General features: G+C 43.4%; 1 protein-coding gene and 1 long non-coding RNA gene across 3 annotated transcripts; one reads left to right on the forward strand and one right to left on the reverse strand.

Annotated features, from left to right (window-relative positions):
* Positions 1–361: 361 nt before the first annotated feature.
* Positions 362–3,595, reverse strand: LOC127292249 (uncharacterized). 2 transcript variants are annotated; one of them, XM_051321607.2, is made up of 3 exons: positions 3,238–3,595; positions 2,988–3,087; positions 362–541 (listed from the first exon to the last, which is right to left on the reverse strand). In XM_051321607.2, the coding sequence occupies exons 1-2, from the start codon at positions 3,510–3,512 to the stop codon at positions 3,009–3,011; spliced, it is 354 nt and encodes a 117-aa protein (XP_051177567.1). In that variant the 5' UTR covers positions 3,513–3,595; the 3' UTR covers positions 362–541; positions 2,988–3,008. The 2 variants fall into 2 exon arrangements, with proteins under 2 accessions (XP_051177567.1, XP_051177565.1); XM_051321605.2 differs by lacking the exon at positions 362–541 and adding an exon at positions 701–1,160 and having other exon boundaries at positions 3,238–3,593.
* A 19,449-nt stretch (positions 3,596–23,044) lies between these two features.
* Positions 23,045–23,785, forward strand: LOC127348319 (uncharacterized). The gene is made up of 3 exons (XR_011744319.1): positions 23,045–23,356; positions 23,445–23,541; positions 23,707–23,785. It is a non-coding gene; the product is annotated as an uncharacterized lncRNA (long non-coding RNA).
* Positions 23,786–72,089: the final 48,304 nt, after the last annotated feature.

The following is a 72,089-nucleotide window of genomic DNA, read 5'->3' on the forward strand; positions in this document are numbered from 1 at the left end:
CGCGCCCCAAATCCCTTTGGGGGACGCGACTGGAGATGCTCTTAGGCTTCTTTTCACCACTAAGCTGCCTAGAAGCTCCAAAAGAACTGGGCCTTAGCATTGTCTCTAGTTTAATGCATCATCAGGAACTAGATGGACCTGGCTCGTCTTGCCACACCGTTCTTGCTACCATTGTTTATACTCTCAAATTTCAAGACATTCTAAATTTCATACCGTAGTTTAATTACTTCCCGATTTCAAGACCTGTGAATTTGACTGATACAACAACCTTATTCAGAGGTCATGCCCTGCTCTAAGGCATGACAAAAGATAACTAACACTTCATGACTTTGCTAAACTTATATGGAAAAGAAATTGTGACTTATCAATAAAGAGATTCCATTAAAATAAAAACTCAAGGTAATAGTAGAAACAACCAAGGATCTTGAGACAATTTCATTCATGGAACGGCCATGTCGAAAAGCACCACTCACCTAAAGCTCTTTGTAAACTTCAAACAGTTCTTTCCAAAAGATTGTCCGGTCATTTTTTTCTAGCAAGTCTACAGACAAAAAAAATACTAATCAATAACATTGTTTTAGAGCTTCTGAGCTAATATTGATTCCTTGCAGTACATACATGAACTAAACTACATGTTGTTATTTGAAAAAAGTCTAGATGCATGAATCAAGTTTAGTGTGCTTGCTGAGAGCTTTCACACTGCAAAACAAGGATGACCATACCCATCAAACATATATCACATAGGACCAAGTTTCGTCATATGCCTTAGGGATAATAGACAGAATCCCTAGGAATCAAGTACTTGTAGAAACAGAGACATCATTAGGCGGCGACTGTAATAGTTTAATTAGCTGTTACTTGTTTTCTCATGCCTGGACATGATACTCTGTTTCGTTATCCTTGGGTAATGAAATCCGGCCAATATATGGTCGTTTGGAAAAAAAAAAGACATCAGGTTAATAGAGAGCATCCCCAGGAATCAAGTACTTGTACGCACAAATGACAAAACAGATAATAGATACGTAGTATAAACGGCACACTATCAACAATAATAGGCCTCCTCTATGTCTTCATTTACCCTCAATCCGTCACACGAAACTATCCCGTACTTAGTGAAAACCTAATCCCATCAGTAGTTACTCCGAACCTCTGTGCAAAAGCTGTAAAGAAACAAGGGGCTGTTAAAAAACAATTGGACAGCTATATGGCATCGAAACCACGATGATCTAGACACACGATGTAACTATAATATTAAGCCAAACATATCTCCAGCAGTCAGCACTACTGGAATTTTTTCTATTCTTTACAACAACAACATCAAAGCCTTTTTCCCAAGCAAGTTGGGGTAGGCTAGGTATGAAACCCAACAGAAAAGAGAACCAAAACAAGGAGAAATAAAGAAAAAGAAAAAAGAAAAAAGAAAAAAGAAGAAAGAAGGAAAAAAAGGGAAAAAGGAAAGAGAAAAGAAGCGAGTGACTAAGGTTCCGGCACATGGATCGCTGATCTCCATGCACCGACAATAGACATTGTACTACCATAATCTGAACACAAGTACAAGATGTGAGTAGCTTAATGCATTATTGCAAAATGAAGCAAACATTATTACAAAGTAATACATGACCAGAACTTTGAAAGTGGTTCAGCTAAATACATGGGACGACATTGACGTTTAAAATCATACATATGCAGAATGAAGTGATCAACTCGGAGAGAAACCCATGCAGAATGCCTGAACTAACGTGTACAACCAAAGATAGCAGTAAAGAATCTTTCCTTTTACATAATATAAATCAGGCACCATATAAAATTGGAAATGGTTAAGGTTCAGCTTAAGTTCTAAGTATGCATACATGACTTAACAACAATTTGTTATCACCAGAGATAACCAGAGATAAATTTGAGGGGTACTAACTTGTCATGTTACTACATAGTTCTTTAACTTTCATGAAAAGTTATTCTGACTCTGTTAATTATTCTTCTTCCTATTCCAGTGTTCTGTGGGGCATTTTGTATGCTCGGTTTGCCCTCCCAAGCTCTGCCGAAACTACCTTCAAGCGCTGTTTAGGGATGGAACATCTCATGGAATCCGTCATTGTTCCTTGCTCTAACTCCAAGTACGGATGCACCCAGAAGATTAACTACTACCAGAAAGAAGAACACGAGAAGGTGTGCCCGAATGTCCAATACTACACTTAACAACAATTTGTTATGGGCAGGGACAAAAACAGATATGCTCAAAGAAGAAAACCAAAAAAAAATGTGTTATCAGGATATGCTTCGAAATTGACATTCGACAGTGAGATTACTACTAAGTTGGTAATTATTAGCCCTTCTTCAACATGAAAATATAGGAAAGATGAGATAACAGATATAAACAATAGTTTCCAGCCATAAACAAGTGACCGATAAAAATGCGGTAGTAGTAAAATTGTTCAGCAAAACTTTTTTTAAAACAAAATGGCGCACTTTGTTCATTATCTAGAAGCGACAGATCATTCAGTACCATCCCAAACCATTGCACTATTCAACTGGAAACAATCAGCAAGGATCACAGAATACAGGCCCCATACTTAAGGTCATGTTACTCTTAACTTGTGAAGTCAGTCATGTTTTAGATAGACCATGATTTGACTACATAGATGGGGTATGCATATCCTAGCAACAGTGTCTTGTGCAAAACTGAGGCTACTCATTCAGCCATGCCTTGTAACCTGTAGCTGAGAAGTCCTAGACGTCCTCACTGTCCACAAAACAATTTGTGATCACACACAAAGACACACCCATATGATCATCCCGAACGATCGAGCACAGATCGATACAGTTGCAGAACACGATGATCAGCCCAGAGAGCCGGATAGGCATCTACCACACCTTTTTAGAGAATGAATTTAACCAGACATGCAAATCACTGTGGTTACACAAGCAATGCGCTCGACAAATACATGGAATCAATCAGACTGGGGTGGATCGGAAATGGAGATGCTCACCTGTCTGTAAGTAACCCCGTCCTAATGTCTGGTCAAGCGTCGGATCTCCCGTGTAGAGCGGAGACGCGTTCCTCTCCACTCCGCCTTTTGCGCGTTGGCCCTGCGAGGAGGGCATCAATGAGTGCGGGAGAAGATTCCGAATCAAACCCTGTCGAAACCCAGGAAATCGAACCTCCAGCAGAAACCCTAAAGCCCGGATCAAGCAGTCAAAGCACTCGCGCGTACCCGAACCGAATCGAGCCCTACCTACCTTTGACGGTCGTGTCGAGTCGCCTTGGACGTAGTAGCGGGGGACAGGAGGTACTTGGTGAAGCCGACGCCCCTGGAGTAGCAGAGGTAGGCGGCGCCCCCCACGAGCCCAAGCGCCCCGCATGCGACGGCGAGCGCGCGGAAGGCGCCGTGCGTCGCGTAGTGGCCCGCAGTGGCGCCGGCGGCGGCCACCTCCACCTTGAGCGCGGCGACCGTCACGTTGCGGGCGACGGCGGAGACCCGGCCGGACGCCCGAATGATCATCTGCGCCGCCATCGTCGCAGACGCAGACGCAGACGCTCGCGTGGAGGGAGAAAGGTGGGCGGAAGCGAAGGCGGAGGACGGTGCGCCGGCTGGTGATAAATGCGGCTCGCTCGATCTTCGGCTACGGACGCTGACTGCTGGGCCCCAGCAGTATCTTGGCCGCACCGGGCAGTGTCGTCCTATTCGCTGGGCTGGTTGTTCTACCCGCACACTCCCCTCTGTGACTGCTTATAGGTCCCACACTGATTGGACCCACTGGTCATAGCCTCGTTCTCACTCAGGCAGCTGTTTCTCTCTGTTGTTGTTTTGAGGCTGCCAGCTGTAGATAGAAGCGGAACTGGGGATTTCGTTCGTTAATTACACAACGGGAATTGGAGTTTTTTTTAAAGGAAATCGGCGATAATCATAACAAATCATTACAAAAAGTTTTCCGAATGCACTCTGGCATAAATAAAGTTTCTAAAAGCAGAAGAAATAAACTGCTCAGTCAAGCGAGCAAGAATGTGAGCCGATTCACGAACATGATGGATCGAAAGCGAAGAAAATCTAGTCTGAAGAAGCTTGATGCTCCGATCCAATTTTGGTGACTGCCACCGTTGGACCAGCGAAAGGTAGTTCGACACTACCACGATCTTGTCAAAACCTTCATCACCGGCAAGGGAAACCGCGCGACATAGAGCCAACTCCTTAGCTAGTTCTGGAATCGTGACCTCCCCGTGAAGCTCGCTGCTCGTAGTCAATCAAACACCTTTGTGGACCCGGATCAAATCCCCGATACTCAGGCCGCCAACCGTAGAATTTGGCCATCGTATATGTTCACTTTGGGTCAACCTTTCCTGCAAAAAGAATAAAAGAAACAAAAACATAACAACAAGTGGGATCTCGCAGCGCCGTCCTCACAGGACACCGGCCGCTCGCACCAGCAACAACTCTGCTAATGGTCCTTCGTCGTGGCGTCGTCGGAGAGTCCCATGGTGGCGTCGCCGAAGAAGCGGCCGTGTGGTCGCTGGTGCAGCAGCCCTCCTCCCGACGCGCATCCGTCCTCAGCGCTCTGCCTCCCCCAGTCTATGCACGCAGGCGTTGCTCCTCCGTCGGCCACGGCCGTCACCATAGAACCCGATGCGGCATTGCTGATGCATCACCAGCATGATGGTGCTTGCAGCAACGCCGATGGTATAAGGTAGCAGCACCGATGTGGCATGGTAGCAACTCCGGTGGCCGCCGACAACAACACTACCATCTCCATTTTATTTCATATGCATTCCATTGTGGCGGAGCTGGCATGTAACCATTGCGTTCACATGAGCCCAATAAAATTTGATTAGTCTCTTTATAATCACTACATATTTACTGCTTATTCATACTTTGAACCTAGTATTACAAAGCAACGAACCCAATCAAAAGATGGTCTAGCTTTGCTTCTGTGTATATATATATATATATATATATATATCATTTTGTTCGATATTGCGGGAGCAAAAGTTTCAATTTCTCACGATGCCCTACACAATAAAACTATGCTTTCCGAAAGATCCCTCTCATCATTTTTCATGACCAAGGAAAAAAGCTATATATGCTTATTTTCAATCACCATGACTCCAATTAATACATAGAGTGTCTTGAGATAATGTTTGTTGTTCTCTACTATAAATATTTGTCTATAACTCAGTCGCTTACGCTACCTAGAGTTAGACATTACTACAAGAAATTATGGATTCCTATCTGTAAGGGTACATTGCCCCTATGTGTGGTTTTGGTAATTAATGACAACCCCTATGGACTAATGTTTTCATTGAGTTTATATGAAGGAATATTCCATAGGTACTACTTGCTCTCCATGTGTTGGATTCAAGTATGGTTGCCATGAAGATAAAGGTATATCTTGTGTATTGGCATCAAGATCATCGATTTAAAGATACATATGTGATATGATCAAGAAGATGAAATGAAGATGGAGTTCTTATGTGGAACTCAATATTAGCCATGCTCTATCTTATGTGAGTATGAGAAGATACAAGGTTGAGTTGGGCAAGTTCAAGATGAGCATCTCAAGTGGATCACATGCTTGAAGCTTGCCGTCCATTTGGTGATAATGGACAATGATCAAGTTGTGGCATTCCGGCTTGAGTGAAGCTTGAAGAGTTATCATCAAGATCAAGCGGGATGCGCAAGGCAAAGGTATGACCTTGCTAGGTTTTCCTTTTACCGGTCTCAAGGTGGATGTTGGGAGACCGGATTATAGGATAGATAGCCGCACTATCAAGAGGGGCTTTCGGTTGGGTAACTTGATCACATCGTCTTAGGGAGCTCAATCCTTGCATGCGTTGCATATTCTTATTGCTTCTTGGTATTTCTCGGTGTGAGGTTCTTGAGCTTGTTGCTAGCTTTACAACAAGCTCAAGTTCATCGAAAACGGAGTTCACATGCATCTTCTATTGCGTTTTCGATGTTGGGTGATTTTACCGGTTATTCATGATATAAGGTTCTACCTTTTATATTCATGATAAAATCCCCTCCTACAGATTCTTGGGTTTTCACTTTCTATTAGATAGCATTCATCGTTATCTTTCCAACAAAATTGGTTTCATGCGAATCGGAGTTCGGGAGCAATAGTTATTAAAGAAAAAGGAAAGAGGAGAAAAGTATAAAAAGAAAAAGAGAAAAAGGGGAGGGTGCCGGCCGGCCGACCGGCCCAGCAACCGGCCCACCCGGTCCGCGACCGGGTCCGGCGCTGGTGCCATCCGGGCCGCCTCCAGGGGTCTTTGGCCCACGTCCGGCGGCTGGCCCGGTCCGTGACCGGCCTGCCCGGCGCTGCCCCCGGCCGGACCGGCCTCCCCACCGGCTGGGCTTCACTTCGCCGCGCGCGGCCCACCGGGCGCTGCTCTGCTGGGCTGCCTTCCCCCGCGCGGCCCACACCATGGCCGGCGCCCCCTGCTCCCCCGCGCGGCCCACACCTATCTGCCGCACAAGCACGCGCGGCCCACGCGCGTTGGGAGCAGCCAGCTTGCCCGGCTGGGCTTTTCCCCTCCACGCGGCCCACCCGCCCCATCTGGCCTGGGAGCCGGTCCGACCGGGCTGCTGACCGGCCTGGCCGGCTGCTGCTCCGGTCGGCCGGCCTGGTGACCGGCTGGGCCGTTTTTCTTGCCCGTTTTTCTGCGATTTTAAGTGTGTTTTTTCCCCAACGGGTATATTTGCTCCCTAGCTATAAATAGCCCTTTCTTCCACCTTGAGCAAGTTAGTTCTTCCTATTCTCTCTCCTCCATTGCTACTATTTGAAGAACTTGCTCTCCCCCTTGATTCCTCCAATCATTCTTGCTCATATTTGAGGATTTGAGAGAGGAGATCTAGATCTACACTTCCACCGATCGATTTCTTCTCTAAGTGAGGGAAACTCTTGGGATCTAGATCTTGGATTCTTTGGTTGACTTTCTCCCTTGTTCTTCCTCTCCAATCTCATCCTAGCATTCGTTGCTTTGGTGGGATTTGAGTGTGAAGGACTTGAACACCTCCGGTGTTCTTGCTTTGCATCATTGCATAGTGTTGAGCTCTCCACCACGATTTGTTCGAGTGAGAGACCGTGAGCTTGTTACTCTTGGAGGGTGACCTCCTAGTTGGCTTGGTTGGTGTCCCGGTGATCTCTTCGTGGAAGATTGTGAAGGGGCCCGGGCTTCTCCTTCGTGGAGCTTGTGAAGTGGTTGTGGAGCTTGCCATCTCCGGAGCGGAGGAAAAGCTAACCATAAGGAAAGGGCCATAATCCTTCGTGGGTGTGGTTCGGAGAATAGGGTGAGCCTTCGTGGCGCGGGGAATCCTTCGTGGGACCTCCACTCCTCCAAACGTGACGTACCTTGTTGCAAAGCAAGGGAACACGGGAATACATCCTCGTCTCCGCGTGCCTCGGTTATTTCTATACCCGAGCTCTCTTTCCTTGTGATAGCCATCGTGCTTGAAGTACATATATCTTGCTATCACTTGTGCTACATATATCTTGTGCCTATCTTGCTTAGCTCTAGTTGCTATTGTTACACTTAGTTGAGCTTAGCATATTTAGGGTTTGTGCTTGTAAACTAAACGATAGTTTAATTCCGCATTCTTACAAGACAAATCCGCAAGAGTTTGTAATTGCCTATTCACCCCCCCCCCCTCTAGGCGACATCTCGATCTTTCAATTGGTATCAGAGCAAGGTCTCTCCTTGTTTAAGGCTTCACCGCCTTGAGAGTAAAGATGTCGGCTAGTATAGTGCACAATGACACAATTGTCTTTAATGGCACAAATTATCTTTTGTGGAGAAATTGCTTGCTTTGTAAGCTTCGGACCTTGTGTCCACATATAGAGCAATTTCTAGATGTCGGTTTTTCTCCTCCGATGGATTCTCAAAATCTATCTTTAGAGGATGAGAAAAACTTACATCTTGAAGCTCAAGTATCTAATGAGCTTTTATTCTCTTTGAGACCCGATTTTCGTAGGTTCTTGATATATATAAAGCGAAAATCGTCTCATGAGATGTGGATCAAGCTTAAGGAAATGTTTGGTGGATCCACTTCTCCATTGGTCGGTGGTGACTCCGAGGAGCTCTCTTCTCCTTCACATCATGAAGAGCTCCAAGTTGCTTCCACCTCCGGTCGTGATGAGTTATCATCTTCCTCCACTTCACCAACGTGTAGCAAGACACGAGGTAATGATATGGTGAGTGGTGAGGAAAATTGCAATGTTGATATTGTGCTCAATAGTGATGATTCTTCATCTCTATCCCATTGTAATGCTTCCTCTTTGGACTTAAACACATCTAGCATTGAAAATAACCTACATGCTTGTGTTGATGGTCCTTGCATATCATGTGTAAATTGCTTACATAGATCTCATGAAGATATGCTTACCTTGTCTTGCTTCCATAATCAAAATGCTTACATTTCCTCTAGTTGTTTGTTGACTAACAATGTAGAGGAAACCAAACACTCTATGGATCAAGACATGTTTTCAAATGAGGATTCAAGAATATCTTCATCTTCGTCCTCCGGTATGCACATGTGCCTTATGGCAAATGGACCAAAGGTATCTCCTACTTTGACTCCTAACACATCCTCTAATGATGAGAGTGATGATGATGATAATGATGAAGAACATAATATCTTGGTGCATGATATGGCAATGGTATATGCTTCTCTTCGTGGTAATAAAGAAGCTCGTGCTTATCTCGAACACTCTATGGATACCTTGAATAAATATAGAGAAACCATAGTGGAGTTGGAGTCCCATATTGAAAATGGGGAAATGAGATTCACTCTCCTCAAGCATGAGCTAAAAGATGAGAAGCATGCTAATTTCATGCTTACACAAAAAATTGAATCCTATATGCATGAAAATGAGAAAACTATTGTTGATGCTTGTGCTACTAACTCTAATTCTTGTGAAGCATCGACCTTAAAGGAGAATGTTGAGCTAAGGGCTCAACTTGAGTTGTAACTAGCAATTATAGGGAATTGGAAGAAAGTCATAAAAAGCTCTCAAGCTCTCATGATGATCTTCTAATTTCCTATGATGGGCTAAAGTTAGCTCATGAGGCAAGTATCACTAAGGTAACATCTTGTGAGCCTCATATGGATGTTAGCACAATCTCTACTACAAATGTTATATTGCCATGTGCTAGTCCTTGTAATCCATCTAGTCAAACTAGTGATACACCTTGTGTTGGATTACTCACTTTGCCTTGTTGCTCTAACAATGAAGCTTCTACTTCCTCTAGTACTTGTATTTCTACTAACCATGTAGAGGAAATAAAAGAGCTCGAGGCTCAAGTCCTTTCTTTGAAGAAAGACTTGGAAAAGCGTCATGAAGGGAAATCCGCACTTGACAAGATGCTAAGTGTGCAACAATCCCCCAATGACAAAAGTGGACTTGGATTCAACTCCAATAACAAGAACAAGTCCAAGAGCAAGAGCAACAAGAAGAAGGGCCAAGACAAAGTCAAGGATCCGGCCAAGTTGGTTTGCTTCAAGTGCAAGGTTGAAGGGCATCATGTTAGATCATGCCCATTGAAGAAGAAGAAGCACTTGAGTGAGAAACAACAAGGGAAACGGCCACAAGGTCAAGGTCAAGCTCATGCTCGACCTCAAGTTGAAGATAGGCCATCTCCCAAGAAGAATCAAGATATTGTTCCCCAAGAGAAGAAATCAATAAAGAAGAGAAAGGGGAACACTTGCTACTTATGCCGTGAGAAGGGGCACTTTGCTTCTTCTTGCTTAGGTGGTACCTTATCTAACCCTATAATTGTTAATGATGATTATTCTCTAGGGAAGGATAAGGATGGCAATGTGTTTGCCAAGTTTGTTGGAACTCAAAGTAGTTTCAAGAAAAGAACCATTTGGGTTGCCAAGCCTATTGTGACTAACCTCTTAGGACCCAACTTGGTTGGGGACCAACAAGCTCAAATTTGATCAATAGGTGTATATGGAGGGCATTGGAGTCTTGGCTACTTCATGAAGAATTAAGGGATCTTCATATATTATATTTTGACCAAGCCAAGTCGTATGGATCATCATCTATATCTTATATCCAATGTTCCTCCTTGCGGTAACTTATACTTCAACTCTTCATGTTTATTGTAAGTTACTTGCCCCTTTGCATGTTTGGTTTTGTACCAAATATGTGTATGTATGTGTTGTGTCTTACTTGCTTATCTTGTGTATTCAAGTATGTTTGTTTGACTCATCATATACTTATGTATTGTTTTGAGCCTAATGCATCTTGATGATATCTTATTTGGCTCTCTTTGAGTGATTAATGGAACATCCCATTTTGGGGGAGTGTTATGCTTTGTGCATTTCTCCTTCTATAAAATGTGTGTATATGGGTATCACCACTTAGTATTGATATTGCAAGATTATCTAGTCACTATGTGGTGTGTCATACTCATGAGAAATTCAAATTCTAATGTCCATTAATCATCTCTAGTTGAATTTTTGTTGCCTCTTGTTTTAGAAGAAATGACTTATCACATTATGGGGGAGTAATATGTTTTGTACATATCACAAGCCTAGAAAATGTGAACATATGAGGTTATGCCACTTAGAGTTGATGCTCTTAATTATCTTGTTCCTAGGTGGCATGTTTGCTCAAACAAGCTCCATCCTTATTAAAAATCTTTTATTACTCATCTTATGGGTTCTTGCTTGAGTAAGAAATTCTTGGTACGATTTTCCTCAAATACATATCTCTATATCTTATTTGGGAAACCGTTTGCTTCAAGTTATTCTAATCATTGCCGTGCGTGATTGTTTGACTAATTAAAGCTATCAAGAATCTTCATCCGTGCATAGTGCTTAATTCTATATACTTATTCTATGCCTTTTATTATGAAGTTAATCCTTACTATCCCTGTTATATACCACCGGAAGTTAATTCCAATATTCTCATTGTCTTTGACAATTGATAACCTTGTATGTGGTTGAATTTATGGATCATCTTCATCTTGGATTGCTTCCTATTTCCTTACTTTATTTCCAAGAAATCTTTGTTGCTCCCATGTGTCTTCCTTGTCCCTTTGAAAAACCTTTTGATAAATTCTCTTGATTCATATCAAGTGTTTGTTTTGAAAGACAAACCTTTTCCTTACGGTACATTGTGCCATTGTGAAAAGTGTAGAGGGTTTGGTTTATTTGTTTGAACCTTGCTCTTTTGGGGAGTTTGCTATCTCATTCCTTCTTACATATTCTATTTGCTTGAATGAGATATATCTTTGAGCATGTTTGCTTTATTTCATCCTTTATGCTCGATGGTTTCTTCTTAGTTCATTTGTTGAACTTTGTTGAACAAATCTTTTGTGATTTGCGTCTTTGATATAATTTGGACAACAAATTTGTTTGGTGACACCTTTATGCCTTATTCAATTCACTTGGTGTTTTGTCCAAAGTATATCTTTCTTGGATCTTTAAAAGTTTATGTGCATGCTCGTATGTAATTTGTTTATACTTGTAGCTTGCTTTCTTTCTTCGATCCATTATATAGGATATACTCCATCAAATCCTAAATGGCTAAGATGTGCATGAAATTCAAATTTCATCTAAATATGCACATATTTATATGGAGTGTGTCCTATATATTGTGGTTAGTCTAACCATGTTGGACCCAATAAGTTTGGGGACCAAGATGTACTTGAATGATGTTTTAGGTACATTGGAAATGCAATGGAAGCTTGTCTCATCTATAAGGAAGGTGTTGTCACCATATGAGAATTGAAGTCAAGCTAGGATGATCGATGAACTCTTATCTACTACATCAAGCCATTGCTATCTCGGTAACAAGTATCTTATTCATGCATTCTCATATAGCATTCAACCTCTTGTAGGTTGTATCTTGGCATGAAATTATTTATTTCAAAAATATTGCGGTTCTTGAAAACTCATTTTTAAAGTAAAACTTTTTATTGTACATTTGAGTAATTTGAGAAGATGCATATGTTGGGAATATATATACATCATGTTTATGATTCACCTACCCAAATATGCCCTCTAGCAATTTATTGCATATCAATTCCTCAAAGAGATCTTATGGGCAATATTGATGAAATTGCGAAATAAATCCATATTTATGATACTTGTTGCCTTTCTCAAAACACTCCAACTAGCTCTATTTCCCTTATTGTTAGTTGTGATGTTTTTGAGGTTTAACTTGGTTGAAGTTCATTCATATACCATAAGTGAAAATTGGAGCCATAGGCTATATATGCTTCTTAAGCAAACATCCGTTGGTATATTTTATGACTTCATCTTGGATATCTTGTCTTATCAATTTTGTTAACCTCTTGTGTGTGCATGTTTCTTTATGGATCACTTTGTCCACTTTAGAAACTCATATACATAAGAGCGTTAATCCATCATCTTGATATCCTTGTTCTTTGCCAACCATCTTTTACCCCTTTTGTTTTTAGTAGGTTGGTAAAGAAAATTTATGAGTGCTTGGTTTATTTATTTTCTTCATGCACTCATATCTCGTAATTGTTGGACTAAAGTTGTTCTTGATAAGCATACTCTCTTTATCTTAGTTGTGTTCTAAATGATATATAGGGAGTGAGGATTCCATGTTTGTGCATATTGTATTCAAATGCAAACATTATAAATTGTGCACGAACCTTGGGGAGCTTTCTTATTTTTAGAAGCACTATATCTCTCTTATCATGATATCTTTGTTTGTCCAATTGGATCTTTGATTGCTTGCTTTATTTGTTGAAGCTCACTTCACCTTGTTATCTTTATGCAATCTTTGATCCTCAATATAGTTTGACTTCCTTCAAGTATTCATCATTGGATATGTGCACTTGATTCCACTCAAATTATGAGAAGTGCACACTTTGGGGAGGAACTCACATTATATTGGCCTTCTAAATTTTTCACCCATTTTGACAATCGATGCCAATGGGGGAGAAGTTTAGAGGGTTTAAGGGAATGGTCTTATACTTAAGTTTGGTTTTAGCTTAAGTGTTTTGCCTCTCATGCATTCCATATTTATATGTTTTGCATGGTTGTATATATATAGTGGAAACTATCCCAAAGGTTAATCTTGACAATGTATGCAATGAATTCATGTTCATCACACGTGCATACATTGTGGGGGAGTTTTCTCTATATATATTGGTTCTACTCACATCTATTGCATTTGTTGTAGTTGTGAGAGTAGAGCCGGTTTTGATATGGGATAGTAGCTTTGTGTTACTTGACCATATCAAATACAACCTCTTGTATACAACTTATTCTCGGATAAGTTGCGTACTTGTCACTAATATTCATTATATAAACCCTCTTATTGTGGTTGTCATCAATTACCAAAATGGGGGAGATTGTAAGGGTACATTTGCCCCTATGTGTGGTTTTGGTAATTAATGACAACCCCTATGGACTAATGTTTTCATTGAGTTTATATGAAGGAATATTCCATAGGTACTACTTGCTCTCCATGTGTTGGATTCAAGTATGGTTGCCATGAAGATAAAGGTATATCTTGTGTATTGGCATCAAGATCATCGATTTAAAGATACATATGTGATATGATCAAGAAGATGAAATGAAGATGGAGTTCTTATGTGGAACTCAATATTAGCCATGCTCTATCTTATGTGAGTATGAGAAGATACAAGGTTGAGTTGGGCAAGTTCAAGATGAGCATCTCAAGTGGATCACATGCTTGAAGCTTGCCGTCCATTTGGTGATAATGGACAATGATCAAGTTGTGGCATTCCGGCTTGAGTTAAGCTTGAAGAGTTATCATCAAGATCAAGCGGGATGTGCAAGGCAAAGGTATGGCCTTGCTAGGTTTTCCTTTTACCGGTCTCAAGGTGGATGTTGGGAGACCGGATTATAGGATAGATAGCCGCACTATCAAGAGGGGCTTTCGGTTGGGTAACTTGATCACATCGTCTTAGGGAGCTCAATCCTTGCATGCATTGCATATTCTTATTGCTTCTTGGTATTTCTCGGTGTGAGGTTCTTGAGCTTGTTGCTAGCTTTACAACAAGCTCAAGTTCATCGAAAACGGAGTTCACATGCATCTTCTATTGCGTTTTCGATGTTGGGTGATTTTACCGGTTATTCATGATATAAGGTTCTACCTTTTATATTCATGATAAAATCCCCTCCTACAGATTCTTGGGTTTTCACTTTCTATTAGATAGCATTCATCGTTATCTTTCCAACAAAATTGGTTTCATGCGAATCGGAGTTCGGGAGCAATAGTTATTAAAGAAAAAGGAAAGAGGAGAAAAGTATAAAAAGAAAAAGAGAAAAAGGGGAGGGTGCCGGCCGGCCGACCGGCCCAGCAACCGGCCCACCCGGTCCGCGACCGGGTCCGGCGCTGGTGCCATCCAGGCCGCCTCCAGGGGTCTTTGGCCCACGTCCGGCGGCTGGCCCGGTCCGTGACCGGCCTGCCCGGCGCTGCCCCCGGCCGGACCGGCCTCCCGCCGGCTGGGCTTCACTTCGCCGCGCGCGCCCACGGCGCTGCTCCGCCTGGGCTGCCTTCCCCCGCGCGGCCCACACCATGGCCGGCGCCCCCTGCTCCCCCGCGCGGCCCACACCTATCTGCCGCACAAGCACGCGCGGCCCACGCGCGTTGGGAGCAGCCAGCTTGCCCGGCTGGGCTTTTCCCCTCCACGCGGCCCACCCGCCCCATCGGCACAGGAGCCGGTCCGACTGGCCGACTCTTGGCCGGCCTGGCCGGCTGCTGCTCCGGTCGGCCGCCCTGGTGACCGGCTGGGCCGTTTTTCTTGCCCGTTTTTCTGTGATTTTAAGTGTGTTTTTTCCCCAACGGGTATATTTGCTCCCTAGCTATAAATAGCCCTTTCTTCCACCTTGAGCAAGTTAGTTCTTCCTATTCTCTCTCCTCCATTGCTACTATTTGAAGAACTTGCTCTCCCCCTTGATTCCTCCAATCATTCTTGCTCATATTTGAGGATTTGAGAGAGGAGATCTAGATCTACACTTCCACCGATCGATTTCTTCTCTAAGTGAGGGAAACTCTTGGGATCTAGATCTTGGAGTCTTTGGCTGACTTTCCCCCTTGTTCTTCCTCTCCAATCTCATCCTAGCATTCGTTGCTTTGGTGGGATTTGAGTGTGAAGGACTTGAACACCTCCGGTGTTCTTGCTTTGCATCATTGCATAGTGTTGAGCTCTCCACCACGATTTGTTCGAGTGAGAGACCGTGAGCTTGTTACTCTTGGAGGGTGACCTCCTAGTTGGCTTGGTTGGTGTCCCGGTGATCTCTTCGTGGAAGATTGTGAAGGGGCCCGGGCTTCTCCTTCGTGGAGCTTGTGAAGTGGTTGTGGAGCTTGCCATCTCCGGAGCGGAGGAAAAGCTAACCATAAGGAAAGGGCCATAATCCTTCGTGGGTGTGGTTCGGAGAATAGGGTGAGCCTTCGTGGCGCGGGGAATCCTTCGTGGGACCTCCACTCCTCCAAACGTGACGTACCTTGTTGCAAAGCAAGGGAACACGGGAATACATCCTCGTCTCCGCGTGCCTCGGTTATTTCTATACCCGAGCTCTCTTTCCTTGTGATAGCCATCGTGCTTGAAGTACATATATCTTGCTATCACTTGTGCTACATATATCTTGTGCCTATCTTGCTTAGCTCTAGTTGCTATTGTTACACTTAGTTGAGCTTAGCATATTTAGGGTTTGTGCTTGTAAACTAAACGATAGTTTAATTCCGCATTCTTACAAGACAAATCCGCAAGAGTTTGTAATTGCCTATTCACCCCCCCCCCCCCCTCTAGGCGACATCTCGATCTTTCACTATCGTATATGAATGAATGCACAATTTTGTTTGTTCTTTCCTCTTGAATTTCAGCAGACCAGCAACTCTAGGTACTCATAAAAAAATACAGTATTTTATACTACTTTATTGTGACTTGCTCAGTTTGCAGCTAACCAAAATTTCTACATTTCCACAATTTATTTTGAAGCTTTTTACCTTTTTGGAGAAATGTATGTATGTAGTTTCCCTACTATCAAAAGTCAGATCACAAGAGGAGTCAATTGTTCAGATGTTAAAATAGAATTCTCAAATTAACGTGTTATTCTCTATTTATGTTTGTTCGAGTGCTGGGATTGGAGAAATGTGGAGAAATGAAAAAAAAATTGTTCGAGTGCGGGGATTGGATAAATGTGGAGAAATGAATTTTTTTTTGAGAGTACGCGACCGCGTACCTTAATTTTATAGAAGAGAGCACACCATTTACAAGAAGTTTTTGCCCTTGCACACAAAGGCAGAAACCTACACCACTCCACCCAAAACACCTAGGGCTACTCTCTCACCCCTGTCACTCCCTCTCCTTCTCCTACACTTACACTCCTCCACACTACAAACTCCTCGCTCACTTGTTGTGCCAAAAGAGCAGCCGTCTGCTGTAGCCTGACATTGTTAAACACGTGAGCATTTCTATGTTTCCATAGTTTCCAGCTTGTGAGGATGACGAAGGAGTCGAAACTTTTCCTCGCCTTGCTCCTAAACCGTGCCCTGGTGGTTCCCCACCAATCCTCCAAGGTGGATCCCTGCTGGGGCTCCTGCACCTGTATCTCCAGCCCTCGTAAACACCTAAACCACACTTCCCTGGCGAAAGGGCACTGCATGAGCAGGTGTTCGACAGTATCCTCCTCCTCTAAGCAGACGAAGAACGGCGAGGTTTGATCCTGGAGGCCATGGCGTGTTCGTCTATCGGCCGTCCACAACCGATGCTGGCAAAAATCTTACACTTTGCCGGGGGCCAAGGCGACCAAATCCACTCCGCAGCCGCAAAACGCTCCCTGCCCTGACACAGATAGTGGTATGTATCCTTGGCTGAATACTGTCCCGAGCTAGAACCCTTCCAGACAAAAAGATCCGGCACCGCGGCGTCTCTCGGAACCTTAATGATCTCGCCTTGCAACAACACACATTGTAAAATACATGCCAGGAAAGCTCACCCCGGAGATCCTCTGTGCATTGCCCAAGAGCGCCTCTTCTACCGTACGAGTATTCCGCTTCCTCTGCGGCACCAGCTCCCACACCTCCGGCACAATCTCTTGGGCTGTAAGACCATTGATCCACCGATCCGTCCAGAAGAGCACAGATTTCCCATCTCGGACTGTGATGCGTGTAAAACTCTGGAAGATCTGTAGGGATTCGTTGCATAGAAAACAAAAAATTTCCTACCGCGAACACGCAATCCAAGCCAAGATGCAATCTAGAAGACGGTAGCAATGAGGGGATGATCGAGACTCACCCTTGAAGAGTTCCAAAGCCTACAAGATGAGGCTCTTGTTGCTGCGGTAGACGTTCACTTGCCGCTTGCAAAAGCGCGTAGAAGATCTTGATCACGGTGCCACAATCGGGCAGCACCTCCGTACTCGGTCACACATTCGGTGTTGATGAAGTCGACGTCCACCTCCCCGTTCCAGCGGGCAGCGGAAGTAGTAGTCTCCTCTTGAATCCGGCAGCACGACGGCGTGGTGGCGGTGGTGGTGGAGAACTCCGGCGGAGCTTCGCTAAGCGTGCGGGAGCGTTGGAGGAGAGAGGGGGCGGCTAGGGTTTGGGAGGGGGTGGCCGGCCACTAAGGGGTGCAGCCAGGCTGTGGTCTTCGGGGTGGCCGGCCCCCTCCCCTTGGCCCTCATTATATAGGTGGAACACCCAAGAGTTGGTCTACAAGTCTTCGAATAAGACCCCAAACCAAAACCTTCCATAAATGCACCGGATCATTTTCAAACTTATAAAATGACTTCCTATATATGAATCTTATTCTCCGGACCATTCCGGAACTCCTCGTGATGTCCGGGATCTCATCCGGGACTTTGAACAAATCTTCGAACTCCATTCCATATTCAAGTTCTACCATTTCAACATCAAACCTTAAGTGTGTCACCCTACGGTTCGTGAACTATGCGGACATGGTTGAGTACTCTCTCCGACCAATAACCAATAGCGGGATCTGGAGATCCATAATGGCTCCCACATATTCAACGATGACTTTAGTGATCGAATGAACCATTCACATACGATACCAATTCCCTTTGTCACGCGATATTTTACTTGTCCGAGGTTTGATCATCGGTATCACTCTATACCTTGTTCAACCTCGTCTCCTGACAAGTACTCTTTACTCGTACCGTGGTATGTGGTCTCTTATGAACTTATTCATATGCTTGCAAGACATTAGACGACATTCCACCGAGAGGGCCCAGAGTATATCTATCCGTCATCGGGATGGACAAATCCCACTATTGATCCATATGCCTCAACTCATACTTTCCGGATACTTAATCCCACCTTTATAACCACCCATTTACGCAGTGGTGTTTGATGTAATCAAAGTACCTTTCCGGTATAAGTGATTTATATGATCTCATGGTCATAAGGACTAGGTAACTATGTATCGAAAGCTTATAGCAAATAACTTAATGACGTGATCTTATGCTACGCTTTAATTGGGTGTGTCCATTACATCATTCATATAATGATATAACCTTGTTATTAATAACATCCAATGTTCATGATTATGAAACTAATCATCCATTAATCAACAAGCTAGTTAAGAGGCATACTAGGGACTCTTTGTTGTTTACGTATCACACATGTATCAATGTTTCGGTTAATACAATATAGCATGGTATATAAAAATTTATCATAAACATAAAGATATATAATAATCACTTTTATTATTGCTTCTTGGGCATATCTCCAACAAGATCTGGTGTGCTTTGTCATCCTTCGGCATTGGGAGTCCTATCCATGGCCTATTACCATCCGTCCGATTGAGCCACTCCCAACGTGCCCTGAGGGCAACTCCCTGCAGCTGTAAGTTTTTGATCCCCAGCCCTCCGAACGCGTATGGCCAACAGATTTTCTCCCAAGAAACGAGACAGCATCCCCCTGAACCTTGTCCTTGCCTGCCCATAAGAATGCACGTAGCCATCCATTGAGCTCGTCTAGCAGCTAGGCCAGGGCCTCCGAGACTAGGAGGTGGTGCACTGGCCAAGAGGAGATGACATGCTTAACCAGGATCAACCTTCCTGCCCTCGGGATCAGGCCTCTCTGCCAGGATGGCATAACCGCCAGCGCTCGATCAAGCATGGGCTGCCACTGCGCCTTCGTAAGGGGCCTGAGCGCCAGTTGGAGGCCTAGGTATCGAATAGGAAACTCCTCAATTTTGCATCCCAACAGACTCCAAACTCGCCTAGTCTCCAGACGCGATCCTCTGATCATAGTCGCCGCCGTTTTCTCAAAGTTCACATGTAGCCCCGAAGCTTCTCCGAAAACCTGCAACAGCGCAGTCACCGCATGCAGATCCGGTATGTTCGGGCGGATAAACAAAACCACGTCATCTGCATTAGCCGACATGCGCTGAACCGCATTGATACCCGACATTGGCGAGAAGATCTGCTCCTCCACCACCTTTTGCATCATTGCCGAAAGTACTTGCATGGCTAGCACAGAGAACATCGGTGATATCAGATCACCCTGACGTAGCCCTCTGGCATGTGCAAAACTTCTTCCCGCCACTCCATTGACGATGATTTGGTGGAGGCGGAGTAGAAAAGAATTGCTATCCGTCTCAACCAAATGTTGCTAAAACCGAGGTGTCGGAGGACCTCAAAAAGGAAGCTCCAGGACAAAGAATCAAAGGCTCTCTTTATGTCAAGTTTTATCAGGACTCCTGGGATCTTTCTCGTGTTGATCCGTCGGGCCACCTGTCGTACCAGCACAAAGTTGTTGTGCAAGCTTCTGTGTGCTTTTAATGGAGCAGAGCACATAGTTTGGTGTTTCATGGGAGGACAAAATCAACAAGTTAGTGATTGGTTCAGATGTACAATGGAGTGTATAGAAGCAAATCATCAGCTATGTACATTGTCTGACATATTGCATATCTGCAGCAATGCGTGGGTTTCATCTAGTTTATCTCTACTATATTAAATGACTAGAGGTGGTGAGATGGTTGGTACGTTCATCACCCTCCCGCACCATGTCCTTTCACCACCGGAGCGATCCCGAAAAACAACACCAACGCAAAGAAAAACATGTTCAGGGGTAAACAGATCTAGGAACCGCTATGAGAACGAAAAGATCAGCGGTTTTGTTTCAACCCACGTGCGCACGACTCTATCCACGCTCACAGATTTCCTTCCCATTTGCCAGGATCCAAAATCATCTCCCCTTCCGCAGGCCTCAGGCGCCCCATGCTCCCATGGATAACGATGGAGGAAATTTGGGCGCTGCCACATCAGTGATTCAGTGTGGCCACCAATCCACCATCGAAGATCGGGGCTGCCTTTTGATCTCTGCCCCCGCACCGCCGAACGCATTTCTGACGGGCGATATCCACGCGCGGCCATTCCGAGAGGGAGCTGTGGGGAGCGACTCGAGCGAGGAGGGTCTGCACTTCCATCTCCCTCCATCGCCGGGCAGTCCCACAGCAAATTCCTCCTTCCCTCTCCTTAACTCGCAGCTGATCCCCTCCATGCTCTGTGTTGACGTCGATGCAGGCGAAACCCATGTTCAGGTATGAAGCCATGAAATTGTGATTGTGGCATTGAGTTTTTCTCTGCTCTAGATTGTACTTTTTTCTGCAAGGAGAGATGAACTCGTCTTTTACTCAACCTTCTCCTACTGCATAGTGCATACCTGTTACATGAATGACATTATCTCTGAAAAAATTAGATGTGCAATTTTACTTGTGATATTGGGCTAGCTAATAACTATAACGATGAATAGGAATAACAAATGTGGATGTTCCAATCTCAATAACAACCCCATTATCTAACTGAATCAAGCATCCGCCTCTCCACATTCAGCTGAACCTTTATCTTCTCCTTGCACTAGATAATCCAAAACTAGCAGATGCAAAAGTGGACATCACCCTTCTCCTATGTGGTACAGGTACGTAATGGATTCAAATCTCAATGATCCTATCCATGTTGCAACATTGTATGCTACCGAGCAGAGCATTCGCCTCCCTGAATCGGCCATGCGTGCCGAACCCAGCAGTAGCAGCAACTTGCAGACGCATCGATCAGGTCAGGAGCTGCAATGAAAAGAGATGATATCTACGATTTTGGGTACACCCGAGATCTCAAAACTTCTTTCCCTTTCTCGACAAATGCTACTGAATATCGATGGATCTAATTTGTTCTAACCGCCCATACTATCTTCTACGGGAGGCAATGTAACACCCCAACTTTTTCAACCTTGATTAATTGTCCTTACTGCAAAAATTAGGGGGAACAAAAACTTTTTCTAAAGATTAATTAGATGAACTGCCTTGATCTGTTTGTTGTGATGAATTGCCTTGATCTGTTGGTAGATGAATTGTCTTGTTTTGCTTGATGAGTTTTGTCTTGAGTTACCTCAAATAACAACACCCCTGGTGGTTAAACAAGCAACTCACCAAATAAAACACATGTGTGGCTTAGGAAGAATTGTTTTCCTTTTTACTACATCAAACCTCTCTCCTGATGACAACATGGGTGTGCCATCTTGATTTTCCTCCTTGTGGTACAACCTAGCTCAATCATCCTAAATTCAAAACTTGGGATCATCTTCCCCTAGCTACATCCCTCTCTTATACCCATTCATCCTTGTTGGTTTTGAGGCCATGTCGACCATCTGTGTTGACAGGATTAAAATGTCCAGACTGTGGCAATTGATCTCTAAGCACCCACAACTGTTTTTGTTGACCTAAATGCATGGATCTCATCTGTGCATCTCCCTCTACAATTTCCATGTCCTGCATGTCTCACTCTACCCCTGCCACTCTTATATCCAACTTGATCTTATACCCTATCTAGTGTTTCAGCACTAGATCACTTCTTCCTCTTTAACCTCTTGTTTTTATTTTAATCCAAGTTTATCTTCACAAAACCAAGAGTGGGAATGATGGATACATTTTGTAGCCATCATCTACCCTTGAGAACACTCCTCCCTAAATTAGTTTTTCCTCCTCAAAAACCCTATTGTTTTCCTTCTCTAGTTTTGATCACAAAACTACTTCTAGTTTTACTAAAACTTTTCAAGATATTTCTTCAAGGAAAACAAGGAACTGAAATGGGTGTTGTTTTCTCATCCCATTTCTAACAAGTACTGATTTCAGAAACATTACTTTCTATTTTGTGCTCTTTTTAACAAAAGGCTTGTTTATAGTACTTATACCATTTCTTGTTTTCCTCTTGCTTATTTTATAATTAAGAAAAACTCTACTTTACTTGAGAGAGTAAGTAGAATATTTTGAACTCCTATGATCCAACTAGTTTTCTCTCGACATCTTCAAAATTCCATTTCACTTGAGTTCATTCCCAATTGTCTCTAGACAATTGAGGTGTGTCCCATACCTTTCAATTAAACTCTTTTTCAAATGGCAACACTTGCACATCTTATATTTCATCATATCTATCTCACTCCTCTATTCTTTTCCATCATTGCCTTGACCTCATGAATTGATGATTTATGTCAATATATTCATCCTTGTGAGTATATGAATACTTCACTCACCATCTCTCTTAATCTTGCTCTATCATTGACTAAACCACCATCACCACCCATCTACCTTGGCATGCTCATGCATTGTTCCATGTGGTGAATCCCAATTCTTTCAATTTTGAATTCTAATGTAAACCTCTAATCATCAACTATACCTTGGGAACTATCTTCATCCTAAGTTGGTCTCAACCAAAGTGGTGGAGATTATTCTCATGGCACATGGCACATGTCACCTTCATACTCATTTTTATCTATATGTATCTACTCCTATTTTTATCATTATCAAAGTCACTCATTGATATTATCTTCTCAACATCATACCTTGTCTATACACATTGATGTTGTGCCTTTCTCTCACATTGCTCACTTGTGCTTGGCAAGAATGGAGCCGGCCATGACAATTTCGGCCAGCCATGTTTCTCCTCACTTTCTTCTCTTGCAAGCATTGCCTCCCAACTACTCCAATCAATAAATGGGCAGCCACCTTCCTTGACCAATGAAAAAGGAGGCAGCCACCCCTCTCCCTCTATAAATACCCCCTTGGCTGGCCACCACCTCCCCCTTTGCTCATTTTCTTCACTCTCCACTCCCTCACACTCTCCTCCTCTCCTCCACCACGAAATGCTGCTCCTCCTAGCAACCATGGCCGGCCATGGCCATGGAAACCTCTCCAAGATGCAACTCCCTCCTTCCTCAAGCTTCCCCTCACCATGAGAGCTTCCCTCTCCCTCTCTTCTCCCCTAACCCTAGATGAATCCAGCTCTATTTCTCCTTTCTCCTCTCACTAGATTGGATCTTGATGTAGGTGCATGTTGGTCCAAGCATGGAGAAGGTTGAGCTATCCTCAGATCTGAAGTTCTTGAGCAAAGTTCGTCCAAAACCTTGCAGTAATTTCTGTATCTTGCTGTTTCAGATTCTGGTACGAACTTGTAAAATCCGCCAAATCTTATGTGCAGATCCAAATCGAGTAATTCAAAGTTCCGCAGATAGGTATTGAAAAGATCTACAACTTGGCGTTGGTCGCATCCTCAAATTCGTTACGGATTTTGCATGGTAAATAAAGTTCTGCAAACATGCAGAATCACTGTTTGTTAGATTTCTCCCGTTTTACGAAACCTTTTTGAGCAAACTCAACTGTGGGTGAAAGCCCTCTTCAGTACCTTCATTTTGGCGTTGGTTTCACTTCGATTGACCTTCTGAAACTGAAATGGTTCACAGATCAAGATCTGGTCAGATCTGACTTTGTCGAATTAAACCTGGAGCTTGGAAATGAATTTTTGAATGAAACCAACTGGATAAGAACCACCTATTCAATACCTTTCAGCTGCAGCAGACCTCATATTTTTGTGATTTGTGTATGATTTTTGGTGAATTAAACTTGTTCTGTGTGTTCTGTAGACATGGCTGTTAGCTTTTAAATCACCAAAAATCCATTTTTGAACCTAATTGAGTGATTCCAATTTTGTAGGACTGCTGAATGTTTTCTTAATCATCTCAAACAAGTTTCAAACATTTATCTGTTGTGTAAATCCAGAGAGAAAGCAAATGGTACAGACATGCAGTAAACTTGTAAATCCATTTGTGAGAGTTTCAGAAACAATTTGAACCCAAATCCAATTGTGTATGCATCTCTGTTTAATTACCTTTCAAATGCAAGTGGCCTCATATTTTTAAGATTTTTCTACGATTTATGGCTTATAGATCTTCTTTTCTGTACAGTCAGATTCAAAGAAATTCTTAAAATAGTAGGATTAACCTTTTTGGGTGATTCCAATTGGGTTAGTCTTGTATTAATACTGGCCATCTAGGAAAAATATTTTTATTCTCTGTTCATACATATTTGTTGCTGTTAGTAATATTTATGTGTGACATGCATTGTTGAAGCAAAACTTTTCGGTTTATTTAAAACCCTTGACCAACTCTTTTTAGTAGAGATGGGCAACCTTTGTTTTATGCTTGCAAAACAAAACCTCTGCAATTTAACTTTAGCTCTTTTGTTTTGCTTAAGTTTTCAAATGGTGGGGCATATCATTTGCCCCCTATTCTTGTGTAGTGTTATGTAAGCTTTATAAAATAGGGAGAATGATTGCCCGCTTTTGCAAAAATGTTTCAAATTATAATGTGAATGTTTTTGATGCCAAACTAATGCACTTGTCATCTTTATGATGTTATCTACCAGGGGATATTTGGTTGATACCCTGGTGATAAACGAGAGAGGCAATTGCTAAGTTGTGATGCACTCATACCTTTACTAGGTAAATAAATGGGGTTTTCTAAAATAAAACTCTTAAAGTTGTTTTGTGGTATCTATAGGTCCTTAGTATGTTATACCTTGGCTGCATGATTAGTTGTTGATTGTTGAATGTTGTCTTGTTGTTGCAATGTGATTGATTGTGTTCCTTTTATATTTTCCGGCGATAGATGCGAACAATTCTGGAGAAGAAGAAGAAGTGGAATCGGACGAGGATTTTATTTATATATGTTGTTGGAATTCTTATATTGATGGAGTTGAAGAAGTACAGGGACAAATAAGCCAAGGCAAGCCATCTTTTGATCTCTTGCTATTTATCCTTCTTGTTGTGCTCATTGCTCCACTATATACTTGGTTCCTTGTATCATGTGTGATTTTTGGTCCTCTACTCTATGCATACTTATTCCCAAAGTATGTTGAACCCCTTGTTGATGCTTTGTATACTTGCTCCCAAGTATGTGAACCACCTTGTTGATGTTATGCATGCTTACCCTAAGCATGTATGCCCCCTGACCATATCCATGTTGTCATCTTCTTAGTGGTATGATGATTAACATCATGACCCGTGTTTGAATCATCTTAATTATGTTGTCCCTATACATGCTTATCCTAAAGTATGTATGATCCCCTTAACACCTCAATTATCATCCCCTTAGTGGTATGATGGCTAGCATCATGACATTGTGACTCTTAGTTCCTTCATAAAACTATAGGTTGGGAACCCCCTTGGAAAAATACCTTGTTGAAAAGAATTTTTGAAAACCTTGGGTGAGTTGGACTTACCCAAGTGTGTGTTTATGAAAGGAAAGGTTCTTGGCAAAGATGGTTGGAAAGAAAATATTGTTTTCGAAAACTTTGGCGCCTAAGTATTCACCCGTGACAATTAACCCGCGCAACCACATTACCCTGGAGTGGGACGGGGCTTAGCTCGTAGTTTGTTCTTCTTAACATGGGACACCGCACAACTATATAAGGGTAAGGTTACCCCTGAATCCGGATTGTCGTTGGTGGAGACAATAGTATAACGGGAGGCCTTCGGGGCTGACCCGTCCGGAAGACACTATGGGTCTCCTGGCTTGGCGGTGGAGCCACGCTCAAAGTGAGGTGAGCTGCCACGGTGCCGGGGAGGTACATACTCCATAGGGTAGGATCCCGTGCTAAGTCGAATAGGCGAAAGGCTATGTCCGAGTTTTTGTCATGGCATAGTTGATATGCGGGGATGATGCCCACATGATAAACTCGCGGATCTTGTGGGGAAAGTGTGCAAACTCTGCAGAGTCAAATCTATTCGAATAGCCGTGTCCGCGGTCATGGACGGTTGGAATGGCTGTTGCTTAGCCTGATGAGTTTTGGTTTACAAAAATTGTTTGGCAAATGAAAGGAAAGAACTTGTTTTGAAGTACCGGAAGGGTACGGGAAAGGATGTGTCGACCATATGGAGATGGTCGGGAAGGATAAATAAAATTGGGTTACCTCATCCTAGTGTTTTATGTTGTGGAACTCTTTTGAAGTATCTTCTTCAACAAAGATATAGAGATGTCATAGAACCCTCTTAGTGTCCCCTTCAACTGTGATGTTGGGATGCTATATCCACAAGAGAAACTACTTCTCTTCTTCATGCTATATCCACAAGAGAAACTACTTCTCTTCTTTATGCTATATCCACAAGAGAAACTACTTCTCTTCTTCATGCTATATCCACAAGAGAAACTACTTCTCTTCTTCATGCTACATCCACAAGAGAAACTACTTCTCTTCTACATGCTATTTCCACAAGAGAAATTAGCTCTTCCCTCTTGTCATCTAGATTAGCACTTGTTATCTTGCACTCTTGCAAAGTACCTTCTTGATGGTTTGCGAGTACAATTCCAAATGTACTCACGGCTTTGTCCCTGGCTATTTACTTGGCCAGACTTGGAGGATTTCAACGGATGAAGAAGGAGATGGATGACGTCTATGCGAGCTAGGAACGTTCTCCCAGTCAGTTGCCTGTAGGGTTAAGGCAGATGACTTGGGCTCTGCGCTGCTTGAAGTGATTCCGCGTCTCTGATGATTAGATTAGGCCCTTCAAGGCTATTATTTAAAGATTGGTCATGTGACCTCATTGTAATTTTCTTATTCCGTTTTGTAATGGATGATGTAATTTGATATCAGTTCGGTTATGTGTTCACGGCGCACTGATCATGGGATCGTGAACTGCATACATAACAGGGTATTTCGGACAGTTAGTCCGGGGCCCCCACAGGCAACTTAACTTCCTCCATTTTGTTTGTTGGATTCCATTCACTCTTCATGGATCTTATTTACTAATTTAGTATCCTATATTTCGAAAAATTACTTTGCAAAATCGAATAGATTTCCTTTGACTGTATCTCGCAAACGGATATGTCCTGTATCTTGGAATATTTGCAAATTGTTTCAGTTTTACTGATTGGGTTCTTATGCACCAGTTTTTTCAGGTTAGATATCTTCCACCTGTTAACCCAGCGTCACCAAGACATTTGTGTTCCATTATATTTTACGAAGATTTGAATACTGCCTTGGTTACTTTTAGAAAGCTATGTTTATTGGTAACTAGCTGCAGGGTTGAAAAAGACCCTAGGGGCGTGGCGGCGGCGGGGGCCCTTCCTCGTCGACGCTTGGTGGACAGAGGCCGGATCCCCTTCCTCGACGCATGGCGGGCGCGCGGATGGGTTGGGCGGCGGCGGCCTGCGCTGCGCCCCCTTCTCCCATCGGCTCTCCCTCGGCCGGCGCGGTTGGGATGGGCGGCGGCGGCCAGCGCTTGAAAGGACACGGATGTCGCCTAGAGGGGGGGGGTGAATAGGCGATTTAAAACTTTTACGAGATGGGCTTAACAAATGCGGAATAAAACTAGCGTTTACTTTGTCAAGCCCAAAGCCTATATACTATGGTTCACCTATGTGCACCAACAACTTATTCTAAGCAAGAGTTCACCTATGTGCACCAACAACTTATGCTAAGCAATACAAGCAAGTATGTGATAGCAAGATATATATAACTTCAAGCACGATGGCTATCACAAGGTAAAGTGCATAAGTAAAGAGCTCGGGTATAGAGATAACCGAGGCACGCGGGAGACGATGATTTATCCCGGAGTTCACACTCTTGCGAGTGCTAATCTCCGGTGGAGAGGTGCGGTTGCTTAGTGCTCCCGAACGCCACAAGAGGCTCACCTTGAGGTGTGGTTGCTCGATGCACACCAACGCCACAAAGGCCTCACCCCAAGATGCGGTACTCACACCACACACCGAACGCCACGAAGGCGCCTCACCTAAATCTCCGGTGACCCTCGCCACAAAGGCCTAGGTCACGGTTCCACTAAGGGATTTCCTTCGAGGCGGAAACCGGGCCTTACACAAAGATTGGGGCACACATCCACAACTTAATTGGAGGCTCCCAACAAACCGCCACAAAGGCCTAGAGTCCGTCTAGGGTTCCAAGAACCCAAGAGTAACAACCTTCTTGCTTTCACCACCACGAATCACCGTGGAGAACTCAAACCGATGCACCAAATGCAATGGCAAGAACACCACAAAGATGCTCAAGTCCTTCTCTCTCAAATTCCAACAAAGCTACAAAAGCTATTGGGGGAATAAGAGAGGAAGAACAAAGGAATTCACAAAGAACACCAAGATCAAGATCTAGAGAGTTCCACTCACAAAGAGATGGATTTGATTGGTAGAAATGTAGATCTAGATCTCCTCTCTCTTTTCCCTCAAATGGGGGCAAGAATCATGGAGGGATTGAGAGATGGAGCAAGCTTCTCTAGTTCAACAATGGAGGGGAGAGAGAGTGAGAGAAGCACAGCCCAAGGAGGAAGAAGGGGGGTATTTATACCCCCCAAGAAAATCGAGCCGTTTGGGCAAAAACAGGGCCGGATATTCCGGCCCAAGTTGGGGCCGGATTATCCGGGGGCCGGATAATCCGGCCTCAGGGACAAAACCTGGACAAAATCCGGCCAAAAATCCGGCCCCTATCCAGAGCTGCTTTTCTTCCGGTCCTTAGACGATTTCGGGGGGGCCGGATATTTCCGAAATATCCGGCCCGGATAATCCGGCCCGGATATTTCCAAAATATCCGGCCTAAGAAAACTGCAGAAACACCAAAACTAAAACGGGCATAACTTTTGCATCCGGACTCCGATTTCGATGATCTTGGGCTCGTTGAAATCACAACAATGAGCTCTACAACAATATGCATAGAAACATCATAGTCCAGCAAAGGAGGATAGAAACAAATGAAGAAAGGTTTGACCTATCTCAAAAAAGACATACCGGTAAAACCTCCAATCTTGAAAATGCAACAAGTTGCCCATGGAAAAACCATTCTCAATGAACTAGAGCTTGTCATGAGAATAAGCACAAGCTCTAAAACATCACATGGATAAGATCCAAATAAAACCAAGAAAGATGATGAACCAAACTCGAAAACGCAACAAGTGATCTATGCGAAATCCGTTTCGATGAACTAGAGCTTGTCATGAGAATAAGCACAAGCTCTAAAACATCACATGGATAAGGTCCAAATAACAACCAAGAAAGATGATGCAAGGATGCAAAGGTTTGAGCTCTCTCCGAACGATACGATCGAGTTACTCACTCGAGAGCCCTCTTGATAGTACGGCAACTAAACTATAAACCGGTCTCCAACTACACTATGAGACCGGTGAGAAACAAACCCTATCAAGAGCAAACCTTATACTTGCGCATTCCACTTGAGCTCGATGACGACGATCTTGACCTCAACAAGATGGAACGCCTTTCTTGCTTGTGCTTGCTTGACGAAGTCTTGTGGATTGCTCCCCCATAATCCACCATGGGAGAGCTTCTTCTTCGGCGCATCTTCACATAACCATGACCACCATGTGGATTGCTCCCCCATAATCCACCATGGGAGAACTTCTTCTTCGGCGCATCTTCACATATCCATGATCACCATATGGATGGCAAGACTCAAGCAAAGGATCTCTTCGAGATGGCTCATCTTGAACTTGCACTTCATTTCTTCATTCTTCATCATGTTGATGTCTTGAAGTAACTTGAGGGCTCACTTCATCTTCATCTTCAAGACATACTTGACACTTGATATCCTTCATCAATTTCTTCTTATTGCAACCTTGAAGCCAACATATGGTTCAAGAATTGCCTATGGACAACTCCTACAAATATAACTCAATGCAAACATTAGTCCATAGGGATTGTCATTAATTACCAAAACCACACATGGGGGCTCCATGCACTTTCAATCTCCCCCATTTTGGTAATTGATGACAATCTCTTTGAGAGGGTTTATATAAGGAATTTAAGTAACAAATAAGTTGAATATATAGAGCAAACTCCCCCATAATATATGCATGTGTGAATGATCTTGACTTTCATTGCATATATTGGCATTCAAAGCCTAGTGGAGTTTCCTCTAAATATTCAACTATGCAAAGCAACAAGATGCAATGCAATAAAGGCACATGCTTAAGCACAAAGCAAAGACATAACCAAATTCCCTTAAACCCTCCAAACTTCTCCCCCATTGGCACCAATTGCCGAAATGGGTGAAAAATTTAAAAGGCTAATATAGTGAGAGTTCCTCCATAGCGTGTGCATTTCTCATAATTTGAGTGGAATCAAATGCACATATCCAATGGCGAATATTCGGAAGGAATCACACTATAGATAGGATCAAAGATTGCAAAAAGATAACAAAGTCAAGAAGCTTCAACAAATGAAGCAAGCAACCAAATGAGTCACAAAGAGGATACCAAAAGAAAGATAGATCTTATGATAAGATCAAGAAGATTGCTCTAAATAATATGAGGAAGCTCCCCAAGGTTTGTGCACAAAACTAGACAATTTGCATTGGAGTATAAAGTGCACAAACATGGAATCATCACTCCCATAATATCATTCAAAAACAAAAGATACCAAGTGAATCAAACTCTAATGATCACCACAAGATAGTGCTCTAAATCAAATGAGGAAGCTCCCCAAGGTACATGCATAAATTAAAATGTTGTATTTGAATACAATATGCATAACATGGAATCCTCACTCCCTCATTACCATTTAAAACACAAACATTTGGAATAGATCATAGATAGAGAAATAAGCTTAACACTTGCAACAAACAAATAGTTGAGCAAAAAGTAAGAGGCACCATAATAAAAGGCTCAACCAAGAAGATATGTGAAAGGCATGATAAAGCATATTATAAGACTATTATATGGATGAGCAAAAAGCATCATCATAGTCTTCAATGAATTATATTTCTTAGCATGACCAATCAACATGCAACAAATAAAAAAGATATCAAATGGAGATGTATCATCTCTTATGTGTATAAGTTTCTCTAAGTGGACAATATCACAAAGATATTTATCCACAAAGAAACATGCACACACCAAATAGATACACAAGAAAAATAGCATGATATCCAAGACGAAGTCATGCAATATACCAATAAGATTTTTGCTTAATAGCATGGCCAAAGGCTCAATATTATCTTATTGTACATTCATGAACTTCAACCACAAACAACTAAAATACATCACAAATATCAACAAGGGATAGAAGATAGTTGGGATGCATTTGAGAAAGGCAACAAGTATCACAAACGGGGATACCAAAAGAAGTAACTAAATTTGCACTTTCATCTATATTGCACATGTGAGAGCCTTGAGGAATTGATATGCAACAAAATTGCTAGATAGGCATAGTTGGGATGGATGAATCATGAGCATGATTTAAAATACTTCCCAACACATGCACTCATCTCAAATTACTCACATTCACAATAAAGAGGTTTCATTAAGACTTTTGCAAGAAGCACAACATTTGCAAATCAAGAGATTCATGCCAAGATGCAACCATAAGGTTGGATACAAGAAAAGTATGCATGAGAAGATACTTGTTACCAAGATAGCATTGGTGTGGATGTAGTAGATATGTGTTCGTTGATCATCCTAGCTTGCCTCACGTTACCATTGAGTCACCACTTCTTTCCAAGAGTGAGACAAGCATTCAATGCATATCCATTGTACCTAACACAAAGGTAAGTACAAAATGGTCCCCAAACTAATTGGGTCCGAAGTAGTTAGACACACTACAACATATAGGACAAACTCCACAATTCTATGTGCATATAGATATGAAATTGAATTTCATGCACATCTTAGCCAAATTAGGATTTGATGGAGTTTACCCTATATATTGGATCAAAGAAAGTGACACATGCCATAAGATATACATATATTAAATATGCATGCACAATACTTTCAAGAACCAAAGGAAGATACAATTTGGACAAAACACCAAATAAACCAAGAGACAATGGTTGTCCAAATTATATCAAAGAATCAAATCAACACAAGATTGACTCCAAAGACTTATCTCATTATAAGAAGCTAATTAAACCTAAGCACAAAGGAATGAGATAACCAACTCCCAAGAGAGCAAGGTTCCAACAAATAAACCAAACCCTCGACACTTTTTATGATGGCACACAGTACCAAAAAGAAAATTTATGACTCCCAAAACCAAATTTTTGATAAAGATCAAGAGAAGTTTATATAACAAATATAGGAGAGCTCCCCCAAGATTAGTGCATTATCTAGGATTTAGAATATGGATACAAAATGCACACAACTAGGATCATCACACTACCTATATCTACAAAAAAAGCTAAGAAAGTTTGAATAGAAAAAAGAACACATGGGAGTCAAAGCACAACAAATTCATGGCAATAAATAAGGCAATTTAAACACAAGATCCATAAGATGCAAGGAAGACACATGGGAGTCAAAGCACAACAAATTCATGGCAATAAATAAGGCAATTTAAACACAAGAGCCAATGTAGATATGATCAATAAATATCTACCTCATAATTGATTACCAATTGTCCTAGGACAAGAGGTATTAGGAAATATTTCGGTGGTAGTTTGTAAGTATACATAAGATCATATTTACAACGAACAAAGCATATGGTAAAAGATAAGAGTTAACCATCATGCAAAGAAAGTTTCTTGATAGCTTCATTTAGTCATACCAACATGCAAGGCAATTAATAGTATTCATACCAACATGCAAAGCAATTAATAGTATTCATACCAACATGCAAAGCAATTAATAGTATTCATACCAACATGCAAAGCAATTAATAGTATGACTTGAAGCACATGGTTTTCCAAAAATGTATTGAGGGACACGTTGTGAAAAACCATGCCAAGAAAAACTTACACAAATAAGATCCACAAAGATATTAGCAATGAAGCCATTTAAGCGAATTGGAGCTTGTTTGAGCAAACATGCCACATAGGAGAGATAATCTACAATATCAATTCTATGTGACACAACCTCAAATGTTCACATTTCCTAGGCTTGTAATATGCACAAAGCTTATTACTCCCCCATAATGTGATAAGGAATTTATTTTCACAAGAGGCAAATAAGATCCAACTAGAGATATTAATGAACATTAGAATTTGAATTTCTCATGAAGATGACATACCACATAGAGACTAGATAATCTTGCAATATCAATTCTAAGTGATATTCCTCATGTACACACATTGTTAGGATTGTGAAATTCCTAAAGGCATATCACTCCCCCAAAATGTTATAGTCCAATAATCTCTCATAAGAGCCATATAAGATACAACAAGATGCAAAGAGGCTCCAACACAAGCACAAATACATGGTGTGCAACCTAACATACATAGCCTTGATTTCTCAAGAAAAGCACGTAGGATGCACAACATATACAAACACATGTTAGGAACAAAACTAACACATGCAAAGGGGCGAGTAACTTTCAATATAAATGAGTTGAGCACATGTTACCGCAAGGAGGAACATTGGGTGTATGATAGAAGTAAGATAACCAAAAGACTTGGCTTGAGATAGTATAAATGATGAAGATCCCTTAACTCTTCATGATGTAGCCAAGTCTCCAATGCCCTCCAACAAGCACCTATTGATCAAGTTTTGGATTGTTGGTCCCCAACTAAGTTGGGTCCTAAGAGGTTAGTCACAATAGGCCTGGCAACCCAAATGGTTCTTTTCTTGACACCACTTTGAGCACCAACAAATTTGGCAAACACATTGCCACCCTCATCCTTACGAAGAGAATAAACATCATCAATGGTGATAGAGTTGGATGAGGTACCAATAGTGCAAAAGGAGGAGATGTGACCCTTCTCACGGCATATGTAGCAAGTTCTTTTCTTCTCCTTCTTCTCACTAGATTTCTCCACAATGGGAGCATTGGCTTGATTCTTCTTGGGAAGTGGCATTTCTTCAACTTGAGGTTGAATATGAGTTTGAGCTTGAGGCCGCTTCCCTTTTTGCTTCTTCTTCAAAGGGCAAGATCTAACATGGTGCCCTTCAATTTTGCACTTGAAGCAAACGATCTTGGCCGGGTCTTTGACTTGTACTTTGCCCTTCTTCTTCTTGTTGTTCTTGGACTTGATCTTGTTGTTGGAGTTGAATCCAAGTCCACTCTTGTCATTGGGGGATTGTTGCACACTTAACATCTTATCAAGTTTGCATTTCCCTTCATGACCCTTTACCAAGTCGTTCTTCAAAGAAGAGACTTGGGCCTTGAGCTCTTTGATTTCCTCTACATGGTTAGTAACAACACAAGTACTAGTGGAAGTAGAACCTTCATTGTTAGAGCAACAAGGCAATGAAGATAATTCATCACAAGATTTAGCAATATTATGAGTGGATGAATTACTAGGACTAGCACATGGCAATATAACATTTTGAGTAGTAGTGCTAGTACCCACATGAGGCTCACAAGGTGTTGCCTTAGATATTATAGCCTCATGAGCTAACTTTAGCCTATCATGAGAGGCTAGAAGATCCTCATAGGAGCTAGAAAGCTTTCCATGAATTTCTCCCAATTTCCCATAATTGCTAGTTAGCAAATCAAGTTGAGCCCTTAGCTCAACATTCTCCTTCAAGGTAGATGCTTCACAAGAAGTAGAGTTAGTAGCACAAGCATCATTATCAATAGCAATAGGAGAAGGCAAGTTGGCATGCACTTTTAGATAAGAAGCTTTAAGTTGCTCATGCGACTCGGTGAGTTTGGTGAGCGCACTCTCAATGACCCTTGAGCCCTTTTTGAGTTGCTCAAAATCCTCAAGGAGTTTAGCATTAACAAACACAAGCTTATCATTTTTTAGCTTTAGTTCATTTGCCATCTCAAGAGCTCTATCATGGTTTTCCTTTTCTCTAGACAATTCTAGAGCAAAGGTCTCCTCAAGAGCTTCCTTGATGGTTTGTTCTTCTTCAAGTTCATTCTTTAAAGATGCTACATCATCGGCATACTCTCGTTCAAGAGCACCCTTTTTATCAATGGTGTTCTCATGCATCCAAATAAGTTTTTGGCTCTCAATAGCGGTAGTCAAGATTTCAAAGAAGTGAGTGCTAGCAATTTTATCTTTGCAAATAATCTTGAATACACTCTTACCCTTATCGCGTAGAGAGACAACCCAATCCTCTTCTTCATAAACATCCTCATCCTTATCACCACGAGAAGTATGAGGTTCCATGGTAGGAGATACCGTGGAACCCTTGGCCATAAGGCACATATGAGAACCGTGAGATAAAGATGAGGAGTTACTTGAGGCTCCTTTCAAGATCTTGTCTTGACCAATAGAATCTTTGGTTTCCTCTACAATGTTAGTCACACAACAACTAGAGGAAATAGAAGCATTTTTATCATGGCCACAAGACAAAGCAAGCATATCATCATTAGATTTATTCAAGCAACTTACACATGATATGCAAGGACTATCAACACAAGCATGTAAATCATTTCTAGTGCTAGATGTGTTTGAGTCCGTAGATGAAACATTGCATTGAGATAGAGATGAAGAATCATCAATAGAAAGCTTAATATCAACATTGCAATTTTCATCACCACTCACCATATCATTACCTTGTGTCTTGACACACTTTGGTGAAGTGGATGAAGATGAGAACTCATCACGGCCGGAAGTGGAAGCAATGCAATCATCCTTAATAATATTGGACACATCATATTTATCTTGAATTTTTGTCCATAACTCATGAGCGCTCCCAAAAGGCATGATTGAAGAAGTAACTACATTGCTCACAACAATGGAAAACACATGAGAAGCAAGAGCATCGAGGCAAGAGTTTTTCTCCTCCTCAAGAGATAAATTTTGAGGATCCTTAGGAGAAGAAAAACCCATGCCAAGAAATCGCTCCATGTCCCGGAGACATACGCCGCAAAATATTAAGCACATAAATTTTCCATAGATCATAATTTGTGCCATCAAATATAACCAAGTTATTGTGCGCTAATCCCCTAACCGACATCTTTACTCTCAAGGCGGTGAAGCCTAAGAATGAGAGACCTTGCTCTGATACCAATTGAAAGGACACGGATGTCGCCTAGAGTGTTGTGGTGAATAGGCGATTTAAAACTTTTACGAGATGGGCTTAACAAATGCGGAATAAAACTAGCGTTTACTTTGTCAAGCCCAAAGCCTATATACTATGGTTCACCTATGTGCACCAACAACTTATTCTAAGCAAGAGTTCACCTATGTGCACCAACAACTTATGCTAAGCAATACAAGCAAGTATGTGATAGCAAGATATATATAACTTCAAGCACGATGGCTATCACAAGGTAAAGTGCATAAGTAAAGAGCTCGGGTATAGAGATAACCGAGGCACGCGGAGACGATGATTTATCCCGGAGTTCACACTCTTGCGAGTGCTAATCTCCGGTGGAGAGGTGCGGTTGCTTAGTGCTCCCGAACGCCACAAGAGGCTCACCTTGAGGTGTGGTTGCTCGATGCACACCAACGCCACAAAGGCCTCACCCCAAGATGCGGTACTCACACCACACACCGAACGCCACGAAGGCGCCTCACCTAAATCTCCGTGACCCTCGCCACAAAGGCCTAGGTCACGGTTCCACTAAGGGATTTCCTTCGAGGCGGAAACCGGGCCTTACACAAAGATTGGGGCACACATCCACAACTTAATTGGAGGCTCCCAACAAACCGCCACAAAGGCCTAGAGTCCGTCTAGGGTTCCAAGAACCCAAGAGTAACAACCTTCTTGCTTTCACCACCACGAATCACCGTGGAGAACTCAAACCGATGCACCAAATGCAATGGCAAGAACACCACAAAGATGCTCAAGTCCTTCTCTCTCAAATTCCAACAAAGCTACAAAAGCTATTGGGGGAATAAGAGAGGAAGAACAAAGGAATTCACAAAGAACACCAAGATCAAGATCTAGAGAGTTCCACTCACAAAGAGATGGATTTGATTGGTAGAAATGTAGATCTAGATCTCCTCTCTCTTTTCCCTCAAATGGGGGCAAGAATCATGGAGGGATTGAGAGATGGAGCAAGCTTCTCTAGTTCAACAATGGAGGGGAGAGAGAGTGAGAGAAGCACAGCCCAAGGAGGAAGAAGGGGGGTATTTATACCCCCCAAGAAAATCGAGCCGTTTGGGCAAAACGGGGCCGGATATTCCGGCCCAAGTTGGGGCCGGATTATCCGGGGCCGGATAATCCGGCCTCGTGGACAAAACCTGGACAAAATCCGGCCAAAAATCCGGCCCCTATCCAGAGCTGCTTTTCTTCCGGTCCTTAGACGATTTCGGGGGCCGGATATTTCCGAAATATCCGGCCCGGATAATCCGGCCCGGATATTTCCAAAATATCCGGCCTAAGAAAACTGCAGAAACACCAAAACTAAAACGGGCATAACTTTTGCATCCGGACTCCGATTTCGATGATCTTGGGCTCGTTGAAATCACAACAATGAGCTCTACAACAATATGCATAGAAACATCATAGTCCAGCAAAGGAGGATAGAAACAAATGAAGAAAGGTTTGACCTATCTCAAAAAAGACATACCGGTAAAACCTCCAATCTTGAAAATGCAACAAGTTGCCCATGGAAAAACCATTCTCAATGAACTAGAGCTTGTCATGAGAATAAGCACAAGCTCTAAAACATCACATGGATAAGATCCAAATAAAACCAAGAAAGATGATGAACCAAACTCGAAACGCAACAAGTGATCTATGCGAAATCCGTTTCGATGAACTAGAGCTTGTCATGAGAATAAGCACAAGCTCTAAAACATCACATGGATAAGGTCCAAATAACAACCAAGAAAGATGATGCAAGGATGCAAAGGTTTGAGCTCTCTCCGAACGATACGATCGAGTTACTCACTCGAGAGCCCTCTTGATAGTACGGCAACTAAACTATAAACCGGTCTCCAACTACACTATGAGACCGGTGAGAAACAAACCCTATCAAGAGCAAACCTTATACTTGCGCATTCCACTTGAGCTCGATGACGACGATCTTGACCTCAACAAGATGGAACGCCTTTCTTGCTTGTGCTTGCTTGACGAAGTCTTGTGGATTGCTCCCCCATAATCCACCATGGGAGAGCTTCTTCTTCGGCGCATCTTCACATAACCATGACCACCATGTGGATTGCTCCCCCATAATCCACCATGGGAGAACTTCTTCTTCGGCGCATCTTCACATATCCATGATCACCATATGGATGGCAAGACTCAAGCAAAGGATCTCTTCGAGATGGCTCATCTTGAACTTGCACTTCATTTCTTCATTCTTCATCATGTTGATGTCTTGAAGTAACTTGAGGGCTCACTTCATCTTCATCTTCAAGACATACTTGACACTTGATATCCTTCATCAATTTCTTCTTATTGCAACCTTGAAGCCAACATATGGTTCAAGAATTGCCTATGGACAACTCCTACAAATATAACTCAATGCAAACATTAGTCCATAGGGATTGTCATTAATTACCAAAACCACACATGGGGGCTCCATGCACTTTCAGCGCTGCGGCCTCCCTCCTCCCGTCGGCTCTCCGCAGCACTCCGACAATGGCTGGTGGTGGGCGGCGGCCAGGCTCATGGCCTGCGCCATTTCCCCCCGCCTCTCGCCGGTGAGTGGAGGCGATCTCGGGCTTCACCCGCGACACGAGGTCGCCCGGAGCAGCAACCTTGGGTAAGACGGTGGAGGTGGTCCTCTTTTTCGCCGGAGAGGGTTGGCCTGCGGTTGGTGGTGGTGGATCTATCGATCTATCACCGCGTTCCGGCGGCGAGATGGAGATGCTTGGAAGCCGGTGACGGAGTCGCCGGTGGAGGGTTGGAGTGTCTAGCCCGGGATGGTCGCCGATGTGGGGGTCCGACCTGAATAAAGGCGGTGGTCCTAGGGTCTCTCTTGCGTGAAGAGGAAGACCTACCGGAGGCCTGGACTCGTGATCTAGCCGGAGTGTTGAGTTCCGGAAGGCTCCGCCGGCGAATGTAACAATGCTTTTTGCCTGGAGTTTGCTGGTTCGGTGGTATTCGGTCGTGCGCACCCATGCTTTTATTCCGACCGTTTGGTTCTGGAGGGATCGGCGCGAAGCTCTTTTTCTGTGTTGACATCAAGTGACTATGGATCCATGATGAAAGTCGGAAGAAGAGAAGTTCATGAAGGCCGGAGGGGAGGACTAGCTAAGGGAGGTTCAAGTCTCCGCGTTGTTGAGGGACTTGCTTGGTGTTCCGGGCTTCACAGCTGCGGTATAAAAGTGGGGGCGACAACACAGGTGAAGTTCAGAGTCCTACCTTTCAGGGTGAAAACCCAAGGTCTGGCCTTAACTGGTTGTGCCTGGCAATGACCTTGTTGGAGGCATTGTTTTGAGAGCGGGGACTATTTTCAGGGTGAAAACCTAAGATCGTTGATCAGGCGACGATGGTGTTCGTGCACTGTTCCCTTTTTGGAGGCGTCGTTTTTGGAGATTCTGTATTTCAGGTGTTGTCTTGGCGGTGGATGTATTGCTGTTGTTAGGCCCGAGATACTGTAGCGGGACTTTTGTTTCTTAGTTTCTTTTCTTTTTTTTTGGCTGTGTGCATCCGTAGTGCCATTAGGGTGGTGCGTTGTTGCAGAGGCTGGGTGTAATTGGTATCGTTTTGATATTAATATATTCCCTTTATCGAAAAAAAAGCTGCAGGGTTGAAACTGTGTTTGTCACGATCACAGCCGATAGAGTAGCTGTTTGATATCTAACTTCAGTTTGTATCTTCATGCAAGATGTTCCTTAGTAATATTCTCCTACTCAATGCCCATTTCTTGGTCATCAACCTGTAAGCTACAAGGCCACCTCCAAATCTCCAATGCTCTTTCATTTAATTGATAGGGAATTTTGGATCCGTTAACTAATACTTCATTTTGTATTCCAGAAAGACAATACCCTTCAACAGGACAATAAGTTTCTTATCTCTATACTCTTCAATGTGATTTTCTTTAGTTTTAGTCCTGTACCAAAACATGTTGTCTTTTAAAAATGCACATGGCTACGCCAGATCATTGAACCACACAAACACAATATGTAGTAAGTCTTGATATTTTCCTTTCTTTGATTCGTGTTAAGATATTTGGATTGGGTCTTTAGCTAATTATACGCTGGTCCAGATTCACTTTTGTGTTTGGTACGGATTATTGAGGTGTTGGATGACGCATAGGACAAGATGTAGTGTATTTTAAATAACAACATGAATTTTTTGCTGCAATATGACCTTTTCTTCAAAATCTGCAGGGCTACTGTTTACAAGTATTGTATTTTGATATCGGTGACTGATGACATCTCTTCATTTACATCACTATATTATGATGTATAAAAAGGTAACTAGCATCTGATTCCTCTTATATGCACATTGTCCTCTATTATGTGTAATGTAGATTTCTTATTGTTAACATACAATTGAGCTGATCTTAAAAAAAATACAATTGAGCAATGCACTCCCTCCCTTCCATACTTCCTGTCACAGATTCGGATGTATATATTAACAAAATATGTCTAGATACATCCTAATTTGTGACATGAATTATGAAACGGAGGGAGTATCTAATATTATGTGAAATCATGACATGAGATTTTTTTGGACCGCCTTTTCATCATTCTATGGTACGGACGTGCTGATCTCTTTCTTTGTGCTCCATGTTTTCCATTTTGTGTGCCAACAATTAGACCATGGATACCTCCTACATGCCAACATGCATCCGGCGATGATCATTCTCTCGCTATGTATCTCTCATTAGTTTTGACTAATTTGTTTGAAGGATTGCATCAAGTTTTCTATATTTGTTGTGCAAGAATTTCAAACAGTCTCATATCTGAAACTCAATGTTATACTTCATTGAATGTTTTACAAGTGTTTTTTTTTTCATTTAGACAATGACATTATTTTTGCTGTGTCAATTGTGTATACTCTTTGGACTGGTTGTATACGGTATTGACACTCCACCATTTACCTTAGCACTTATTCAACCCTCTAGATCAACTTCCTTTTGATACTATAAATTAATTGCAGCAATTTCGTATGGTCAGAACTAGAGAGTCCTAGAGTCCATATATTCACGTGTTATATATCACTTCATTGATCTCAGTATGTTCAAGTGCAACAGATCCTGATATTCGACCCAGGTTTAATAGTGTCATGTTCTAATTAACATATTCACAAAGTGCATCCAACATGCGATTATTGACCAACCCCAACATTTGAAGACTAAGTCCTGAGAATTCGGAACATTGCTCCTGGGGGTCTGGAGCTGTTCGGGTAAATGAATGAAAATGATATATGTGTACCTCTTCCAGTTTATCAGGTGGATCCTTATATAGAAGCTGAGAAGAAAATATAGAAGTATTCACCAGTTAGCTGCTTGAATAATGTGGCAAGTCACATATAGTATATTCTGATTTGTGATGGTACTGAGACTTAGTTCATCTGAGTTTTAAATGCAGTGAAGCATTTGTGTCTTGATTTCAACTTTCAGGAGAGGAATATATGTGGAACTCCTCATGTATCGGGTTATGAAACAAAGATGTTGCATTTGTAGCTAGGAAAGATGGACTGTTTGTCCATCCTTGTTGGAGTATTGAGGTCTATCCAAAGATCAATAATGTGTTGCATCTCTGCTGATGGCTTATTGGTAATATGTTAGGCAAAATTTGACCAAGAATCTTCTAAAGTAATCATACCATATCCATATACACTATTTGATAGTCTGATGATCTCTTCACGAAGGTTACCTATATCCTGGAAAAATCGTCTAGGATTTAGTGTTCATTACCGCACACATACCCCATTCGCTGGTTCGAACAAATCATTTCTGTCTGTTTACGAAAAAAATTGTTAGTATATATTTTTCTACTCAAAAAACCTGATGGGAGCTACGGACCAAATATATCTGTTTAGTTTTCCTATGTAGTTGTAATCATTTGATTAATTTCTACTGATTAGTGTCTGTGAAACTTCTTAGGCAGGACTGCTTCGCTTGAGGAAGCATTTACCTTTTCTTAGAAATAGTCACAAAGGGAAGCCGGAGTAAAATATTTTTTTGGCATTGATTTGTCACCAACTGAGAATGCCAATTACAGCTATTTTCTTTAGCATTCTATGTTCATGTAATCTAATTTCTCCATGCACACATGTTGGTTTAGACCCACACAATTTGGCTAATCATGTATACCATATTTTCTTGATGCAGTTTCGTTGCAGAAAAAACAGATCAGATTGCATTTTGCTATTCTTGGACTAAGTTGTTAAATTCTCCTGGTTCAAGCAAGCCTTAAATTGTAAGTCATCATGTATTACCCATAAGAAACATGTAAAGAAACACTACATGAAGGAAAAATAGGTCAGGAATATGTCTATCCATCTGCCATGTTGTTTTCATTGTGAATTTCTACCTTTTTTTGAAAAATGTATTTCCACCTATTTGAGATATCATATGACCGGCATTCTTCAAAAGTAAAGACCGATGCAGGGGTGCTTCTAAATCTCAATCTCAAGTTTCCACTTGAATACTATCATGTCGGGGTGATGGATTTCTGGAAAAAAAGAGAAGCGTGATATATCTTTGCTTCCTCATCCACCACAGCGGTGGATGCACCCTCCACCGTGGCAGGTCTCCCATTCATGATGCAGCATACGTCGCCCCTGGTTCCTCCCACGCCCACAGCCTGCTCGTGCTCGCCGTCTTAGGGAGGCTACTCTTCAAGGCACGCCGCCTGCAGGAGGATCCGCCGCTACCGAATTGTGGAGAAGCAACCAGGATTGACGGCAGAGGGGCACAGCCCGTGATGTAAATGATGGAAAACACCCGCGTTGTCTGCTTCTCTAGGAGATTCTAGAGAAGCTGCTCTCGAAGCTGGTCTATAGTTTGTCCTTAGATACTCTTCGTCTTATCCATTCTAATGCTTATGGTAAATTTTGTCGGGTCATGTTTTTTTTTGCTTGATTCAGCATTCACTTCCGATTGGATGCACGTGGTGCCTTGAATTAAATTAATTGGTGCCTTTTGTCCAGAAATCCATTGTCTCTATTTCCCTAATTCCTATATCTGCAAATTTGTATATAGAAGAAAATGGTTTAATTCTGTTTTACCATTCCTTACTCTAAGCAAGAGATGTCTATGGAAATTTCTGTGTTACGCTCACTTAAATGGGGTCATCATATCTGGTGTTCCTCTCATGGTACATGTCACTGCAGACTCCTAAGGGTTCATCAAATTGTGACACCTTGCTGAGGTAAACTTACTAAGAAAGTTGGTTGAGAATAAACAGGACACCATCAATCATATGATGAAGTTATACAGAAAGTATATCTTCTCAGCACAACAAAAATAAATATTTACCTTTTCTACTCCCTCTGGTCCAGAAAAAAAGTCGAACGGATCATTTCACAAAAAGAGCCTCACATTTATTCAGTCCTCTCAACCCGCACTCCCTTAGATTATGCTGTAGCGAGGGAGAAGGAAATGAGCCGAGCAAAGGACAACCTCCACCTACTGACACGCATCAATAACGATAAGTTCACATGCATGGTCCGCCAGGACAAGCAATAAATGCTGATATTCAAAGGACTTAACTGCAAAATGCAAATGTACTAACGGCCCGACTGTTTTTTCGGATCGGAGGGAGTACATATTTTTTAGGTTTATAATTAAACTGCATATACCAACTCGGTATTCAGATTATGTGTGAGTCGAGATCGGGAGATTTGAAAGTGCCAAATTAGATGATATAGAGTTTGCAGAAAAATAAAGAATTGGTTTCCTAGCAAACTAATAAAGTATGATGTTAACAACTTCTGACATATATACCGTTTCTTTTCAAGCATGTGCTCACGTTGTTTAGTATCTGGTGAAATGTAGTGTCTCCCAAAACATGTACTTATCTTGATTTTTCAAAGTAAAGACAAGGTCTTCATCTAGCCATTTTGACATGAAAGGGTGGTGCTAAAAATCCTTTATGCTGCTATTCAAACTCCTGCTCAGGCACACAAATATCATTCTGCATGCTTCTATATGCAAAACCATTCATCACTTCGATGCTTAACAATTTGAAGAGATCAGCTCTGAATTTTACTTGTAAATTGCAGGTACTTTGTTAAAGGAGATACATGAGGTGCATTACAAACGCATGTAGCTTGTAACACTGATAATGTACATGTAACTTTGTATTAACTAGACATGCTGGATGACAATTATAAAGGTTGATTATTTGTATGCAGCTTGAGATTCATGTAATCCTGAACATGGCAGGCACCACAAGAGATGTCCTGGAACATGCCTACAACCACCAGGTGCCCCGGATTAGCTGATATGCTCTTCCTGCACGAGTGGTCCTCAGGATCAACACGCCGATGCTCTATGTGCACATGTTGTTCAGTTTGTCGCTTGGCGCATGTCAAAGATTATGATGTTCATAGCCTTAGTTACACGCACTTCGGGGCTGCAAAGAACTTGTACAGGGTGCCATGCGACACCAGACACAGGTATGGTGGGAAGGTGATCCCCTTAGTTGAGGCGGCATTTTCTTTTCTGTTCAAGTTGTGTGTCTTTTATTGTTTTGATTTCTAAGTGATTTATTGAAACTAGGGTGCAGAAACTTAGGGATGTTTGGCCTACACTATAGTGTAGAAACTCTTAAAGCCTTTAGGTGCTTACCAGTGAATATGGCATTTGATAGGAATGGTAATATTTGAAACTAAGAAAGTTCATTGTCAACACGTATTTTATGGAAAGAAAATCCAAAAGCAGTATGTATGCGTGATTGTGTAAATGTTATTGATGAACGGTGTATGCCTTTGCTCAGCGCGCAAATTATGAGGCCGTAGCAGCGCACGGGCACCTTACTAGTAGAAATAATATGTCATGCATAGAGTTCAATTCTGCAATAAATAACTCATCGCCGGCTCAGGATGAATGATTCATTAGATATATGTCAAAACTATTTGAGAGATAAAAACACAAATGACTCCATCTAGGTATGAATTGAACCGAGTGTTCTTACTACAATTGCAATGAGCTACTAAGAACAATCATGTTGCCTAACTAACTCTATATTTCTACATCATTATTACACCACAAGATCAGGGGAAAACATCCACGTTGACTGCCAGTGATCAACGCCCCTCTGTGGTTTGCTCATAGTTCGCGATTTGATATTGAATATCTCGCCTGTGTCGGCAAAATAGATAGTATCCTTTTCCACATAAGCATAGGCAGAAATTGACTTGCAACAGCGTTTGCTAATGAAAAGCGCTTGACCACCAAGTCCATTTAAAACTGGCACCCACACACCTTTGCGAACAGAAGCTTCAAAAACCTCTACCTTGCGAGTGCGGTTGATGCCTTCTTCTTTGGGCACCAGCAAGTGTCTTTTGACCATGAGTAACTTTCCACGTGACTGGACCAAGTACCAAATGACAATAATGAAATCCTGTGATTCATGTGACACGGCAGTATCTTTCATGTAGACTACACCCTCGAGAACCTTGTCGTCGCCAGTTTTATCCCTAAGTTCATCTAATGCACATTCCTCTTCATTCTCCTCTTGTGTTTGTTCCATATCGATGTAGTCCATGTCATCCTCATCTGTATCGCCATCATTATCGTTGTTGAGCTCGGAGTTATCATCATCATCCTCCCTCCATACATGGAGATGGTACCTTCGGGAGGGTGGGCGCCTGATGAGTCGCTCGATACTGGTAACGCTGGGTACGCCATCACCATCGAAACCGATACCAAGGCAGACGAGGTCCTTGGTGTGGGTGATCCCGTAGAGTTCGCCGCCAAGAAATGCAACGTCCATGATATAGATGAAAGGAGCCTTTTGTGGCTCAGGCAGCCACACGCCCTTCCCTGGCTGGACCAAGATGAGGGGATAATTCCAGTTATTCGTCAGGACAACAACAACATCATGAGGGCCTGAACGCATGAGCACTTTGCGGACCTCGAAGAGCTCGGAAACGTTGCCGATAACGGTGTTCAGCTCCGGTAGCGGCACCGTGGTGTCGGAGAAAGGATTGTGCAGGAAGTAAGTATGCGCCTTCTGTTCATCGGTGCAGTCAAGGGCGAGCCAGTCGTCGGTGGAGCCGATGCACCTCGCATTCTCCGGCAAAGTAGGTAGTGGGCGGTGCCCGTCGTCATCATCGAAGGGTACCAAGAACGAGCCATCAGAGAAGACGACCCATGGCAGCAGCCGCGTCGCCGCGCCGTGGTGGCGCATAGCCAGAAGCCACGAACGGCACACAGCGCGGAAGCGAGCGCGGTCGGCGGAGAGTGCGCGCTGCCGGGCATGGCACATGGCCTCCAGGCCGTCACGGTCGAAAGGGATATCCCAGTGTAGGATCCGAGACCACACCATTGAGAAGCAGAAGCGGCGGCGTCTCCGGTGGTGGTCAGCTGGGGTGCAGCCTAGGCGGTCGATGACGAGGGCTAGGATGTCCGCCGGGAGGTCAGAGCATGGCGGAACTGACGACGAGGACGACGCCATCGGTCGATCGATATAGGTATATGCTTGATCAAGATGACAAGATCTGGATCGCCCGTCTTGTGTCCAGCATAGGTATGTAGTGTCTATGTATGTATAGGTAGGTTGGGTCCGAACTCAATATGGAGTCCAGGTCCGTGAACACTTTTTTTTTTTTGACAAAACAGAAAATAAATGTTTTTGGACGTGACTCGGACCCTTCTCGTTTCCGTGTCAAGAACCAACGAGTTCGCGAAACAATACCGTAGTAGGATCTTAGGGCAAAGTATATAGCACACGCCGCACAACGCCGCCCCAGTGTTTTTTTTTTCACCTATTTCGTTTTTTTTTCTGCTGATTTCTGTTTATTGTGTTTTTAAAACTTGAACTTTTATAATATGATCTTTTTTTTTTTTGAGGAACACAGTACAAACGCAGACGCTCACATACACGCGCATACACTCACCCCTATGAACGCACACACGCACACCCTACCCCTATGAGCACCTTCGGAAGACTGAGCCGGCGGATTGGATCTTGAAATTGACGAAGTCACCACAGGCGCCTCGCTGTCGACGGGAACGTCGCCTCCCACTGAATGAATATTCCGCCTTTATGAGACACACAGATGTCAAACCTGGGGTTTGAACTCTGGTGGGCTGGGGATACAACCATCCTCCTAACCACCCAACCTCAGGTTGGTTTCAAAACCTGATTTTTTAAAAGTTGAACAAGTTTCGAGTATGAACATATTTACAATTTGAATATTTTTATATTAAAAAAAACAAAAACTTTTGAACAATTTTATTAACATTTTCGAATTTAAATATTTTTTCCAATTTGAATAGTTTTCAACTTTTGAACAGTTTTAAAGTTTGAGCAGTTTTCAAATTTGAACATTCTCTAAATTTGAATTTTTATGAATTTGAAAATAAGGAAAAAACAAACAAACAAAAAAGAAAGAATAAATAGAAAACAAAAAATAAGAAAAACGGAAATGGGCCGAGCCCTATACACGACTAGGGTGTGCGTCATGCCATATGGTCGGTGTGTACGATCCGTCTCTCCAACGGGCTTGGTACAAACGGATGCAAAGTAATCATTTGCGTCGGCGGTCAAAATTTAAGTCCGCCACAAGCTCAACGGCCCGACGCACAGTAGCCAGGCTACACGCGGATGCATTATTTGGGCCACAAATGCGTCCACGCGAACATGTTGCATGGTGATACGTCTCAAACGTATCTATAATTTTTTATGTTCCATGCTAGTTGTATGACAATACTCACATGTTTTATATACTCTTTATATCATTTTTATGCATTTTCCGGCACTAACCTATTAACAAGATGCCGAAGCGCCAGTTCCTGTTTTCTGTTGTTTTTGGTTTCAGAAATCCTACACAGGAAATATTCTCGGAATTGGACGAAACAAAAGCCCACGGTCTTATTTTCCACGGAGTCTTCCAGAACACCGAAGAGAAGACGAAGAGGGGCAACGAGGCGGCCACACCATAGGGGGGCGCGGCCCCACCCCTGGCCGTGCCGCCATATGGGGTGGGCCCCTCGGGACTCCACCGACATCGCCCCTTCGCCTATATATTCTCTCAGATGCGAAAACCCTAAAGATATCAGTCATATTCCACGAAGAGTTCCGCAGCGCCGCCGCCATCGACGACAAGTTTCGGGGGACAGAATCTCTGTTCCGGCACGCCGCCGGGACGGAGAATTGCCCCCGGAGTCATCTCCATCGACACCACCGCCATCTTCATCGCCGTTGCTGTCTCCCATGATGAGGAGGGAGTAGTTCTCCCCCGAGGCTGAGGGCTCTACCGGTAGCTATGTGGTTCATCTCTCTCTCTCCCATGGTGTGATCTTTATGTGATCATGAACTTTGTATCACTATTAATCTATGTGTTACTCTAGTGATGTTATTAAAGTAGTCTATTCCTCCTCCATGATGTAAATTTGATAGTGTGTGCATCATGTAGTACTTGGCGTAGTTTATGATTGTAATCTCTTGTTGATTATGAAGTTAACTATTACTATGATAGTATTGATGTGATCTATTCCCCCTTTCATAGCTATTGGTGATAGTGTGTATGCTATGTTAGTACTCGGTCTAAATTGCAACGGTCTATTATGCACTCTGGAGGTTACTTTAATATGAACTCCCGATTCACTCTCCACGGTGTGATGGTGACAGTGTGCGCATCGTGTGTGATTCCTTTATGAAGTTGTGGAGCTTGTTTACTCCGGCTTGAGGTGTGCTTTTGTAGCCCTACACAATGAATGATGTTTGTTATCCAACAAGAGAGTGTTTGAGAGTAGTATTTATACAATTATGTGATCATTGTTGAGAGTGTCCACTAGTGAAAGTATGATCCCTAAGCCTTATTTCTAAGCATTGAAACACCGTTTCCAACAAGTTCTGCTACATGTTTACTTGCTGCCATTTTTATTTCAGATTGCAATTACTACTTATAATCATCCATATTACTTGTATTTTACTATCTCTTCGCCGAACTAGTGCACCTATACATCTGACAAGTGTATTAGGTGTGTTGGGGACACAAGAGACTTCTTGTATCTTAATTGCAGGGTTGCTTGAGAGGGATATCTTTGACCTCTACCTCCCTGAGTTCGATAAACCTTGGGTGATTCACTTAAGGGAAACTTGCTGCTGTTCTACAAACCTCTGCTCTTCGAGGTCCAACATTGTCTATAGGAATAAAAGCGTGCGCAGACATCAAGCTATTTTCTGGCGCCGTTGCTGGTGTGTGAGTGCTCGAAGCTATTTCCTTTAGATTCTGCAATTATATCTTTGTGTTTCTTGTTTTTATTTCACTAGTTAGGCTTAATGGAAAACAGCAAAAAAAGTAAAGATCTTTATGAACTTTATATTGAATTAGGACATGATGTGTTTGAAGAGAGAATTAAAAAACCCATGGAACTTTGTTTGCAAAATAGTTGTAGCAATGTTAATAGCATGAACTCTTTGAACACTATTATTGCTAATGCTATGGAAGAATTTAAGCTTGGGGAAGCTGGTTGTGATATTTTTAGTCCCGCAAGTTTTGACGAGAAAATTTTCTTTGATGATACTTTGCCTCCCATTTATGATGGTTATAATGATAGTGGTATTTTGGTGCCACCTACTATGGAGGATAAAGTTTATTATGATTATACCATGCCTGCAATTTATGATGATTACAATGATGGTTGTGATAGTTTTACTCCCACTATTACTAATAAAATTGATTATGCTTATGTGGAGAGTAATGATACTTTAATGCATGTGAATAAGAATGCTTTATGTGATAGTTATATTGTTGAGTTTGTTCATGATGCCATTGGAAATTATTATGAGAGAGGAAAATATGGTTGTAGAAATTTTCATGGTACTAAAACACCTCTCTACATGCTGAAAATTTTGAAGTTACTCGTGTTTTATCTTCCAATGCTTGTCACTTTGATCTTCATGAATTTATTTGTGTAGAAGATTCCTATGCATAGGAAGCGGGTTAGGATTAAATTTGTTTAATACTTGCTTTTTGGTGCTCTCTTTGCTTCAACTCTCATCCTTATGTGAGCATCATTAAAATTATTGAGCCCATCTTAATGGCTATAAAGAAAGCACTTCTTGGGAGATAGCCCATGTTTTTATTTTTCTACTGTTTTGTTGTGTCTTGGAAGTTTTTACTACTGTAGCAACCTCCCCTTATCATGTTTATTTCGTTTTTGTGCCAAGTAAAGTCTTTGATAGAAAGTTGATACTATATTTGGATTTCTGCGCGGAAATAGATTTTTAGCTATCACGAATTTGAGCTGTTCTCTCTGTAGGAGAATCTAAAAATTCTGTAAAAATTCATGAGTAATCCTCCGATATGTACGCAACTTTAATTCAATTTGAGCTTCTTCATCTGAGCATGTTAAGTTGAAAGAACATTTCCCGCCCTTTTGGGTTTTGTGTGTTTGACGTCAACACTATGTATATTTTTATGTGTGTTGATGTAGACAGGTACAAGCTATCAAAAATTATGTTGGATCGGTGAATTGGTATAGTTGTTCTGAAGTTCTGCAGGTTTTATGTGACTGGCGGAAGTTCCGGCCCTAGCTGGCGGAAGTTCCGCCCTGGATTGTTCAGCAGAAGCTCCTCAGCGCAGTTCTGGCTCAGCTCCTTTCTTCCTGACCGGAAGTTCCGGTGAAGTTGGCCGGAAGTTCCGCCCAGCGGAACTTCCGCCCAACTTCCGGGCAAGTTCCGGAATTCCGAGTTTGTGGCTCAGTATAGTCCAGTAAGGTTTTCACAAGTTTCCGGAACTTGGCCGAAACTTGGCCGGAACTTCCGGTCACCGGAAGTTCCGCCCAAGTTCCGCCGCTTCTTTTGTTTTGCAGGAAATTTATCGAAGGCGGAAGTTCCGGCCCGAATGGCCGGTACTTCCGGTGGAAGCCGGAACTTCCGGCCATCCTGGCCGGAACTTCCGGTATAAGTGAAATTCGTCCCCAACGGTCAGATCTGAAAGCTCCACCCATATAAATAGCTTTCTTCTCCAAAGGGACAAGTTGCTCAATCATTGCAAGAAAAATCTGCCAAGCTTCACCACCATTAGAGCCACCTCAAGAACACAAGATTTGCAAGATCTCCTTCCTCCCCCAACCAAAGCTCTTGATCTTTGGAGATTCGAAGGAGAAGACACCGATCTACATCCTCACCGAAGCGATTCTCATTTCCCCCTCTCTTGTTTGAGGGATCTCATGCTAGTGTTCCTATTTGGTTCCCTAGTTGATTTGTGTTGATGTATTGTTGTTGATTGTTGTGTTGTAACAGATTTGGGAGCCTCCAATTCGGTTGTGGATGTGTGCCCCAAGAACCTTGTAAAGGCCCGGTTTCCGCCTCGAGGAAATCCCTTAGTGGAAGTGGGCTAGGCCTTCGTGGCGTTGCTCACCGGAGATTTGAGTGAAGCCTTCGTGGCTGTTGGTTTGGCTTTCGTAGCAACCACACTCCTCCAAACGTAGACGTACCTTCTTGCAAAGGAAGGGAACTACGGGAATCATCTCCGTGTCATCGCGTGCTCCACTCTCGGTTACCTCTATCCTATTCTATCTCTTATATTGCCTAGCTATATCTTGCCTAGTTGTTAGCCTTGTCATATAGGTAAATTCACTTAGTTGCATATCTAGAGAATTTACCTTTTGTGTCAAGCCTAAATTGAAAAAGAACTAAAAATTGGTTAGCACCTATTCACCCCCCCCCTCTAGGTGCCGCATACGATCCTTTCAATTGGTATCAGAGCCTCGGCTCTTATTTCGGGCTTAACCGCCTAAGAGTATGCCGGACGATGGACCGTCGGAAGGGGAGACTAGGCCGGTCACCATGGAGGATATCAACTCGTTGAAATCATCCATGGATGCTCAAATGGAAAGCATGAGAAAAATGATTTCCGAGCTTTTAGCCCCTCCCCGTCCCGTGGCTCCCACCATAGAGGTTAATATCACGGATGCGGTTGTAGAGGGTGATACTTCGGTATTACCCTCCGCTACCACACCCATGGATGGTGATAACTCAAACACTATCAAACCCCCCATTGCATCTCCCAAGGGAACTAGTGGAAGTGAGAGCTACAATCGAGTACCTCCACCCTTCCAATCACCCGATATACCGGTTCCCCATCCTCATATAAACATCCGGGGCGACCCACCTAAGTTTTCCGTTAATGATTACGATACTTGGCAATTTGAGTTTAGCTCTCATGTTCGCAGTGCCTCCAATGAACTTTGGAGAATCATCGAGGAAGGCTTCAATCCTTACAACCCCAAGAAGTTGATTAGAAGAGAAGCGGTTGATAGTCAACTCAACAACACCGCCTTGCACATGATTCAAACCGCCGTGGGGACAAAGGAGTTGTCTCGTGTTCGGCACTTCACCACCGCCAAGGAAGCTTGGGATGCTTTGGCCGCGGGTTGCATTGGAAGTGAGAGCACAAGAAGGAACAAGTATAATGCTCTTCGGAATAAAGCCGAAGGATTCATGAGGCTTCCGGATGAAGATCATGAAGACATGTATGGAAGACTTCTCACCGTTGCCGACGCCTTCCGGATTGTTGGACCTCTCACATTAATGACTCTTGGATCAAGGAGAAGTACATTGAGTGCATGATGCCTTTCGAGCCTATTGATGTCAAGACTCTTGTCGGAAGAGAATGCTATGCCTCCCTCACCTCTCAACAAGCCGTGCACGAGATGCAAGCTCTCAAGGTCCTTGAGCAAAATTCTCATGATTCCCGCAATCGCGCCATTGGGATGACAAAAGGGTCCAACCTTGCCTTGGTGGTCAACCCCGTGCAAGAAGTGATTCCTCAAGAATCTTATAGGGCATCTTGGAGCATGACCTATCCGGAAGACTTGGAACACCACTACCATGATCACATGGCATTCCATGCTAACACCTTTTGGATTGATCCTTCCAAGGCCAAGGAGGACAACATCAAGAGAAACAACTCAAGGGGTCCCTCAAGCTCGGGCCCAAGAACAAGATCTTGCTACAATTGCAATGACAAGCGCCATTTCATTGCCGAATGTCCCTATGAGAATAGGGAGACTCATGGTGGAAGGCTCATCCCCAAGGACAAGAGCAAAGACTCAAAGGGCAAATATTCAAAGCCTCCCAACAAGAAATTCTACAACAAGAACAAGAAGGGCAAGAGGCCCTCAAGGATTGTGCTAGTGGCTAATGAAGAATACTCTTCCGATGAGATTGCAAGTGCTAGTGATGATGATGAAGAGGAAAGCTCAAGAGAAGTGGCCGCCATTGTCACTACCAACATTCCCTCTTCCTCTCTCTTTGATTCACCCAATGAGAACCCTCAACGCAAGAATGCACATTGCTTCATGGCAAGGTCCACCTTGGACACATCTATTGTGCTATCAACTCAAGAAGAGTATACCTCCGGAGATGAAGATGTTGATGATGAAGAAGATGCAACCTCAAATGGATTGGTTTCCCTTGCCTCCCTCTCTACTAACTCTTCATCAACAAGTGAATCTCCCAATGAGGTCATTCATGTGGAGGAAGAAAGTTGCCTCATGGCTAAATCTTCTGAGGTATCATCTCCTAACCCCTCTATGCCTAGCATTGCTAATGATCTAGGGGTTGACCCCACTAGTCTAAAAGTGAAACAAGAAATGCTAGAGTTTGATGATTTCATTAGTAACCTACAAGGTAACACTAAGAAGCATGTTTCAAGTCTCATGGTTCGTATGGCTCAACTAAATGATACTCTTGAGAAAAAGTGCCAAATAGAGAGAGAAGACTCTCTAGAAATAAATGCTCTTAAAAATGCTCTTGAGAAATGTCAAGAAACTATAGCATCTCTTGAAGAGAAGCTAGAAAGTCTTGAAGAACCTCAAGATAAACTTAACAAGCTCACTAAAGCTAGAGATCTTGCTAGAGCTAAGACTAAAGTGCTTATAAAGGAAAAGGCCAAATTTGGTGTTGATCATGAGAAACTTGTGAAGGATCTAGATGAACTAGACAAGGCTCACAAAGCCTTGAAGAGTGAATACTCTCTCCTCTCCGAGTCTTATGAGCAACTTCAAATTAGGCTTGCTTCATATGACATACCTAGTACCTCTACTCCTTCATGTGATCATGCAAATATTATTGAGGAAAATGCTAGGTTGAAAGATGAACTTGCTAAGGCCTCCTCTCCCCAAAGTAAACTTTCCTTGGATGATCTTTTGAGTAAGCAAAGGTCAAACAATGGGAAGGAGGGACTTGGTTATAATACCAAGGCTAAAAAGACAAACAAGAAAAAGACCAAGCCCGCACATGAGAAAGCTAATGGTGAAACCCGAAAGGGCAACACCATTAATGATGATGGTGCAGGAATAGATAACCCTCACTATGTTCTCTTTAAAGATTTTTATGGTGATGTTTATGCTAAATATGTTGGCCCATATGATGGTTATGTTGCTTGGTCTATTTGGGTTCCAAAGACCCTTGTTGCTAACAAAAGAGGACCCATTGAAAAATGGGTACCTAAATCCAAGAATTGATCTCATGTAGGACTATGCCGAGGTTCAAAATGGGTACTTGATAGTGGATGTACAAGTCATATGACCGGCGGCAAGAACCTCGTCAAGGAGTTGAGGCCCAACATAAATCATATCACCGTCTCCTTTGGCGATAATTCTACATCCGAGGTATTGGGTTTTGGCAAGGTTGTGGTTGCACACAACATTACTCTTGTGGATGTCATGCTTGTCAAAACTCTTGGTTACAATTTGCTTTCCGTTTCCACCCTTGGCAAGATGGGTTTCGCCGTCTTTATTGATAAAGATATTGTGGTCCTCTTGTGGAGCAAGACTCTAAAAGTCGCATTCGTTGGGTATCGCGAACACAACTTGTATGTGGTGGACTTTTCGGGGACCACCACGACAAGTGCGATGTGCCTATTCGGAAAGGCGGACGTGGGTTGGTTGTGACATCGCCGCCTAGCCCATGTCAACATGAGAACTTTGCAAAGTCTTCACAAGGGGAACCATATTGTGGGACTAATGGAAAATGTGTCTTTTGCCAAAGATCGTGTTTGTAGGGCTTGTGTTGAAGGCAAAATGCATGACTCTCCGCACCCAAGCAAGACCATCATCTCTTCCAAGAGGATCTTGGAGATCCTTCATGTGGATCTCTTTGGTCCCGTTACTCATGCAAGCCTTGGTGCGAAGAAACATTGCTTGGTGATTGTCGATGACTACTCAAGATACACTTGGGTCTACTTTCTCAAGACGAAAGATGAGACTCAACAAATATTCATTGACTTTGCTACCGAGGTGCAACGCCAACACAACCTCCTCATTATGGCAATAAGAAGTGACAACGGCTCCGAGTTCAAGAACTACACACTCAATGATTTTCTTAGTGATGAGGGGATTCGTCATCAATATTCCGCTGCTTACACCCCTCAACAAAATGGTGTTGCGGAGAGGAAGAATCGGACTCTTATGGATATGGCAAGATCTATGATGGCGGAGTATAAATCCCGCTATAACTTTTGGGCCGAAGCCATCTCCACCGCTTGTCACTCCTCCAACCGGCTCTATCTCCGCAAGGGCTTGAACAAGACTCCATATGAAATACTCACCGGGAACAAGCCTAATATCTCATACTTCAAGGTGTTCGGGTGTAAGTGTTTCTACAAAATCAAAGGGGTTCGTTTATCTAAATTCGCTCCTAAAGCTTTGGAGGGTATATTTGTTGGTTACGGTGCCGAGTCTCACACTTATAGAATCTTTGATATAGCCTCCGGGATTATCATTGAATCTTGTAGTGTGAGGTTCGAAGAAAATGATGGCTCCCAAGTGGGGCAAGTTGATGTTTGTGCAGGTGATGAAATACCTCAAGATGCCATAGTAAGAATGGGTGTGGGATTTTTCCGCCCCATTGAGGGACACGGTGTGGCGTCTCGGGAAGGACTATGCTCTACCACGGTGGAGCCCTCATCTTCTCAACATCAACAAACCCCATCAAGTGAAGCAAATGATGCACCAACCCAAGAACAAGAACAAAACCCTCCCTCTAGTGTGCAAGATCAAGGACAAGATCAAGGGCAAGATCAAGGACAAGATCAAGGTCAAGATCAACCAAGAATTCATGATGGTTCCGACGAGTATCCATTTGATATTTGCTCCGCACCAAATGATGTCCAAGATCAAGCACATGATGTTGAGCACTCACAAGAAATTGTAGTTGCTCAAGTTGAAGGTCAAGACGGGGACCCAAAAGATCAAGTTGATCAAGTGATACCTCCAAGGCCAAGAAGAACCAAGGAGGAGATCGAGGCCCGTCGTCTAGCAAGAAGAGAAAGGAACCTTGAGCTTCGTGATCACACTCATGATAAGGTTCTTGGTGATATAAGGGCAAAGGTTTCCACAAGAAGGCAATTGGCTAATTTTAGCAACCATCATGCTTATATCTCCTTAGTGGAACCCAAGAAAGTATTTGAAGCCCTTGAAGATTCGTATTGGATGGAAGCTATGCACGAAAAACTCAACAACTTCAAGCGCAACAAAGTGTGGACCTTAGTAGAGAAGCCAAAGGAGTGCCGCAATGTTATTGGCACTAAATGGATATTCAAGAACAAGCAAGATGAGTTTGGCAATGTTGTGAGGAACAAGGCAAGATTGGTGGCTCAAGGGTTCTCTCAAGTTGAGGGAATTGACTTTGGAGAAGCCTATGCTCCCGTGGCTCGCCTTGCGTCCATCCGTATCCTTCTTGCTTATGCATCGCATCATAACTTTAAGTTACAACAAATGGATGTGAAAAGTGCATTTCTTAATGGTCCTTTGCATGAAGAGGTTTATGTTAAGCAACCCCCGGGGTTCGAGGATCTCAACTTCCCTAACCATGTCTACAACCTCGATAAAGCTCTTTATGGTCTCAAACAAGCTCCTAGAGCTTGGTATGAGCACCTTAAGGAATTATTGATAGACTGTGGGTTTGATGTTGGGCTAATCGATCCCACTCTTTTTACTAAGAGGGTCAATGGGGAGCTTTTCGTTTGCCAATTATATGTTGATGATATTATCTTTGGCTCTACTAACAAAGCTTTCAATGATGAATTCTCAAAGCTTATGACCGATAGGTTTGAGATGTCTATGATGGGAGAGATGAAGTTCTTCCTTGGTTTTGAGATCAAGCAATTGAGAGGAGGAACCTTCATCAACCAAGCAAAATATCTCCAAGACATGCTCAAGAGGTTCAAGATGACCGAGATGAAAGGTGTTGCCACTCCTATGGTTACCAAATGTCATCTTGCACTTGATCCCAATGGTAAAGAGGTGGATCAAAAGGTATATCGCTCCATGATTGGATCCTTGCTTTACCTTTGTGCATCTAGACCGGACATAGTGTTGAGTGTTGGTGTGTGTGCAAGGTATCAAGCTTCTCCTAAGGAGAGCCACATGATAGCTCTCAAGAGAATCTTTCGATATTTGGTTGATACCCCAAGATATGGTATTTGGTACCCCAAAGGCTCAAGTTTTATTCTCAATGGGTACACCGATGCGGATTGGGAGGGAGACAAGGATGATAGGAAATCAACCTCCGGGGCTTGCCAATTTCTTGGTAGGTCCTTGGTGTGTTGGTCATCTAAGAAGCAAAATTGTATATCTCTCTCCACCGCCGAAGCCGAATATGTTGCCGCCGCAAGTGGATGCACTCAATTGTTATGGATGAGGCAAACTTTAAAGGAATACGGTGTCATTTGTGACAAAGTGCCTCTATTATGTGACAATGAAAGTGCTATCAAGATTGCCTATAATCCGGTGCAACATTCAAGAACGAAGCATATTGAGATCCGGAATCATTTCATTAGGGATCATGTTGCCCGTGGTGATATTGAGCTCATCTATGTTCCTACCAAAGATCAACTTGCCGATATATTCACGAAGCCTCTTGATGAAGCAAGGTTCACTTATTTGAGGAATGAGCTAAATATCATTGATTCAAGGAGTATAGCTTGACCATCTTGCAAACACACCTTCGTCTCAATACTTTATTTGGTTTAGATGTAGGCATGGAAATAGGGGGAGTGCGGTTTAAATTATTGAGCTATCCCTCCCCCCATAATGCCAACATTAAAGATTTCATTCTCGTTATATCATATGTTGATATGTGAGCTTAAATGATGAGTAGTGGTTTGGACCCAAGATATATCTTCGCGGTGCCATATCATAACACTCATATATGGTGGCCTAGGCCACCGCACTCTTCTTCGTGAAGAGTTGGAGTTGTTTGGATCTTCATTGGATTTTATTGACATCTCCTTGTTTATGGGAAACCACTCATTTTTGGCCTTCATTTGCATTATTTGCAAAAATGAGTGATCATGTACCATCTCACAGTTTGGCGTATCTGTCCTAAGCCTATCTCATCTAAGACATATCCTTCACCTTCTCCGAGTGCACCTTTGTTCGTGTCAAAATCCTGTTTTTGGGCACAGTTTCTTGTTCCACCGGAAGTTCCGGTCGTTTCGATCGGTACTTCCGGCTGGTATCCTTTCCGCATGTTCTGCCGCGGTTCTGTCCAGCCTGTGTGTTTTCTGCGAGACCGGAAGTTTCGGCTCCAACGAGCGGAACTTCCGGCCTTAAGTGACCACTATATAACTGGGCCGGACGGGTGTGCAGTTCCATCCTCCTCACTTTTCCCCTTTCCAAGATCTATTTGGTGGTGCTCTTCCCCTGTGGCGGCTGCTGCTCCTCCGGCCGGATCTCCCTCCTCCGGCGTTCCCCGCCGGATCGTCTCCGTGGATCGGCATCCTCTCCCTCTTCTCCTCCATGGCTCCCCCCGGTTTGTGCCCTCTCCCTCTCTATGTGTGGGTAGACCTCACTAGATGAAATATAGGGCATACTCTAGGCAAAGCTATGGTAGAAATCCTCTAGATGCCTTTCCTCTACTAGATCGTGCTTAGGATGTCGTGGTAATGCGGTTCACTTAGCCATTGCCTCAGATCTGGTGAGAAACTGCCGCTGTTTTCGAAGAGCCGGAAGTTCCGGCCCCTCACGCCGGAACTTCCGCCCCTGGGCGGAACTTCCGCCGGTTCTCACCGGAACTTCCGGCCTGGCGATTTTTTCTGCTGTTACCCGATATCCTGTGCATGCTCTGGTGTTTGGCCTCCTTGCTCATGTGCACTCATTCATCATTCCTATCATATTGATTCCTTTACCAGGTGGTTCCAAGAAGAGAGGCAAGGATCATGTGGATGAGGTTGAGGAAGAACTTGAGCAAACCCGACCATCCAAGCTCACCGCTCGCCAGCAAGCTGCAGCTGCTCAGAGGCTCAAGTCACCGGCTGTTCGTGGGAAGAACATACATATATCCGTGAAGGGCATGCAATATAATGAGTACAAGGAGCTCCGTGACATGAACCCTTACCTCACCCCTCGGAACAATAGGGTTGGGGATAAGCGGTTCCACAACAAGACCCAAGAGGAGATATTCTATGAGATCTACATACCATTCAAGAAGGGGGTAGCCCCTCAACATGCTATTGACACCGGGAAGATGGCCGCTAATAAGTACTTTGAAGAAGCCTATGCCATGTGTGGAGAGTTTGGGCTCTATCCCATTATGGAGCTCAACAAGGACTATGATGTTGGGTTGATTCAACAATTCTATGCCACCGTCCACTTTGAGCAAGATGAAGCAAGAACATTTCGGTGGATGACTCATGAGAGGCTCCTTGAGTCTAACTTTGCAAAGTTTGGAGCCGCCCTTGGATACCCTCGCTACCCGGGTGTTGATGCAAATGGTTGGAGGTGCCATGATAGTTCATGGGCTCAAACAAGGGAAGTCTTGGAGAACCTCTACATCCCCGGTTGGGGTGTACCGGGCAAGAGTGCGGATCTTCTCCCTACTTGGGATATTATGCTTAGAGTCTACCGGGAAACCATTGGACCAAAGGGTGGCAACCTTGATGAGCTACATCTTTATGAAGTGGATCTAATGGCAAACTCTTTTGCTAAGAAGGGCACCGGTGAGAAGCTTGATGTGATGGACTACATCTATCATGAGATGTGGTCATGTGTGATGGAGAAGAAGCTTCCCGCCTTTGCTCCGTACATTATGAAGCTCATTGAGGACACTTGGGTTGATACTTGCCATGCTAGACTCGTTCAATCCATTCCACTCACTCTCACATCCCATGAAGTGAAGTCATTGAGGGCCAAGCGCCACAACTCTCCTCTTGAAGATGTTAACCCCATGGATGAGAAGCCGCCTAGCTGGGCTTCCAAGCTAGCACGCCGCATGAGACAGATCTTTTGCCTCACCTCTGCAGTCAACCACCGTCAGTATCAGCAGCATGTTGAAGCCAAGAAGTCAAGGGTTCGTCAGAAGAGCATCATGAGGGCCCTTGAGGTGGAAGTGTCTCCCCCCGGATCCGAGGAGAATGTCACTCCGGAAGCTGAGTGGGTCTCTCGTTATGGTGTCCCTCTTCCTCCGGATGGCCTTGAGATCGAGTCTCCTCCTCACACTCCTCCCTACCCCGGCGCTTCATCGAACCTCCCTCCCGGCTGGGCTAACGCCGACCCTTGGGGCGCGTAGATTCTCCTTTTCCTTTTTGGTGCTTTGGTGCCAAAGGGGGAGAGTGAGACCTTATTAGGTTGCTCTTCGGTGGGTATTTGCATGGGGGAGTCACAAGCTCGTGTTGGCTTTGGTTTTTATTGCTTGTGATTCTAGTTATCTTTATGGTGTCGAACTATGTTCTTAGCTATTTGGTTTGTAAACTCTATCTATGTGCTTGGAACCTTATATTTGTGTATGGTAAACTCCGTATGTGAGTCTTCCTTGGTTATCTATGTGTGCATGATCTTATTATCCATATGCTTATCACTATGTTGTATTGCTAACCCTTGGAAGACGGATGCAAGATATAGGGGGAGCTTCTTATGTACCATTGCTCATATCTAGGGGGAGCTCCTCTATATCTCTTTTACATTATCCATTCCTTGCAAATACTTGTGTTGTCATCAAACACTAAAAAGGGGGAGATTGAAAGAACATTTCCCGCCCTTTTGGGTTTTGTGTGTTTGACGTCAACACTATGTATATTTTTATGTGTGTTGATGTAGACAGGTACAAGCTATCAAAAATTATGTTGGATCGGTGAATTGGTATAGCTGTTCTGAAGTTCTGCAGGTTTTATGTGACTGGCGGAAGTTCCGGCCCTAGCTGGCGGAAGTTCCGCCCTGGATTGTTCAGCAGAAGCTCCTCAGCGCAGTTCTGGCTCAGCTCCTTTCTTCCTGACCGGAAGTTCCGGTGAAGTTGGCCGGAAGTTCCGCCCAGCGGAACTTCCGCCCAACTTCCGGGCAAGTTCCGAAATTCCGAGTTTGTGGCTCAGTATAGTCCAGTAAGGTTTTCGCAAGTTTCTGGAACTTGGCCGAAACTTGGCCGGAACTTCCGGTCACCGGAAGTTCCGCCCAAGTTCCGCCGCTTCTTTTGTTTTGCAGGAAATTTATCGAAGGCGGAAGTTCCGGCCCGAATGGCCGGTACTTCCGGTGGAAGCCGGAACTTCCGGCCATCCTGGCCGGAACTTCCGGTATAAGTGAAATTCGTCCCCAACGGTCAGATCTGAAAGCTCCACCCATATAAATAGCTTTCTTCTCCAAAGGGATAAGTTGCTCAATCATTGCAAGAAAAATCTGCCAAGCTTCACCACCATTAGAGCCACCTCAAGAACACAAGATTTGCAAGATCTCCTTCCTCCCCCAACCAAAGCTCTTGATCTTTGGAGATTCAAAGGAGAAGACACCGATGTACATCCTCACCGAAGCGATTCTCATTTCCCCCTCTCTTGTTTGAGGGATCTCATGCTAGTGTTCCTATTTGGTTCCCTAGTTGATTTGTGTTGATGTATTGTTGTTGATTGTTGTGTTGTAACAGATTTGGGAGCCTCCAATTCGGTTGTGGATGTGTGCCCCAAGAACCTTGTAAAGGCCCGGTTTCCGCCTCGAGGAAATCCCTTAGTGGAAGTGGGCTAGGCCTTCGTGGCGTTGCTCACCGGAGATTTGAGTGAAGCCTTCGTGGCTGTTGGTTTGGCTTTCGTAGCAACCACACTCCTCCAAACGTAGACGTACCTTCTTGCAAAGGAAGGGAACTACGGGAATCATCTCTGTGTCATCGCGTGCTCCACTCTCGGTTACCTCTATCCTATTCTATCTCTTATATTGCCTAGCTATATCTTGCCTAGTTGTTAGCCTTGTCATATAGGTAAATTCACTTAGTTGCATATCTAGAGAATTTACCTTTTGTGTCAAGCCTAAATTGAAAAAGAACTAAAAATTGGTTAGCACCTATTCACCCCCCTCTAGGTGCGGCATACGATCCTTTCATAAGTGCCTCGAAAAAATTCGTCTTTACGGACTGTTCTGTTTTGACAGATTCTGCCTTTTATTTCACATTGCCTCTTTTACTGTGTTTGAGTGGATTTCTTTGCTCCATTAAATTTCAGTAACCTTGGGTAATGTCCAGAAGTGTTGGGAATGATTGTGTCCTTGTTGAACATGTGAATTTTTGATTATGCACTAACCCTCTAATGAGATTGTTTTGAGTTTGGTGTGGCAGAAGTTTTCAAGGGTCAAGAGAGGAGGATGATATAATGTGATCAAGAAGAGTGAAAAGTCTAAGCTTGGGGATGCCCCCGCGGTTCATCCCTGCATATTTCAAGAAGACTCAAGCATCTAAGCTTGAGGATGCCCAAGGCATCCCCTTCTTCATCAACAACTTATCAGGTCACCTCTAGTGAAACTATATTTTTATTCCGTCACATCTTATGTGCTTTACTTGGACGTCCTGAGAGTGTCCCTGTTGGTCCCTTCCGGGCATTGTCCAAAGTTAAGCCTAATCCAAGAGAAAGCTGCGCCGGCGGGAGCTCTCGCCTTTGGATCTTCTGGCGGCGGAGGAGCCATGCCAATAAGGTCCTCCATCTATCCGCGCCACCCATCAGAAGCTGTGTTCATACATAGTGGCTCGCCCTAAATAGGAAGTCCAAGGATCATGGAAACATCCTGAAGAGTAGGTGTCATCTCACTGGCCCTCAAGTTGAAGGTGCGCGTCTCCGGCCTCCACCGGTCGACAAGGGCGGTGAGTGTCGCGGCGTTCATGTTCGGCCCCCCACGGCTTACAAGCGATATGAACGGGAGAAGACCGGTAGGCTGGATGAACTCCGTGTACCTCTCGTCATACGCCATATCCACTGTGCCATGGTAACGAATCTTCAAAGGGTGAAGATCCGTTTTCCTCTCCGTCATATGAAAAGCCCGGTGATCCCTGTCATACTCTTGATCTAGGAGCCACACCATCCTACATGTTTACACAAATACACCATATTATGAGCCATTCCTAACAAATATGAGTTATTCCATCACAAATATGAGTTATTCCATCACAAATAATAGGCATATGTAACACATTTGAATGCATTTGCATAAGAATATGGATACATACATATCTAGGGTTCCTACATATACACATTCATGAAATTTGATGTCTAGGGTTTCCACAAATCTAGGGTTTCAACACATAGATACATGAGGATATGGATTTCAACACATACATAGCCATTTCAACACATACATACATACATACATACATACATACATACATACATACATACATACATACATACATACATACATACATACATACATACATACATACATACATACATACATACATACATACATACATACACATACATACATACATACATACATACATATAGTTTCCATGTCTAGGATCCATGTACAAATCTAGCAAGATCTATGAATTTAGTGGATGAATGGGAAGGATTCGAAGGGGATTACCTTGAGTAATGGATGGGGAAGAGATTGGCCGTTCAGATCTGACGAATTCGTTGCCGATTTGGTGGGGGGAGAGGGGGGAGGAGGAGGAACCGCCGGGCACAGCTCAGCGTCGAGGGCGCCACGTCGGCTGGGAGAGTGTGGCGCCGATGGGAGGGGCGCCACACAAAAGAGTTAGATGGGTGAAATAGTTTGCTCGGAGGGTCAATCTGTGCTATAGTTGCAACAAAAGGTTATTTTTGTGTAAATCGCCTCCACCAGGAAGTTAAAGTGGCTGCTGCTATGACATGATCGTCTATTTCCCCATCTAAGAGGAGCATAGTCACTATGTGCGCTGACAATAAGAATATTGCGGTTGACAGATGGTGCCAGAATAAAATCAAATTGTTTCCACCCTTAAGTGCGAGTGTCAACACATGACCATAGAGCATCTCCACTCGTCTCCCCACAGAGCCCCCCACGGCCACTTTTTTTCATCCGGACGGCGAAAAACGGTCCAGTCAGGCCCCCGGTTCCTCGTTTTTGTCCGGATTTGAGCCTATTTTCGTCCGGACTCCCCATACCATCCTCGGTTTCCCGGGGGTCTCCCGGGGACTCCGGATGAAGCTAAACCAACCGCCCACGCCCACGTGTCTCCTCTTTCGTCCGGATTCCCCGAGCCATCCTCTTTTTCCCCGAGAAACGCCGCTTGGGGAGCACACGACTGGGAAACTACTCCTCCCCACGCCAAATCTTCCTCCAATCCGGACGAAAATTTCGCCGGATTTGGGCGTGGGGAGCGCCAACGAGTGGGGATGCTCTTAGCAGTAGCATAGGATTTTCCCCTCCCTCATCCAAACCCCGTGACCACAAGTTTCCGTTCCTACATATGGCGATAATTTTATCTCCATACATTATAGCATGCATTAGAATAAATCGGTTCATCAGGATTCTCCAATGTAATCCAGTGATAATTCCCGGCCATAGTATAAGCTAGCATTCTGGCTGATATGGCAATGGCAAAATAATCATGAGGTTCAGCTTGAGTGGGAGTTCGGCACAACTGTACGCGGTCAACTAAAGGACATTTTTGCAAGTTGGATGTAATATCCTGTGATAGGATTCAGAAGCTTGAAGAAGTTGCCTGCTTGACCAGTGGTCACTAGCCATTCATCTTTGCCGCCTATCCATCTCTCATATCTCAGAGCCTCCACCTCAACTGAGAACAACTCCCTTGACAAGATGTTGTTGATAAAAAACAAACCTCGCTCCCAATCATCCGGGATCTCCCAGCCGCCCTAGGAGGGAGAAGTCAGTAGGGCAGGAGCACCAGGTTGTAGGCGACGATTCTCTGTGTACACCTCTGCCCAAGGCCTACAGACCAAAGGGAAACTAAGGATATCGAAGGCACCAAGACGATCAAGAATTATACGGAACATATCCAGTGGAAGATCGATCCAATCAACGGAAGATGCTTCATCTGCAGGCAAACCATCAGAACATGGTTGAAGATCGATCCCATCAGTTGTTAGCACATAGGACGATTGACCGCTCACATACTGCTTTTATCAGGGGCAGGGCCCTTCACGAGGGAGTGTTGGCCTTGCACGAGATTGCTCACGAGCTGTGGGTTAAAAGGCTAGGGGGCCTCTTCCTGAAACTTGACTTTGAGAAGGCTTATGACCGGGTGGATTGGGATTTCCTGCGCGAAGTTCTAGGTCGAAAAGGGTTCTCCGCCACTATGATTCACCGCTTGATGCAGCTGGTCTCGGGTGGCCAAACGGCGGTGAATGTCAATGGGGGAAATCGGCCCTTTCTTCCGCAACGCGCGTGGGGTCAGGCAGGGAGACCCGCTGTCTCCTATCCTCTTTGACTTCATGGTCGACGCCTTGGCGGCCATGCTGTCGCGGGCTAAGGAGGCTGGACACATATTGGGGCTGGTGCGGCATTTGATTCCTGGGGGAGTCACTCACCTGCAGTATGCCGACGACACTATGGTGATGATTGAGCCGTCAGATGAGGGTATTGCCAATCTAAAGCTCGTTTTGATTAGTTTTGAGCTGATGTCCGGCCTTAAGATCAATCTTGCTAAAAGTGAGGTTGTCGTGGTTGGGACCACACCTCTGGAACAGGAGCGGGTGGCTCGGCTCCTTAACTGCCGTTTGGGGAAATTTCCCATCAAGTACCTGGGGTTGCCTTTGAGCAACAAAACGCTTCGCGCCTCGGACTGAGATTTCCTGACGGCGAAAGTGGCCAAACGGGTGGATCCTTGGCAGGGTATCTTTTTGGCTTCAGCGGGACGTCTGGAGCTGACGAATTCTTGCTTGTCAAGCCTTCCGTTGTTTGCAATGAGCTTGTTCATGCTCTTTGACTCAACGCATGCGTCCTTTGACAAGGTGCGCTCCCGCTTCTTTTGGGAAGGGGTGGGGGATAAGCGCAAATACCACATGGTCGACTGGGCAACGGTGTGCCGGCCTAAGGCGGTTGGGGGTTTGGGTATCCTCAACACTAGGCATATGAACATTGCGCTCATGCTTAAATGGGTTTGGAAGCTCTACCACAATGCAGATGGGCTTTGGGCTGATCTGATTAGAGCTAAGTACCTGGGGAGCATGACCTCTTCTCGCCGCTGGTGCCTACCAAGGGATCGCAATTCTGGAACTCGATCCAGAGAGTCAAGTGGTATTTTAAACTTGGCGCGAAGCATTGCGTCCGTAACGGGAAACGGACGTTCTTCTGGCTGGATTGGTGGCTGGGCACCGCTCCGCTCAGGGACAGGTATCCGGTGCTTTTCAGTTGTTGTGACTCACCGTTCATTACGGTGTTGGGGGCTAGGGATGGCCCGGGTTGGCGCTTGCGGTTTAGGCGTCCTTTTTCCCTCGCGGAGACGGTGGAATGGGACAATCTCACTAGGGAGCTAGACTTCACCCAGGCCAACGCCGATGACGACATGGTTTCTTGGCGCTTGGAGGCTTCAGGCGACTTCTCTGCTAAGTCTCTGTACTGCCAGCTGTCGCAGGGCGCGGCGGTTACGCACTTTAGGGAGGTCTGGCGGACGAGGGTGCCACCGAGGATAAGGGTATTCTTGTGGCAACTCCTCTGGGGTAAACTGCCTTGCTCTATGCAGGTGGCCAAACGGAGAGGTCAGTCTAATGGGCTTTGCTCTCTTTGTGGTGAGCCTGAGGACTGTGACCATATCTTCTTCACATGTCCACTGGCTCGCTTCCTATGGGCGGGAGTTAGGGAGCTCCTGCATTGCTCCTGGAACCCTGCAGGGGCAGGCGATTTCCTTGCTATCTCTCATGGTTTGACCGGGGCGTATAGACGAGTAGTTTGGTTCTCCTTCGCGGCGTTAGCTTGGGCCTTATGGAATATTCGTAATAAGCTAACTATGGAAAAAGTTCTTATTGGCAAACCAGCTGATGCCTTGTTCAAAATGACCATCTACATGCATCAATGGAGGATGCTGGTGAAGTGGAAGGATAGAGGACTCGTGGATGCGGTGATGGACTCTCTTCGGCGGATGCATGCGGACCTAGCGGTGTCGACAGGCTCCTGATGCCGTCTTGTTTTTCGTTTCTGCCTTGTACCAGGGGGATGGTGCCGGATGTTGTGCTGAACCTTGTTTTATCTTGTGTTGTGGTCATCTTGAACCTTAGCTATGGTTAGGTCTGGGGACCTGTTTATCGTTCTGTGCGGTGTGGGAGCGTTTGCTCGTTATGTATCCCGACTTTGTATGGTTATGTTGGTGTTTTATTAATTTAAAGCAGGGTTGAGGCCTTAGTTCCTGATTGATATGGATAGGGGAAAATTGGTTATTTACCCAAAAGTTCACCGGCCTTGGATTCCCTTGGTAAAATACTCATTACAAGGATGAAATCTTCTTTTGATTTACCTGAAAGGGGTTTTCTGTAACTAGACAAGCTCGATTCAAGAAAAGACTACATGCCCCTCAATTCTAATGGTGTGTGTGTGACTGTGTGTGCTGATGGCCAGTCGTTGTAGCCCAGCCAAACGCTCCGTAGGGCACAATAGTATTCATGGGTCCTCCTCCCTAGCGCGCGCTAGCTGCTTCTCGTTCGCTACAGAATCGTTCAGTTGGGCCGGCCCAACTAGCGGGGCCAGACAAATTGGATTTCTGCTTTTTTGCCTTTTCTGAGGCCGTAGGACACCGTGCGGCCCAACGAGGCGACTGCTGTGCCTAATCCGGAGCAAACCTGGTATTTAAATCGGTCCATCTCTCTTTAGCTTTCCGAGGTGGGACTAAATTCCAAACAGACCGTGAGTAGCGCCGCCGTGGGCCGCTGTGGGCCGCCTGTGGCGCTGCAACTCATCGCCAACCGTGCACATGTGCTGCATTTATAAGCCCCGCGTCAGATTCTCAAAAAAAAAATAGAAGCCCCGGCATGTCTTGTGTGCCACTGTTAATCTGTGATGCCTCCTTTACGTGCGTGTGTGTCGGGCTCAGGCCTAGCCTTTGCTAGGTGTGCATGCGTGCTGCTGCTAGCTATGCATATGCGTGTGCGATGCTGCTATACATGCATGAATGCATGTGAGCTGCCGCTGCTAGCTATGAATGGATTTGAGTTGCTGCTCCTAGCTATCTACTGATCGGCGGTACATGCACATAAAAACTGACAAAAGTAGCACTGCAGCAGGGAAAAAAAGGCACGCAAACTCCTATGTATACAATGAACCAAAAAAATGCAACGGCCACGGTTTGCGCATAATTTTAATGAACGTTTGGAATAAAAATATGACATGTGAGGAAAAAAATCTTGCCTCTACGTAGAAAGGAATCAGCCCTACAAGGAATAAACTCGAACTCCAGTTAGCAAAAAAATGTACCGCGATGAAACAAATAAAATATACATGTCAGAAAAACCGTACAATACATGGAAAAAAAAATTGGGATGGTGGTTCAAACTGTGAGTGAGAAGGAAACTACGCTAAGGGAAATAAAACAACCGGAAACAATTATTTGCACAAGCAGGAAAAAATAATTTTATACTATGAAACAACTATTTATAAAGTGTGGAACAAATAACGGAACAAAATATTTATGCTGCGGGTAACAAATATTTACACATCGGGAAATAACTATTTATAGAGCTTACACATGGGAACAAATAATGGAACACGTATTTACACAACCGGGAACAAATATTTACAGAGCGGAGAACAACTATTTACGTATAGGGGGACAAATATTTACACAACGGGGGAACAAATATTGTCACAATGGGGAACAACTATCTATAAGTAGGGAACAAATAAGCTTACACTAGGGAACAACTAATTATTCACCAGGGAACAACTAATTATACACCTAATTATACACACGGGAACAAAAATATTAGTGGAACTAATATTGTAGATTTAACGGAACAACACACTTTCTGAATGAAGGAACAACTAATTATACACGAGGGAAGAAAAAAGTAGTGGAACTAATTTTCTAGAGTTAAGAGAGACAAAACTTTTTGAAGGAAGGAACAATACATATACACTAGGGAAAAATAATTATTCACTAGGGAACAACTAATTATGCACCTGGAAATAAAAAAAATAGTGGAACTAATTCTCTAGAGTTAAAGGAACAAAATATTTTATAACAAAGGAACATATCACTATATACTAGGGAACAAATAATCACATCATAGGAACAAAAGAAAAACAATCTGGAACACATCTCGTATATTTGGGGAACAAACCAATATATTGAGGGACCAAAATAAATATTTAGTGAGAAACAATTTAGAGTCAAATGGGAACAACCCTACAAATCGAGGGGAACAAACCCATGTATAGATAGGAACAACTTGTATGCACGTATGGAACAACCAAAGAGATTGACCGGAACAAACCCATTTGTAGATATAGGAACAACTTGAGGCATACGAGGAACAACCCCACAATTTGAGGGGAACAATACTATTTGTAGTTAGGAACAACTATGAGGCATATAGGGAATAACTCCATAAATAGAGGGGAACAAACCAACTTATATTTAGGAACAACTTTGAGTCAAATGGGAACAACCCTAAAATGTGAGGGAAACAAACCCATGTATAGATAGGAACATGGATGTAAGAACAACCATATAGATTCAGGGGAACAAAAGCATTTCTAGTTAGGAACAACTAAGAGTCAAATGGGAACAACCCCTAAAATTTGAGGATAACAAACGCATGTGTAGATAGGAACACCATGAAAGCACATGGGGAACAACCATATAGATTGAGAGGGGACAAAAGAATTTATAATTCGGAACAACATGGGTGCACATGGGGAACAACCATATAGATTGAGAGGGAACAAAATAATTTATAATTCGGAACAACATGGATGCACATGGGGAACAACCATATAGATTGAGAGGGAACAAAAGAATTTATAATTCGGAACAACATGGATGCACATGGGGAACAACCATATAGATTGAGAGGGAACAAAAGAATTTATAATTCGGAACAACATGGATGCACATGGGGAACAACCATATAGATTCAGGGGAACAAAAGAATTTATAATTAGAAATAACTTTGAATGACATGGGTACAACCTCATAGATTGAGAGAAACAAGACTATTTGTAGCCGAAAACTACTTGGAGACATATTAGGAAAAACACTATAGTTTGAGGGAAACAAAATCATTAATAGCTAGGAACAACTTGTTGACATATGAGAAACAAATCCCATAAATTTAGGAGAACAATCCAACATATGGTGTTAACAAAATCTCGCCTATACACGAAACAAACATACACCGCTAGAGAAATATCTCGGCTAAATAGGAAATGAAAATATACTGTTCGAGAAACATACCCCGTATATGTAGAGAACAAATCCGCAATGTAAGAAAAAAAGATTGGAAACAATGAAATAAAAAATTAAAATAATTGGAAATATATAAACATAGTTTTGAAAGATAATGCAAATAAAGAAAATAAAAAATAGAAGCTATGAGAAAACATACCAATAGAAAAATACTAGTCAAACCGATTAAACATGTAAAAGAACAAATAAAGTAGAAAAAAGGTTAAAGAAAAAATAGAAAGAAAAAAACGAGTAAAAGAAACATGTATAAAATAAAAGAAAATGGAAAACGAAATACCTAAGAGGAGAAAAGAACGCTCAGGTCAAAAAAGAACGAGAAACTAAACGCTGCCTACAAGAACCAACTCATCCTACTCGCGCCGGGATGAATAAATAAAGTTTCTGTGCATTACTAGCAAACTTGGCATCCTCGCCCCAGCGGCCAGCTGCTCAGTCGCTGCCTTAATCACCCGGGATCGAATCCCAGCCCGCACCGTAGTTTATATCCTTTTTACGATCATACGCCCCGTAAATGGGCCGGCCCACGAACGCGAGCCGTTCAGCGAAACGGTGCTCGGCAGCGCGCGCTAGCGAGCAGTTTCCGTATTCATGGGTATTCAGCCGAAATCGTTAAAAAAAAGGCCGATCTTCGCGAAGGGAAGGCAACTCGCTCCGCACGCGACAAGTGGCGCGCTGTGGTGCCAGAAAAAATCCCTGGGAAGTGGTCTCCCTGCTCGCCACGTGTCGCAAGGGGAAGCAAGGCGGGGATGGGGGAGGAGAGAGAAGACTGGGTTGTGTCAGTTTTTCCCTTTTTCTTCTAGATTCGTTTTTTCAAAATGAAATATCTCGATAACCGTAAGTCCGAATTGCGAACCGTTTTCACTTATGAGATCTTCGCGTCGAGATCTTCAAAACTAGATCCCATGTTGATAGGTTTGAAGATACTTTTTCGTACTTCCAATAATATTATGATTGTACCTGTGGTGTGTACCTAACTGTACTCGTGTTTCAACTGATAAGTACTTCTGTTTTTAATGTATTTGGTGCAATTTTTCCCTTTACTCGCTAACTGTACTTGCCCGTGTGCGGATCAGATCAGATTTTACGCTGCGATCGTACTCGCTGTGTGCGCCACTGTACTTCTGTACATGTACTTGCTCGTGTTCACGACTGTACCTGCTCGTATGCGCGTTTGTACATGCTCGTCTGCGTGACTGTACTTGTACTCGCTCGTGTGTTCAACTGTACTCGTGTGTTGTGCGTGACTGTACCTGCTCTTGTGCATGACTTTATCTGCTCGTGTGCATGACTGTAGTTGTACTCGCCTGTGTGTTCAACT

This window comes from Lolium perenne, chromosome 4 (assembly GCF_019359855.2).
Source record: "Lolium perenne isolate Kyuss_39 chromosome 4, Kyuss_2.0, whole genome shotgun sequence".
Classification (NCBI taxonomy): Eukaryota; Viridiplantae; Streptophyta; class Magnoliopsida; order Poales; family Poaceae; genus Lolium; species Lolium perenne.

Coding starts and splice junctions, on each gene's coding strand:
- LOC127292249 (XM_051321607.2), bottom strand. CDS start 3,512: ATGGCGGCGCAGATGATCATTCGGGCGTCCGGCCGGGTCTCCGCCGTC. Junction 3,088..3,237: donor ACTCGACACGACCGTCAAAG/GTAGGTAGGGCT, acceptor CCCTCCTCGCAG/GGCCAACGCGCAAAAGGCGG.